Source organism: Primulina eburnea, chromosome 14 (genome assembly GCF_022965805.1).
Source record: "Primulina eburnea isolate SZY01 chromosome 14, ASM2296580v1, whole genome shotgun sequence".
Lineage (NCBI taxonomy): Eukaryota > Viridiplantae > Streptophyta > Magnoliopsida > Lamiales > Gesneriaceae > Primulina > Primulina eburnea.
This window is the reverse complement of record NC_133114.1, coordinates 7,779,284-7,851,372: the sequence shown is the minus strand read 5'-3', so window position 1 is coordinate 7,851,372 and position 72,089 is coordinate 7,779,284.

Sequence of the window (72,089 nt, the reverse complement as noted above, 5' to 3'; positions counted from 1 at the left end):
ATCTTTACAAAATAAATACATGATCATTTAAATGACATAACAAAAACAAAATATCATTCCTATGATCATGCCAAAATCCTCCTTCCAACGGTGTATGCATATGACCCCCGATCTACAGTCAACGTCCCGAGGCACCACTCTGATCTGCATCACATGAAAATAACTGAAATGAGAATAAATCTCAGCAAGTGGAACTCTTATATAACAATGAACAATAACTCTGTAAAACATCTCTTTGAAATCATAAATACCATCAACTCTGAACTGTAAACTCTGAATATCAATAATATAGCAATAGCATAAAATATGATGGTATTTCTCTTTTGCTCTGGGGATTGATATCAATAGTATCTCTGCTCTGGGGTTGCTCGTATCCCAAATCGATATAAATACCGATAACTCTGAGGGATATAAGCCTCTGGGCGATGATCATCTAATATTGCATGCAATCTCTGACTATGTATTTATCAATCCGAAAACATTTAAATTCTTCTCTGGTTTTAACAATCACTTTGAACTCTATATATCTCTTTGTATTCCCTTTAATCAATAATGAGACATACAATGCCTCCAATACATATAACAATACATACTATGGATCAAATGAAAGGGAATAACACAATAAACTCTTTGAAACACATACATATAAAATCATGTGAGCAAAAGGAATGAATTTCCACTTACAAACCACAACAAACACCTCAACTTAGCTCTTGATCACCACCTACAACAAATAATCCACAAATAACACCAATATCAACTAAATATCCAAGATTACAAGCTAAATAATCCATAAATCCACATAAACAACCCACCTAAACAACTCTTAATTTACAACCTTAACAGAATCGCACCAAAAGCTTACCCAAGCTTCCTAGCACCAAGGAGAACGTCGAACTCAAGTCGAAATTCCAAACAAACGCCTGAATCGAAGATAGGAAAGGAAAGAAATGGCTGAAAACCCTTGAAATGGAGAGAATTTCGAAATGAAAAGAGGAAAGAATGAAGTCAAATCCATCAAAAAGGTACTATAAATCTCGACCATACCTCTACTGTTCATCACCGCGGGTGCGCCAACACAAAAGCCGCGGGTGCGCTGAGCTTCGGCAGTCCACAAAAATCCTGAACCACAGACACCGCGGGTGCGGTACTGCAAGCACCGCGGGTGCGCTACACACCGCGGGTGCGGTCACTGCATCACCGCGGGTGCGGTGATGCTACGGCCCTCCAACACAAAAACTGGAACAGTCGACCGCGGGTGCACTCCTTGCACTACCGCGGGTGCACTAAGGTCACGGCCAAGATCACCTCCAATGCAACTAAAATCGATCCGAAACTCTGAAACGAACAACCAACATCAACTAACACCTCAAGACAATAAAACTAACAATACTATAGCCCAAAAATACAACTCTGAACATCTAATCAAATATCCCAAATAACAAACGAAACTTAAATCGTACCGTACACCGGGCTCGGCTATTACAATCTCCCCCCCTTAAGGGAATTTCGTTCCCGAAATTGACGTCACGGCACGAACAACTCAGGATACTTCTCTCTCATCTCATCCTCTGGTTCCCACGTAGCCTCCTCTAACAAATGGTTCCTCCAAAGAACTTTGACAATGCCGATCTCTTTGTTCCTCAGAACTCTAACTGTGCGATCCAAAATCGGAATCGGAATCTCTTGATATGTCAAATTCGGCGTCAAGTCCAATGGCTCATGGCGTAGAAGATGGGAAGGATCTGTAACATACTTCCTGAGCATCGAAACGTGAAACACATTATGAACTCTGTCAAGATCTGGAGGTAGGGCTAATCTGTAGGCTCGATCGCCAACTCTGTCCAATATCTCGAATGGACCAATAAATCTAGGACTCAACTTGCCCTTCTTACCAAATCTCATCACACCCTTGAGAGGTGCTATCTTCAGAAACACGTGGTCGCCAATCTCGAACTGCAAAGGTCTGCGACGAACATCTGCATAGCTCTTCTGTCTGGACTGGGCAGTCTTCATCCTTTCTCTGATAACAGCAACAACATCAGCAGTCTGCTGGACCAACTCTGGTCCCAACATCTTCCTCTCACCAACCTCGTCCCAATACAAGGGAGACCTGCACTTCCTGCCATAAAGTGCCTCATACGGTGCCATGCCAATCGTCGCCTGGTAGCTATTATTATAAGTGAACTCAGCCAAAGGCAACAAAGAATCCCAGCTACCTGGAAAGTCTATAGTACACGCTCTGAGCATATCCTCAAGAATCTGAATGACTCTCTCTGACTGACCATCACTCTGAGGATGATAGGCTGTACTGAATGCTAATCGCGAACCCATAGCTCTGTGCAAACTCTTCCAAAACTCTGAAGTAAATCTGGGGTCACGATCAGACACGATCGACACAGGAACACCATGAAGTCTGACAATCTCTGCTATGTAGTCCTCGGCATACTGGTTCATCGAATACGTCGTCTTGACTGGAAGAAAGTGCGCTGACTTAGTCAATCTATCAACGATAACCCAAATAGAATTGAAACCTCTCCGCACTCTGGGAAGACCAGTCACGAAATCCATCGTAATATGCTCCCACTTCCACTGAGGAATCGGCAACGACAACAATGTCCCAGCAGGTCTCTGGTGCTCAATCTTCACCTGCTGACAAGTAAGGCACTGAGAAATGAACACGGCAACATCCTTCTTCATACCTGGCCACCAGAAGAGTCGACGAAGATCCTGATACATCTTCGTACTGCCTGGATGAATCGAATACGGCGCGGTATGAGCCTCTGTCAGAATATCTCTACGAATATCATCGCCAACAGGAACACAAATACGACCTCTGAAAGTCACCAAACCATCACCATTCAAGGCAAACTCTGAATTACCTCTAATCTCTGCTCTATCTCTCAACTCTGTCAACTGAACATCAGTCGACTGCTCTCTACGAATCCTGTCCGTCAATGAAGATCGAATAACTAACGCTGAAAGACGAGCAATGGTGCCTGGAATCACCAGATCAATATCCTCTCTCTGCAAATCCATCAGTAACGGTCTCTGAATCAAAGAACTCAATGAAACACTCGACTTGCGGCTTAAAGCATCAGCCACAACATTCGCCTTCCCTGGGTGATAACTGATAGTTACATCGTAATCCTTGACAAGCTCTAACCACCTCCTCTGCCGCATATTGAGCTCTTTCTGCGAGAACAGATACTTCAAACTCTTGTGGTCTGTGAAGATCTCACACTTTTCGCCATACAGATAATGTCTCCAAATCTTAAGGGCGAAAACCACAGCTGCTAGCTCCAAATCGTGCGTCGGATAATTCTTCTCATAATCCTTCAACTGGCGAGAAGCATAGGCAATGACCTTACCTCTCTGCATCAACACTGCACCGAGACCCGCACCGAGACCCTTCTTCGACGCATCGGTAAAGACCACAAAATCCTCTGAACCACTGGGCAATGCGAGAATAGGAGCTGACGTCAATCTATCCTTCAACTCCTGAAATGCGCTCTGGCAATCTATAGACCACTCGAACTTCACAGTCTTCCTTGTCAGATTGGACAATGGCAGGGCAATCTTGGAAAAATCCGAAATAAAACGACGATAATAACCCGCCAAACCAAGGAAACTGCGTACCTCTGAAACAGTCGTAGGAATAGGCCACTTCTGAATCGCCTCTATCTTCAACGGATCAACAGCAATGCCATCTCTCGAAACCACATGGCCTAGAAAAGAAATCTGATCTAGCCAAAACTCACACTTCTTCAACTTGGCAAACAACCTCTTCTCTCGCAACAACTGAAGCACCACTCTGAGATGCTCTGCATGAAGCTCTCTGGATTTGGAATAGATCAGGATATCGTCGATAAAGACAATGACGAAGCTATCCAAATACGGCTTGAACACACGGTTCATCAGGTCCATGAAAACCGAAGGGGCATTGGTCAAACCAAAAGACATCACGAGAAACTCATAGTGACCATACCTGGTCCTGAAAGCCGTCTTAGGGATATCAGACTCCCTAACCTTCAACTGATAGTAGCCAGACCGAAGATCAATCTTCGAGAAAACAGTGGCACCCTGGAGTTGGTCAAATAGATCGTCAATCCGTGGCAACGGATACTTGTTCTTGATCGTCACTTTGTTGAGCTCTCTGTAATCGATACACAGACGCAAAGACCCGTCCTTCTTCTTAACAAATAGAACCGGAGCTCCCCAAGGCGAAGAACTCGGACGAATGAAACCCTTATCTAGAAGATCCTGCAACTGCGTCTTCAACTCTTTCATCTCGGTAGGAGCCATCCTATACGGAGCCTTAGAAATAGGAACCGTACCTGGAGCAAGATCAATAACAAACTCTACATCTCTATCCGGCGGCAAACCCGGAACATCATCCTCAAACACATCCGCAAACTCCCTCACCACATCAATATCATCAATATTCAACTTAATCAGTCTATCCATATCCACAACAGATGCTAGAAAAACATCACAACCTCTATACAATAGCCTCTCAGCACCAAGACACGAAATAAAAGGAAGGACCAGCGAAGTACCTGAGCTGGCGAGAACTCCTCCCTGGCCATCATCTGCAAAAGTCACCGTCTTAGCAACGCAATCAATAACAGCACGATAGGTCGACAGCCAATCCATGCCAAGAATAACATCAAAGGCAACCATCGGGATCACAATCAAATCAGCAAAGACCTCTCGATCAACAAAACGAACGGGGCACGCATACACTATGGAAGTCGGGCACAAAACATCTCCCGAAGGCAAAACAACACTAAGCTGGAGGGGAATAACAGAAGGAACTATACCCAAAGATCTCAAAAACAATTCAGACATAAAAGAATGAGTAGCACCAGTATCAATCAAAGTAGTAGCTACTCTGCCTGAAATTAAAATGGAACTAGAGATTACAGAAGAATTACGATTAATACCTTCCTTAGTCATCGAAAAGATACGACCCTGCACCTTCTCCTGGCTAGCTCCCCTAGGACAATCTCTGGAAATATGGCCTGGCATGCCACAACGATAACAAGAACGAGTGCCAAATTTACACTCTCCACGATGAGGTCTGCCACACTTGGGACACAAAGATCTCTCAGAATCAGACGGAGCAACTGGCACTGACGGTGGCCTAGGACTCTGATCCACCTTGCCCTTCCCCTTGAATCGATCTCTGCCACGCTGACCTGAACTCTGGCCTCTTTGAACATTAGCCTGGTGCCTCGCCTGTCTCTCCCTGGCGATATCCTTCTCGTCCTGCTCTGCTAGCAACGCCTTGGACACAATCTCCTTGAAAGTCACAGCCTTGGACATATTGATATCACGCCTGATCTCCGCTCTAAGGCCTCGAATGAAGTGAGCGCCTTTATCTTTATCACTGGTAGCAATGTACGGAGCAAAAAGGCAACCCTCCTCGAACCTGAGAATATACTCGTCCACATTCAAGCTCCCCTGACGAAGCTCCAAGAACTCTGTGACCTTCCTCGCTCGCAGTGCATCAGGAAAGTACTTGTCGTAGAAAAGCTCAGTAAACTCAGACCACTTCAAAGTAGAAACATCAATGCCAACCTTGGTCGCATTGCACCACAAACGTGCAGCTTTAACCAGCATGAAAACAGCACAACTGATACGGTCTCTGTCCTCATAGTGGAGATGATCAAAAATCGCCTCCAAAGCCTTGACCCACTCTACTGCAGCTAAAGGATCGGAGCTGCCTGGAAACTCGGGTGGATCCATCCTCTTAAACGCAGAAAAGATAGCATCAGAACCAACTGCTACTGGAGCAACCTGCCCCCTACCTTGGCCTCTGCCCTGGCCTGCTCCTTGCAGTCTAAGCAACTGCTGGATCTGCTCACTGTGAACCTTAGCCTGCTCCTTCAGTAACTTGCCGAACTCGTCGACAACTCTCGAGGACGAACTATCCTCCCCCTCTGACGCCTTACGCTTAGGAGGCATCCTCTACTCTACAATGCTCACAAGATACCAATCAATACATAACAATAGATAGATGCAAAGAAAACATACCCGGACAGTTGAAAGTAGACGAAGTCATATGCATTGGTCCGAAGAACACCGCTCTGATACCACTAAATGTGACACCCTGACCTCTTTTAAAATAAATACGCAGCGGAAATAAAATTTTCTCTTTAAAATATACGGAAGGAGTTTCAAAATACATTTCATCAAATATCTTTACAAAATAAATACATGATCATTTAAATGACATAACAAAAACAAAATATCATTCCTATGATCATGCCAAAATCCTCCTTCCAACGGTGTATGCATATGACCCCCGATCTACAGTCAACGTCCCGAGGCACCACTCTGATCTGCATCACATGAAAATAACTGAAATGAGAATAAATCTCAGCAAGTGGAACTCTTATATAACAATGAACAATAACTCTGTAAAACATCTCTTTGAAATCATAAATACCATCAACTCTGAACTGTAAACTCTGAATATCAATAATATAGCAATAGCATAAAATATGATGGTATTTCTCTTTTGCTCTGGGGATTGATATCAATAGTATCTCTGCTCTGGGGTTGCTCGTATCCCAAATCGATATAAATACCGATAACTCTGAGGGATATAAGCCTCTGGGCGATGATCATCTAATATTGCATGCAATCTCTGACTATGTATTTATCAATCCGAAAACATTTAAATTCTTCTCTGGTTTTAACAATCACTTTGAACTCTATATATCTCTTTGTATTCCCTTTAATCAATAATGAGACATACAATGCCTCCAATACATATAACAATACATACTATGGATCAAATGAAAGGAAATAACACAATAAACTCTTTGAAACACATACATATAAAATCATGTGAGCAAAAGGAATGAATTTCCACTTACAAACCACAACAAACACCTCAACTTAGCTCTTGATCACCACCTACAACAAATAATCCACAAATAACACCAATATCAACTAAATATCCAAGATTACAAGCTAAATAATCCATAAATCCACATAAACAACCCACCTAAACAACTCTTAATTTACAACCTTAACAGAATCGCACCAAAAGCTTACCCAAGCTTCCTAGCACCAAGGAGAACGTCGAACTCAAGTCGAAATTCCAAACAAACGCCTGAATCGAAGATAGGAAAGGAAAGAAATGGCTGAAAACCCTTGAAATGGAGAGAATTTCGAAATGAAAAGAGGAAAGAATGAAGTCAAATCCATCAAAAAGGTACTATAAATCTCGACCATACCTCTACTGTTCATCACCGCGGGTGCGCCAACACAAAAGCCGCGGGTGCGCTGAGCTTTCGGCAGTCCACAAAAATCCTGAACCACAGACACCGCGGGTGCGGTACTGCAAGCACCGCGGGTGCGGTCACTGCATCACCGCGGGTGCGGTGATGCTACGGCCCTCCAACACAAAAACTGGAACAGTCGACCGCGGGTGCACTCCTTGCACTACCGCGGGTGCACTAAGGTCACGGCCAAGATCACCTCCAATGCAACTAAAATCGATCCGAAACTCTGAAACGAACAACCAACATCAACTAACACCTCAAGACAATAAAACTAACAATACTATAGCCCAAAAATACAACTCTGAACATCTAATCAAATATCCCAAATAACAAACGAAACTTAAATCGTACCGTACACCGGGCTCGGCTATTACAATACTAACATAAGTCTGCTATAGAATCTCAGTCAATATCTTTCAAAAATCGTAATAAATACATAAACAATCTGTTCTTTAATCTGTCTTCAATTCTACAATGTCTACGGTAGTAGAAACGCCATATCTGAATCATATGCAATTCTAGCAACATCATATTTTCAAAACATCTCAAAACGTAACAAAACTTACGTCCTTGTATAGCTCGTGTCGAGAGGAGTACAGTACTGCGTTCAGATTTTAATTCTGATGGACGGATCTTCCACAAGCGCAAATCAAAAAGGCGTAAGGATTTTTCTCTTCAAAACTCGGCCCTTTCCTGAATTTCTGATGAAATAACGTGTCATGCTTCTATATATATATTGCATGCAACACCATGAAACGTGGCTTCATTTTCATAGTGCACGTCGCACCGCGGGTGCAGTCATGCCAGCACCGCGGGTGCGCTCAAACGGTGATTCCTATCCATTCTCTCAAAGCTGAGACCGCGGGTGCGCTGCCTACACGACCGCGGGTGCGGTGTCATCAGCGCGGGTGCGCTCCATCTAATACCGCAGGTGCGGTGTGTGCAAAACAAACGCACCGCGGGGCGGTCGTGCTAGCACCGCGGGTGCGGTCGTGCAAACTTCTAAATTCTAGTTTTCTGATCATGCCACACCTGGTTTCTCAAGTCTTTCCTTTCCTCATTGCATGTCATGCATTCTCATATCTTCCGAGTCTCCCGGTAATGAAGATTAATAATCTTGGTTTAACAATTCTATAATTCTCGGGCATTACAGTTACTAAGTTCAAGTAATAAACCAAATCTACAGTAAGTCTGGAATCACAACGCTAACTCTTATTCTCTCCTCATCCTCTTGACCCCGATCCAGCCCCACCTGTTGTCATGCACACATACAAAACAAGACAACAGCCGGATAACTCCGGTGAGAATAAATCCCAGTATAACTCATGGTAAGCATGTATATATACAAAGTAAATCATGAAACGTTCTATCATGAATAAAATTAAACATAATAGATTTCATAATCTATGAAATCAAATCAAAATAAGCATGTAGCTCAAATCAGATAAACATGCAATTCAAATCAAATCATATAAACATGCTATCATACTGAAAGCAATAAACCTGGGTTTCATAGTCTATGAAACCACATCTCTAAACACATGCAGTTCTAGTCAAATCATGTCTAGACTCGACTCAACTATAACTCTAGGGATCCCGGTGTGAATAAGACGTCAATAGCTGTCACCTACCCTCCCACTCGGGGTGACTGTACGTCTTATTCCTAGACTTCGATCTGAGCTGTATCGAATAATCTACAATAGGACAATGTCTGCTCCTTTGTAACGATACACCGAACGTCTAGAAGTCTGACTGTTTCTGTCAAACTTTCCTATCTCAATGCAATGCATAACAATCTGTAAACAATGCATAATCATCTCAACATATAAATAAATCATATTCAGATCAGAATATAAAATAATCTAGTATGTGATTTTATTGGGAAACTCAAATATGATCTTATTTGAGTTGTGTCTTCACGAATATCACATGAATTATACCTTTGTCGTCCCTGTCTGACGAAGACGATGACCTGTATTCAACTCTGTCCATATCAAATCTGAAATGACAATATCGAATACATATTATCAATGAATAACTCAATTCACCATCTGTTCTGATCAATACTCAACTCAGTACATAATCTGATCAATATCTGAACAAAATACAATCTGATTTATATCAACGATATTGTAATACAATCGAAATCAAATCTGAATCTGAACAATCTAATTTAACTGATGTTTCACGGCATAACGATACTGTCTCGATAACCCCGTCAGTCTAAACATCACAGATATAATATCAGACTTCGTAATCAATAACAATACCAGTCATAATCTCAATAACAATACAATTCTGATATGAAATCTCAGTCAAATCGACTCCAAAAATCATAACAAATACAGAAACGGTCTGTTCTTTAATCTGACTTCAATTCTATAATGTCTACGGTAACAGAAACACCATATCTGAATCATATTCAATTCTGACAATATCATAAATTCAAATCGTGTCTAAACTTAACAAAACTTACGTCCAGTTGTAGCCTGTGTTGATAGGAACACAGTACTGAAATCGGATTCAAAATCTAACGGACGAAATTCTCACAAAAGGCGTAAGGATTTTCTGGAGAATTTCTCGTACTTCTTTTCTCTCTTGCTGAATGAATTCTGAATGATTTTCCTTTGTATATATAAATATACACACATCTCGTGCATGAAAGGCAAGTGGCTCGATTTCGGTTTGCATGATTCGCGCTCGAGCGGTCAATCTTTACCGCTCGGGCGCGGAACCTTCTGTCCATGCCTCGGTGGTTTACACACTGGCGCTCGGGCGGTCGCAAACTACCGCTCGGGCGCCAGACTTTCTGTCCAGACTTCAATCTTGTGATGCATTGGCGCTCGGGCGGTCTTTTCCTACCGCGCGGGCGCCACATATTCTGCCCAACTTCTTGACTTGTTATGCACCAACGCCCGGTTTTCCTTTCATTTTTTATTTTAACTCCTGATATCTCAATTCTGTCAATTAATCAACTTCTGATTACCGTACTCAAATCTCGGGAATTACAGGTGGTAACTAATCGTCACATCATAATCTTTAACAAGCACTAACCACCGTCTCTGCTGCATATTGAGCTCTTTCTGGGAAAACAAATACTTTAAACTCTTGTGGTCCGTGAAAATTTCACACTTTTCGCCATATAAATAATGTCTCCAGATTTTCAAGGCGAAAACCACAGATGCTAGCTCCAGATCATGCGTAGGATAATTCTTCTCATATTCTTTCAATTGACGAGAAGCATAAGCTATAACATTTCCATGTTGCATCAGCACTGCACCAAGACCCTTCTTTGACGCATCGGTATAAACAACAAAGTCCTTTGTACCACTGGGCAATGCAAGTACCGGAGCTGTCGTCAACTTATCTTTCAACTCTTGGAATCCACTTTGGAAATCATTGAACCACTCAAACTTCACAGTCTTTCTCGTCAAATTGGTTAACGGCAGGGCAATCTTGGAAAATTTGAAATAAAGCGACGATAATAACCCGCAAAACCAAGAAAACTGCGTACCTCTGTTACAGTGGTAGGAATAGGCCACTTCTGTATCGCCTCTATCTTTGCTGGATTGTAATGCCCGAGAATTTGATTATAGTAATCTGAAATGATTTGGGTATGATTACCGTAATCTGGAATTAATCTGAAATGATTTATTAATTAATTACGGTAAATATAGACGGAATGGAGTGGCCGGAAAGACGGAATAATACACGAAATATGTGCGAGGGAGACACGAGTCGCGCACATGCGCAACGAGATGCGCGAGGCATGCGCGCATAGGACAGAAGCTTCCGCGCACATGCGCGGCGGGTAGGCGCGCACATGCGCGGCCTGTCCAGTAGCATGAATGCCGAGACTGTAAGTCTCGCGCATATGCGCGAGCACTCCAGTAGGTCTCGCGCATATGCGCGACTTGTGTTCGCGCATATGCGCTAGCAGTTGGGTGAGCGGATAAGGCTCTCGGCGCATATGCGCGGAGTTGTGCGCGCATATGCGCGCGGCATGCAGATTCTGTAATGCCCAAGATTTTATGTCGTGTTAAATTACGATTATAGATTTTTAATCGAGACGATTATGAAAGGGCTAACCGAGACACGAAGGAGATCACGTTAAAAATTGATGCGCAAAGAGACGAGCTACAAGAACGAGTGGGCAGAAAGTTGGGCGCACATGCGCGGTACGTGAGTGCGCACATGTGCGGTTCGTAAGCGCGCACATGCGCGAGTAGCCCAGCGCCTTGGGCGCATATGCGCGGCTGGAAGCGCGCATATGCGCGAGCATGTACTGATGTTGTCCAGGGGGTTGGGCGCATATGCGCCGAGTAGTGCGCGCATATGCGCGAGGAGGGAATTGCTAGGCCGAGCCTTCGGTGCATATGCGCGATGCTGAGCGCGCATATGCGCGCGACATGCAGCCTGAAATTGAGCCACTTGGTTTTTTCATGTACGTGGGTATATTTATATTAATATAAACATGCAAAAAATCCCTTCAGACTTAAGGGAAAAGGAACGAGAGCTTCCGAGAGAAATTTCATCCAAATTTGATTCGTAAGAAATCCGTCCGTTAGATTTTAAATCCGACTTCGGTACCGTGCTCCTAGCAACGCAGGCTACTACTGGACGTAAGTTTTACTACGTTTTGACATGTTTTGAAATTATGATGTTGTTAGAATTGAATACACGTCATATATGTTGTTCTTGACATGTTAGACCGCGTAGAATCGAAGTCAGATTAAGAAACGGACTGATTATGGAATTGTTATGATTTCAGAATGAAATTGACTGAGATATGATGTCAGATTTGTACGGTAGTTGATTGTAAATTATTAGAATTGGTATATACTGATATAGTAGTACCGATGTAGTCAGATTGTACTGTTGTACCGCCAGAATTTGATAAAACAGAGGTGTTGTGATTTGATTAGAATATTGATACAGAATATTGGTATTGTCATTGCCAGATTGTGTATTGACAGACTTTGAGTCGAGACTTCGATTGTATCAGAGCGACAACAAGAAAGGTATAAATAAATGTTGATTCGGGATTGCACAACTCGAGTTAGGTTTGACTTGAGTTTCCCTAAATCACATACTTTATTTTATTGCATTGATATTTGCAGATTATCAGATTTATTTGTTAATGTATTGACTTAGAACAGAGTTAGAGTCCGAGTCTAGGGCAGAACAGCCTAGCTAGGGCAGAACAACTGAGTCTTCTTTCAGAACCGATAAGACTCTAAACTCATGGTGTATCGACGCGCTTAAATGTAGATCGACGTTTAATGTAGACACTCGATACAGTATACCAAAGTCTAAATTTAGATTGGGATCCCTAGAATTGAGATAAGATAAGATTAGATCACAAGTCATTGATTCATGTAGTCAGATTAGATACATGTTTTGATGTCTGTTATGCTTTTATATATGTTTTATATGATTGCATTTAATACATTGTTTATACTGGGATATTTATATCTCACCGGAGTTATCCGGCTGTTGTCTTGTTTGTATGTGTGCATGACAACAGGTGGGACAGGCACAGGGTCACAAAGGTGAAGACAGATCGAGATTAGCGTGGTGATACCGGACTTGGACTAGAGCTAGGGTTTAAACACTTGATAGTAGATGTTGAACCTGAGATGTAAATTATTGTATGATGTTTTAGATTTATACTTTTATACTGATATGTATAGGAGTTTGATTTCCATTACCTTCCGCATTTTAAAAAAAAATTTAGACCCTGTTTATTATAATTGATTAATTAGTCCCAATCATGATTAAAAAGATGATTAGCGTCCGGGTCCCCACAACAGGTGGTATCAGAGCGATAGATCCTTTAGATTGAGATAGAAGAGATTAGTGAGCGGGGTAGATTTAGGTTTTCTTTCCTGCTTTTGAATGCTAGCATGTCTTACTGCTTTATTACATGTTACTTCTTTATCTGATTGATATAGTAATATGTTTTATTGAGATTGGATCAGTACTGATTCTAGATCAGCAGTAAGATGATAAGAGGAGGATTGCAACATAATTGTTATATTTGTTACTAATCTATTTGATTATTAGATATGCCTCCCAGACGAATTCCAGAACAGGGAAGTACATCAAATCCTCCAATGGATGTCACACCGACTCCAATGGAAACGTTACTGAAACGATTTCAGTCGTTTCATCCGCCGACCTTGAAAGGCACAGAGAACGCTGTGGAATGTGAAAGTTGGCTTGATGATGTAGAATTGTTGTTCGACTCTTTGGAGTATACAGATGAGAAGAGAATAAAGTTGATCGCACACCAGTTACATGATGTTGCCAAAGACTGGTGGATTACGAGAAAGAAAGCCATGGAGCATAGAGGTACGATGATTACCTGGAATATATTTAGAACTGAATTCTATCAACGATTTTTCCCAGTGTCGTACCGAAAGGACAAAGGAGCGGAGTTTGCCAATCTAAAGCAAGGACCGATGAACATAGAAGAATACGTGTCAAAGTTCTCCTCCTTGTTGAAATTTGCTCCACATGTGGCTGACAGCGAAGAAGCTACTGCTGACCAGTTCATCAATGGCCTGAACCCCGACATTTTCACATTGGTGAACACAGGGCGACCGGATAATTTTACTGATGCCCTGAACAGAGCCAAGGGAGCAGAAGCCGGTCTGATGAGACAGAAAGGGGCTTCATTTGTGCCTCCAGCACCGAGACCACAGCAGACACCTCCCAGGTTTGAGAGTGGTAGCAGCAGTGGAGGAAAGAAAGAATTTTTGAAAGCCAAGGGAAAGCAATTGAGAAATCGGGGAGTAGTTCTTCCAGCTCCGGCGGTTCCAGACTGAGCCAGAGTTACACTGGAGCGTATTGCAAGACTTGCGGAGGAAGACATGCAACCGAGCAATGCCAGGGAGTGACTGGTAGTTGCAACTTCTGTAAACAGCCGGGACACTTTGCTAAACTGTGTCCACAGAGAGGTGCCCAAAGATTTCAGGGGGCCGAGTCATCAGGATCAGCAGCACAGACTGAGAGACGATCAGCTGCTGTTCACACATTTCAGCCAGCGCCAGCTCAGTCACAGCAGAGGCCCGGAGGAAGCCAGACAGTTGGGCAGCCTCCGAGACAGCAGGCCAGAGTCTTCGCTTTGACAGAGGAGCAGGCCCAGGAAGCCCCAGATGACGTTGTAGCAGGTAACTGTTCCTTATGTGGTTACTCTGCTTACGTATTAATTGATACCGGTGCTTCACACACATTTATTTCTGAACGATTTTCTTTAAGTCATGCATTGCCTGTAGAGTCTTTAGCTACTGTAGTGTCTGTATCTCCTCCTTTGGGGATGGGTTTGATATCCGTAAATTCGGTTAACCATTGTATACTACAGTATGACGGGCATGAGATTGAATTAGATTGCATCGTACTTGGATTGTCCGATTTTGATTGTATTATCGGTATAGACATGCTAACCAAGTACAGAGCAACAGTTGATTGTTTCCACAAGATAGTAAGATTCAGACCAGATATGGCTGAGGAGTGGAAATTTTACGGGAAGGGTTCTAGATCGAGAATTCCTTTAGTATCCGTATTATCTATGACTCGATTGTTACAACAAGGAGCAGAAGGATTCCTTGTATAATCAGTAGATTTACTGAAGTCGAGTCCAGCATTGGCAGATCTGCCAGTGGTACGAGAGTTTGCTGACGTATTCCCAGACGAGATCCCGGGATTACCTCCAGTTAGAGAGATAGACTTCAGCATTGAACTGATGCCAGGTACAGTGCCGATCTCTAGAGCTCCGTACAGAATGGCACCAGTTGAATTGAAAGAATTGAAAGATCAGCTTGAAGATTTACTGGCCAAGGGGTACATCAGACCGAGTGTTTCTCCTTGGGGTGCTCCAGTACTGTTCGTAAGAAAGAAAGATGGTTCGATGAGACTCTGCATCGACTATCGGCAACTGAACAAGGCAACGATAAAGAATAAATATCCTTTGCCTCGTATTGACGATTTATTCGATCAGTTGCAGGGTTCTTCAATATATTCCAAGATTGATTTAAGATCGGGATATCATCAGCTGAGAGTCAGAGATTCTGATATCTCAAAGACGGCATTTAGAACCAGGTATGGACACTATGAATTTATTGTCATGCCGTTTGGTCTGACGAATGCTCCAGCTGTATTTATGGGATTGATGAACCGTGTATTCCAGAAATATCACGATGATTTTGTGATTATTTTCATCGATGATATTTTGATCTATTCCAAGAATATGAGTGAGCATGCTGAGCATTTAAGAACGGTGTTGCGAATTTTAAGAGCTGAGAAATTATATGCTAAACTGTCGAAATGTGAGTTTTGGCTAAGATAGGTAGTATTTCTGGGTCATATTATATCTGGAGATGGTATATCAGTTGATCCCAGTAAAGTGGAAGCCGTGATTTCTTGGCCAAGACCGACATCGGTGCCTGAAATTCGAAGTTTCATGGGTTTAGCCGGATATTACCGTCGTTTCATTAAAGATTTCTCGAGTATAGCTAAACCAATTACTCAGCTAACTCAAAAGAATGCTCCATTTGTTTGGTCTGAACAATGTGAGACCAGTTTTCTGGAATTGAAGAAGAGGTTGACCAGTGCACCGGTGTTGACTATTCCATCCGGTACTGGTGATTTTGTGGTTTATTGCGACGCTTCTCACAGAGGGTTGGGATGTGTGCTGATGCAACGAGGGCATGTTATTGCCTATGCCACAAGACAGCTTAAACCACATGAAACCCGTTATCCAATTCATGACTTATAATTGGCAGCCATTGTCTTTGCATTAAAGATATGGCGACATTACCTTTACGGGGAGAAGTTTGAGATATATTCTGATCATAAGAGTTTGAAATATCTGTTTTCACAATCTGAATTGAATATGAGACAACGAAGATGGCTTGATTTGCTTAAAGATTTTGATTGTGAAATCAAATACTATCCAGGGAAGTCTAATGCAGCAGCTGATGCACTAAGTCGAAAGGTATGTTCTTTATCCTTGTCAACGATTGGTGTTTCAAATATGATAGAAGACAGCTGCTTGTCTGGATTAGAATTTGAAACAGATTATAGACCGTTGAGACTTTATACGGTGCAAGTAGAACCAGAGCTGATTATGAAAATTAAGGCAGCTCAGAAGGTTGATCAGAATATACAGAAATCAGTATCGATGGTCAGAGCAGGACATCGATCAGAATATCAGGTACATGATAATGTCCTGTATGTGAATAATCGTCTGGTTGTGCCGAATGTTTCAGATTTGAAACGACAGATATTGACAGAAGCGCACAACAGTCGATTTAGTATTCATCCTGGTGGTAGAAAGATGTACAACGATTTGAAAAGACAGTTTTGGTGGAAACAAATGAAGACTGACATCGCCGAATTTGTTTCCAAATGTCTGAATTGCCAGCAGGTGAAAGCAGAAAGAAAGAAACCAGGGGGTTTATTACAGAGCTTGTCCATTCCTGAATGGAAATGGGATCATGTAATAGCCGAGCTTGGTGTACGGTACGGTTTAAGTTTTCTTAAGTTTATTGACTACTTAGTCAAGTTTAGGTATAGTTTGGATGTTAAGAGTTTCGATTTATGACTTATAGTATAGTTGGTGATAGATGTTGTGTAGTTCGATTGTAGCGTCGTTACGATTAAATTCATGATAAATGGTATATTGATCCAAATGAGGTGAGGCCAATTGGAGTGGTTAGATAAGACATAAGGCTATAACTTTCTTATTTTGAGTTTTGTTCAAATCATTGTGGAAGGTAAGCCAAAAGTGTCCCGAAGTGTGTCGTGTGTTTCGACGTTCCTCCAGTGACACATGTTGGGAGAATGGGCATAACTTTTACTCAGAAGTCCAAATGATCTGAAATTTTGAGGGAGTCAAGATAAGACATAGGGCTACAACTTTGTAGTTTACAACTTTTTCTAATTTGGACGGGAAGAGGCGTTTCTGAAGCGATCTTTAACGAGGCAGTGCGCAGAGTGGCGCCCGAGCGGTAATGTTTGGCCGCCCGAGCGCCACTCATTCTGGATTTTTGGGTTTCGGGCAGAATCATTGGCGCCCGAGCGGTAATTTTCAACCGCCCGAGCGCCGGGTACAGTATAAGCGTGTTTTGGCGATTTTAGTGCTTAAATATGAGAGTTGGTCTTATTCTTCTCATTTCCTCCTCCCCCATTTTCGAATTTCTCTCCCTTGGAGCTAGGGTTCTTACATTTCCTTCTCTTGATCCTTTGATTCAAGCTCTTAGTTGGTGATTTGTGGTGTAATCAAGGTCCTTGTTGGTTCTAGGAGCTAAGGTGTAGTGACCCGTACCAGAATCACCTACTAATCAGAACTTAAGCATGCAAAATTAACATTAAAACTGAATCAGGTAAAACAGCGGAAAAACAGTAATACAACCCAATCGAATCTGTAAGTACAAAATACTTAAACAACCAGATCGAACTAAATTCCAAGAACAAATACCAATAACTACAAGTCAACCTCTGCCAGCTCCCTGTCCACTCCCTCCTGGGCCGTCCAACCTGAGACCTGCCCCATCGAATAGGGTGTCCAAAACAGAGATAAACCGAGGACGTGAGCATAAAACGCTCAGCACCGAAAGCATGAGTATACAAGACTATGACATGCATGTATGCAAAATGTACTGGATACCAGGATCTGGGTATATCGAAATACTGCTCAGGTAAATGACGTCAAGGTATGTAGCACTCTGCGCCGTCACACCAGGAGGTGGCTCCCATACCAAAATAAACCTGTGGATATACCGGTGACCTGACCACCGTCGGCCAACGGGGTCCAACCATCCACAACAAACGAGGGCTGAGCACCCTCTCAACAGGCTATCTCAAAGATAATCAGGCTCAACATGATTATGCAAATGCCGCATAATAAACCATGCATCATATGACAGATAATAATGCAACATATAAACATGCAACACATAGTAAAGCATACTCAATCCTGCTATCTCGGATAGTACTTTCGTACCTCAAACCAGTAGATCCTAGAAATCAGCCCTAGAATCAAGCCTGCGTCCGTAGTCAGCCCACTGATGCCGCTAGCTCCCAACTAGAGCACAGCTCCGCTACAAAACCAGTAGCTCCCCGCTAGTGCCTAAACCTCGGGAAAAGGCTAGAAACCCATCATAAACGACTAAAACGCTCTGGAACACTCGGAATTGGCGAGTAAAAAGTGAAGCCTCGCGCCTCTATTTATAGACAACGATCGGATGATCCGATCCTCTTCAGACGATCCGATCCACTTCGGACGATCCGAACCGTGTACCCTTCGGACCTTCCGAACCCTTATCGGACGATCCGAACCCTGCATGTCTTCCACGTGTCCAGACACCTGTCTTCGGACGATCCGAACCCTGATCGGACGATCCGAACTCTGCATGTCTTCCACGTGTCCAGCCACCTGTCTTCGGACGATCCGAACCCTATTCGCACGATCCGAACCCGGTTCGGTCCTTCCGATCCCACCGAAATATAATTAATCCAATAATTAACTCAAATTAGGCATCGGGATACTACATTCTCCCCCTCTAAAAAGGATTTCGTCCGCGAAATCGAGTCTGAAGAATGACAATTCTGAACAACAATACATTCAACTTAAGAATGAATTACAACTGAAAGCACAACTGAAATTACAATCATAACTGAAAATACTACAACTAGAACATCTCTGGGTGCTCTGACCGCATGCGACTCTCTAGTTCCCAAGTAGCTTCTTCAGTACCTCGGCACTGCCACTGCACTAAGACAAGAGGAATAGTCTTATTCCGCAGTACCTTATCCTTCCGGTCTAAGATCGAAACCGGTCTTTCTACAAAAGACAAATCCGGATTCAGCTGAACTTCTGTTGGATGCAAAACATGAGACTCATCCGCTACGTATCGTCTCAACAAGGACACATGAAACACATTGTGAACACTAGACAGATACGGTGGCAAAGCTAATCTGTAGGCCAAGTCTCCCACACATTCTAAGATCTCAAAAGGACCAATGAATCTCGGAGATAGCTTACCCTTGAGTCCAAATCTCAGAATCCTCCGAAAAGGTGATACCTTGAGAAACACTTTCTCGCCTGCATCAAAATGAAGAGGTCTGCGCTTGTTGTTCGCATAACTCGCTTGTCGATCCTGAGCAGTCTTAATCCGCTGTTTGATCACAAGAACTTTGTCCATGGCCTGCTGAATCAATTCTGGACCCTCGACCTGTCGTTCTCCGACTTCCTCCCAGAACAGAGGAGTACGACAACGTCGACCATACAATGCTTCAAACGGAGACATACCAATACTCCTATGAAAACTGTTGTTGTATGCAAACTCTATCAGTGGCAGATGATCCTGCCAAGCTGGCCCGAAATCCATCACACAAGATCTCAACATATCCTCAAGAGTACGAATAGTCCTCTCTGACTGACCGTCAGTCTCTGGGTGATATGCAGTACTCAAACTCAAGGTAGTGCCCAAAGCTTGCTGAAAGCTGCCCCAAAATCTAGACGTAAATCGAGGATCTCTGTCACTAACGATACTCACGGGCACACCATGAAACCGTACAATCCCCTGAATGTACAACCGTGCCATCCGATCGAAAGTGAAATCTCTGTTATATGGAAGAAAATGGGCAGACTTAGTAAGCCGATCCACTACCACCCAGATAGCATCTCTATTCCCCACAGACATAGGCAAGTGAGTCACGAAGTCCATCGTGATATGCTCCCACTTCCACTCCGGAATAGGAAGATTCTGCAACAAACCTCCAGGTCGTCGATACTCAGCCTTCACCTGTTGACAGACTAGGCACTTGGAGATATACTGATAAACATTACGTTTCATACCTTTCCACCAAAATCGAGTCCTCAAATCCTTATACATCTTGTTGCTCCCTAGATGAACACTCAACTTGCTACGATGAGCCTGGGACAAAATCTCCTCCCTCAAAGTGTCATCTTCCGGTACAACAACACGACCAGATAAACACAAAAGACCTTCGGACTGATAGTGGAATCCAGAAGTATTATCTCCATCAGCCAACCGAGCTAATTTCTGAACCTTAGAATCAGACATCTGAGCATCTCTAATCCGAGAATACAAAACTGGCTCGGACAAAATAGTAGCTATACGGATACTCTCTGTTCCCTTCCGATGCTTACAATTGAATCCCATCGAACAGAAATCCTGAATAATTCCAGATACAGCACAAGTCTGAAGAGCAGATAACCTCACCTTGCGACTAAGAGCATCGGCCGTGAGATTCGCAGATCCTGGATGATACTTGATCTCACAATCGTAATCTTTGAGTAGATCCATCCAACGACGCTGACGCATGTTCAACTCAGCCTGAGTGAACAGATACTTCAAACTCTTATGATCAGTGAAGATCTCAAATCGCTCACCATACAGATAATGGCGCCAGATTTTCAAAGCAAAAACGATCGCTGCTAATTCCAGATCATGAACAGGATAGTTTTCTTCATGAGGCTTTAACTGTCTCGACGCATAAGCAATCACATGCTCATTCTGCATCAGAACACACCCTAGTCCCTGTAAAGAGGCATCGGTGTAAACACTGAAACCACCAGATCCAGATGATAAAGCCAAAACAGGCGCAGATGTCAAACGTCTGCGAAGTTCCAAGAAACTCTCTTCGCACTCTGATGTCCACTCAAATGAAACATCTTTCCGAGTGAGCTGAGTGAGTGGCTTAGCAATCTGAGAGAAGTTGACAATGAAACGGCGATAATACCCAGCCAATCCCAGAAAACTGCGGATCTCGGCTACTGTCGTCGGACGCGACCAGTTCAATACCGCTTCCACCTTGCTTGGGTCAACTGAAACTCCCTTGCTAGAAATGACATGACCAAGGAATACAACCCTGTCAATCCAAAACTCACATTTACTCAACTTCGCATAAAGCTGATTCTCGCGAAGTGTCTGTAAAATAATCCTTAAGTGTTGTACGTGTTCTTGCTGATCATGCGAATAGATTAAGATATCATCTATAAACACCACAACAAACTTATCCAAGAAATCCCGAAATACCCGATTCATCAGGTCCATAAAAAGTGCTGGTGCATTCGTCACCCCAAAAGGCATAACCAGAAACTCATAATGCCCATACCGGGTCCTGAATGCAGTCTTCGATATATCTCCCTGATGAACTCGAAGCTGATGATAACCAGACCTTAAATCAATCTTGGAATACACAGAGGTACCTTGTAGTTGATCAAATAAATCATCAATCCGTGGCAACGGATACTTATTCTTTATCGTAGCACGATTCAACTGCCGATAATCTATGCAGAGCCGCATAGAACCATCCTTCTTTTTGACAAAAAGAACTGATGCTCCCCACGGGGACACACTGGGTCGAATATACCCCTTGTCAAGAAGATCCTGCAACTGCTGTTTCAATTCTTGCATCTCCGATGGAGCTAAACGATAAGGAGCTCTAGAGATTGGTGCCGTGCCTGGCACTAAATCAATGCCGAAATCCACTTCCCGAACGGGAGGAAAACCAGGAATCTCCTCGGGAAAAACATCCGGAAAATCGCAAACCACTGGAATGTCACTGATACCGACACTAACTGCGGACGAATCAATAGCATAGATAAGGTAGCCTTCCCCGCCCGACTCTAAAGCACGACAGGCTTTCAGAGCAGAAACCACGGGCATCGGGGGTCGCGCTCCCTCTCCATAGAAAAACCAACTGTCGCCCTCAACTGGACGAAACTGCACAAACTTCTGATAACAGTCCACAGTAGCTCTAAACACAGTCAGCACATCTATTCCCAGAATGCAATCAAAATCCTCCATCGCAAGAATCATCAAATTAGCAGTTAAAACATTACCCTCAAACTCTAGAGGACAACCCAAAACTAGACGTTTAGCTAGCACCGAATGACCCATCGGCGTGGAAACAGATACCACAACGTCCAAAGAAGTGAAAGGTAACTTATGACGCTTAGCAAATCTCGCAGATATGAATGAATGCGATGCACCAGTATCAATGAGAACGTAAGCAGGTAATCCACATAATAAAAACACACCTGCGATAACTCTCTCGTTCTCCTCAGCCGCCTGATCCTGGTTAAGAGCAAAGACCTGCCCTTGAGTACGCGGTCGGAGGTTAGAACCCTGAGTAGACTGTCCCTGCTGTGGCCTCTGATGAACTGAAGCCTGAGAACCAGATCCTGATCCTCCGCCCGTCTGTGGACAATCTCTCTTCATGTGACCCAACTCACCGCACTTGTAACAAGCACCCGCAACCTTTCGCCAACGTTCCGTCGGATGATCCTTCCCGCAATGCTGACACGGGCCCTTCTTCTTCCCAAAATGGTGAACTCCTCCAGATCCAGAGGAAGAAGAAGTAGATCCAGCTTTCTTGAATGCTTGGGCGCGGGGACCCAAAGAACTAGCAGGACGAGCAGACTGCATGGCTCGACCTCTCAGCAAACTGCCCTCAGCCTGGCGACAACGATTCACAAGGCCCTCATATGATGTCGGATCATCGCAGACAACAACCCGATCATAAATCTCCTGATTGAGGCCCTGAAGAAAATGGTTATACTTGGCACTAGCATTGTCACTAACATGCGGAACATACGGAAGCAACTCAAAGAACTTCTGCTGATACTCATCAACAGACAAACTTCCCTGCTTCAGATTGATCAACTCAATCGCCTTGGTCTGCAGAAGAGCTGGCGGAAAGTAAAGCAACATGAAAGCGGCTCGGAAATCGGCCCAAAGAACTCGACCCTGTCGCTGAACTATCGGTGCAGAGGTAGACCTCCACCACTTGCGCGCACCACCCTCCAGCAAGAAATCAAGGGTATCAATCTGCTGCTCCGCCGAGCACTGAAAAGTCTTGAAGCAGCTCTCCATCCTCTCAAGCCAGTTCTCCGCAACATCCGGAGTCTCACCGCCCGAAAGAGGTTTCGGCCCCATCTGCAAGAACCGATGCATACTAAAACTCCGAGGCTCATCACGACGGTGTTGACGACGTTCTCGATGCTCTCGACGACGCTCCCGATCGTCGTGGTCTCCCCAGCGTCCAACGCTGCCATGACTACTAGCATCGTCGTCAAAACCAGACATCTTTTAGCTACAAAAGTTACCAGAGATTAAACCCAAAAGAACAGTTCTAAATCCCAAAATCTTAATGCATGCTCTGATACCATAAATGTAGTGACCCGTACCAGAATCACCTACTAATCAGAACTTAAGCATGCAAAATTAACATTAAAACTGAATCAGGTAAAACAGCGGAAAAACAGTAATACAACCCAATCGAATCTGTAAGTACAAAATACTTAAACAACCAGATCGAACTAAATTCCAAGAACAAATACCAATAACTACAAGTCAACCTCTGCCAGCTCCCTGTCCACTCCCTCCTGGGCCGTCCAACCTGAGACCTGCCCCATCGAATAGGGTGTCCAAAACAGAGATAAACCGAGGACGTGAGCATAAAACGCTCAGCACCGAAAGCATGAGTATACAAGACTATGACATGCATGTATGCAAAATGTACTGGATACCAGGATCTGGGTATATCAAAATACTGCTCAGGTAAATGACGTCAAGGTATGTAGCACTCTGCGCCGTCGCACCAGGAGGTGGCTCCCATACCAAAATAAACCTGTGGATATACCGGTGACCTGACCACCGTCGGCCAACGGGGTCCAACCATCCACAACAAACGAGGGCTGAGCACCCTCTCAACAGGCTATCTCAAAGATAATCAGGCTCAACATGATTATGCAAATGCCGCATAATAAACCATGCATCATATGACAGATAATAATGCAACATATAAACATGCAACACATAGTAAAGCATACTCAATCCTGCTATCTCGGATAGTACTTTCGTACCTCAAACCAGTAGATCCTAGAAATCAGCCCTAGAATCAAGCCTGCGTCCGTAGTCAGCCCACTGATGCCGCTAGCTCCCAACTAGAGCACAGCTCCGCTACAAAACCAGTAGCTCCCCGCTAGTGCCTAAACCTCGGGAAAAGGCTAGAAACCCATCAGAAACGACTAAAACGCTCTGGAACACTCGGAATTGGCGAGTAAAAAGTGAAGCCTCGCGCCTCTATTTATAGACAACGATCGGACGATCCGATCCTCTTCGGACGATCTGATCCACTTCGGACGATCCGAACCCTGTACCCTTCGGACCTTCCGAACCCTTATCGGACGATCCGAACCCTGCATGTCTTCCACGTGTCCAGAAACCTGTCTTCGGACGATCCGAACCCTGATCGGACGATCCGAACTCTGCATGTCTTCCACGTGTCCAGCCACCTGTCTTCGGACGATCCAAACCCTCTTCGGACGATCCGAACCCGGTTCGGTCCTTCCGATCCCACCGAAATATAATTAATCCAATAATTAACTCAAATTAGGCATCGGGATACTACATAAGGTAAGCTTATGGGTTTGTTTATTTCTTGGTTTTGGTGTTGGAGATGATATGGGTTTGTTGATGGTGTTGGTTTTATGGATTTATTGGTATTGTTGTTGGATTATTGGGTTGTTAATGGTTCAATACATGGTTTATTGTTGTAGGATTGCTATCAAGAGATTAGATACAAGGTTTCAAGTGGTTGTAAGTGGAATTTCATCCTTTGTGCTCACATGATATTATATGTATGGTGTTCTAATGATTTTAAAGTGTTATTCCCTTCATTTGATTCATGGTTATGTATTGATATACTTGTTATACATATTGGAGGCATTTTATGTCTCAATTGTTGAAAAGGGAATACAAGAGATTAATGCTTTCAAAGTGTTTGATGAAATGTCAAAGAGAGAGTTCAAATGTTTTATGGATTGATAGATACATAGTCAGAGATTGCATGCAATTAGTTGATCAACGACCATAGGCTTATATCCCTCATAGTTGTCGATTTATATCGATGGGATACGAGCACCACAGACAGAGTTACTATTGATATCAATCCACCATAGTAAAGAGAAATACCATCTCATTGTTATGCTATTGATATGATATTTATTTCAGAGTTGATGGTATTTATGTTTTTAAAGTCATGTTTTCAGAGTATGATATGTATCATTACTATGTAAGAGTTCCACTTGCTGAGTTTTATACTCATTTCAGTTATTTTCATGTGATGCAGATAAGAGCGACGGGCCGGGACGTTGATTGTGGGCCGGAATCATATGCATACCAAAGATGGAAGGAAGAAGTTATTTTGCTAGCATTTTGACATGATCACAAGAATGATATTTTGCTTTTTGTTGTATCATTTTATTGATCATGTGTATACTTTTGAATATTTATGAAATGTATTTTGAATCCTTCTTCCATTTTAAAGAAAATTTTAAATTCCGCTAATATTTTATTAAAACGGGTCAGAGGTGTCACAGATCATATTTCCATGGACTTTGTGACGCAATTGCCGCGTTCCTCCAAAGGTTGTGATGTGATTTGGGTCGTGATTGACAGATTGACCAAATCCGCATGTTTTATTCCGTACAAGATGACGTACAGATTTGACAAGATGGCAGAGATCTATGTCAGAGAGATGGTCAGATTACATGGAGTGGCGAAGTCAATTGTATCAGATCGTGATCCTCGATTTACTTCACACTTTAGGCAGAGTTTGCAGCAGGCTCTCGGTACGAAGTTACATTTGAGTACCGCATATCATCCACAGACCGACGGACAGTCAGAGCGGACTATCCAGACACTGGAGGATATGCTGAGAGCAGTAGTGTTAGATTTTGGCACTAACTGGCAAGATGCATTGCCTCTTTGTGAGTTTTCGTATAACAACAGCTATCAGACGAGTATTGAGATGGCACCATTCGAAGCGTTGTACGGAAAAAAGTGTCGATCCCCTCTATATTGGGATGATATCTCTGAAGTGCCTGAAATTGGACCAGATATGATCAGAGATATGACAGAAAAAGTGAAGTTAGTTCAGAAGAAAATGAAGGCAGCACAAGACAGACAGGCCAAATATGCCAATGTTCGACGTAGACCGTTGGTATTTGAGGCAGGAGATCGAGTATTTTTAAAGATTTCACCTTTCAGAGGCGTTGTCAGATTTGGAAAGAAAGGGAAATTGTCTCCACGATACATTGGGCCTTATGAGATTCTTGAAAAGATAGGAGATCGTGCCTATCGACTTGCTTTACCGCCTTCATTATCTGGGATACATGATGTCTTTCATGTATCGTTATTAAGGAAGTACCTTCCTGATGCTTCACATGCTATTCAACCAGACGAGGCCAAACTGGATGAGACGTTGAGCTATGTTGAAAAACCGATCCAGATTATTGATCGTAAAGAAAAACAGCTCAGAACGAAGACTATTCCACTTGTAAAAGTTCAATGGACTCGTCATGGTGTTGAAGAAGCAACCTGGGAAACTGAATCAGATATGAGACAAGAATTCCCAGAGTTGTTTAGATGATGTAAATTTGTATACAGTTCCGTATATATACTCCTTGTTGATACGAATGAAATGCTTGTGATTTCGAGGACGAAATCGTATCTTAGAGGGGGAGAAATGTAATGCCCAAGATTTTATGTCGTGTTAAATTACGATTATAGATTTTTAATCGAGACGATTATGAAAGGACTAACCGAGACACGAAGGAGATCACGTTAAAAATTGATGCGCAAGGAGACGAGCTACAAGAACTAGTGGGCAGAAAGTTGGGCGCACATGCGCGGTATGTGAGTGCGCACATGCGCGAGGGGCGCGCACATGCGCGGTTCGTAAGCTCGCACATGCGCGAGTAGCCCAACGCCTTGGGCGCATTTGCGCGGCTGGAAGCGCGCAGATGCGCGAGCATGTACTGATGTTGTCCAGGGGGTTGGGCGCATATGCGCCGAGTAGTGCGCGCATATGCGCGAGGAGGGAATTGCTAGGCCGAGCCTTCGGCGCATATGCGCGATGCTGAGCGCGCATATGCGCGCGGCATGCAGCCTGAAATTGAGCCAGTTGGCTTTTTCATGTACGTGGGTATATTTATATATATATAAACATGCAAAAAATCCCTTCAGACTTAAGGGAAAAGGAACGAGAGCTTCCGAGAGAAATTTCATCCAAATTTGATTCGTGAGAAATCCGTCCGTTAGATTTTAAATACGACTTCGGTACCGTGCTCCAAGCAACGCAGGCTACTACTGGACGTAAGTTTTACTACGTTTTGACATGTTTTGAAATTATGATGTTGTTAGAATTGAATACACGTTATATATGTTGTTCTTGACATGTTAGACCGCGTAGAATCGAAGTCAGATTAAGAAACGGACTGATTATGGAATTGTTATGATTTCAGAATGAAATTGACTGAGATATGATGTCAGATTTGTACGGTGGTTGATTGTAAATTATTAGAATTGGTATATACTGATATAGTAGTACCGGTGTAGTCAGATTGTACTGTTGTACCGCCAGAATTTGATAAAACAGAGGTGTTGTGATTTGATTTGAATATTGATACAGAATATTGTTATTGTCATTGCCAGATTGAGTATTGACAGACTTTGAGTCGAGACTTCGATTGTATCAGAGCGACAACAAGAAAGGTATAAATAAATATTGATTCGGGATTGCACAACTCGAGTTAGGTTTGACTTGAGTTTCCCTAAATCACATACTTTATTTTATTGCATTGATATTTGCAGATTATCAGATTGATTTGTTAATGTATTGACTTAGAACAGAGTCAGAGTCCGAGTCTAGGGCAGAACAGCCTAGCTAGGGCAGAACAGCCGAGTCTTCTTTCAGAACCGATAAGACTCTAGACTCATGGTGTATCGACGCGCTTAAATGTAGATCGACGTTTAATGTAGACACTCGATACAGTATACCAAAGTCTAAATTTAGATTGGGATCCCTAGAATTGAGATAAGATAAGATTAGATCACAAGTCATTGATTCATGTAGTCAGATTAGATACATGTTTTGATGTCTGTTATGCTTTTATATATGTTTTATATGATTGCATTTAATACATTGTTTATACTGGGATATTTATATCTCACCGGAGTTATCCGGCTGTTGTCTTGTTTGTATGTGTGCATGACAACAGGTGGGACAGGCACAGGGTCACAGAGGTGAAGACAGATCGAGATTAGAGTGGTGATACCGGACTTGGACTAGAGCTAGGGTTTAAACACTTGATAGTAGATGTTGAACCTGAGATGTAAATTATTGTATGATGTTTTAGATTTATACTTTTATACTGATATGTATAGGAGTTTGATTTCCATTACCTTCCGCATTTTAAAAAAAAATTTAGACCCTGTTTATTATAATTGATTAATTAGTCCCAATCATGATTAAAAAGATGATTAGCATCCGAATCCCCACAGATTCAAAACTCGCCACTTGGGCTCGTATGCTGCGTGGGTGTATATATATATATACATGTAAACGTAATCTTCAGCAGAAAAAGAAATCGAGGAGAAGGTTTTGAAGTTCCGAGGTTTGAAATTAATTTGCGAGAAATCTGTCCGTCAGATTTTAAATCCGACTTCAGTACCGAGTTCCTATCAACGTAGACTACAACTGGACGTAAGTTTTGCTACGTTTAGACATGTTTTGAATTTATGATATTGTCTAAATTGAATAGGAGTTATATATGATGTTCTTGACACAGTAGACATCGTATATCTGAAGTCAGATTGAAGAACGGACTGTGTATGGAATTGTTATGAATTTTCAGAGTTTATTCGATTGTAATATACTGAATTGATATCAGAATCATGGTATTATTGATTTTGTGATACTGGGATTGATATCTGATTTGTACTGTATCACTGGATATGTTGATATTAGTCAGATTGGGATCAGATGAGTTGTTGAATTGTTATACTGATATTGTATTACCGGGATTGCGGGATTGTACAGAATTGATATAGAATTTGGTATTGATATTGATTATGAGTTTATGTATTATATCTGTGATGTTGGGATTGACGGGGTTACTGAGATTGTATTATTATACCGTCGAAACATCAGCGAATTGATATTGATCAGACTCGGTATTGATTGTGATTATATCGTGATATTGTCGATATGAATTGGATTGTGTCTTGATTCGATATTTGTAAGGCCCAAGAATCTAATTACCGTAATCTGAAATGATTTGGGTATAATTACCGTAATTTAAGATTAATCTGGAATGATTTATTGATCAATTGACATGATTGAGGTTATAGGAACTCAAATGAAGAAGCCGGGCATTGTTACATTATAAGCGAAGATGTTCAACCGAACATCTCAAGATGTTCGGCCGAACATCTCGGCGCATATGCGCGACGTAGAGGGCGCATATGCGCGGGAGGGACAGTAGGTTCAGCGCATATGCGCGAGAAGAGTGGCGCATATGCGCGCAGCATGCGGATTGCCAAATTGACACTTGGCCTTAAGTTGGCAACGTGTATATATATATATATATACACACAAGCACTTATCCATCAGAATGAAGAAAGGAAAGAGTCGAGAGAATCTTAAGAAAGCTTCAATTTCTGTACGAATAATCGTGAGTTACGTGAAATCCGTCCGTCTGATTTTGAATCTGACTTCAGTACCGAGTTCCTATCAACGTAGGCTACAACTGGGCGTAAGTTTTACTACGTTTTAATATGATTTGGAATTATGATGTTGTTGAAATTGAATACACGTCATATATGATGTTCTTGACATGTTAGACATCATAGAATCGAAGTCAGATTACGAAACAGACTGATTATGGAATTGTTATGAATTTTAAAGTTGAATTGATATCAGAATGGTATTATATCGAGTATGAGATGTTAGAATTAATATCAGATTGATGTGGTATTGTTGGGTATATCGATATTATACCGTTATGCCATCGATATTGAATTAGGTTAAGTATTGAGCAGAACAGATTTGATTCGAGTGGTGTATTGATATTATACTCCTCAATATTGTTCTTGTCAGATTGAGTATTGTCAGGATTTGAGTTCGAGACTTCGACAGAGTCAGAATATCAGAAAGAAAGGTATAAATTAATGTTGAGTTGGGATTGCACAACTCGAGTGAGGTTTGACTCGAGTTTCCCTAAATCACATACTTAGTTTATTACATTGATATTTGTAATTGATGAGATTGATGTTTGTTGTCTATTGATTATAGCCACTGCATGAATTGACTACTGAGTCGTTTAGTCATTGGCTGATTCGCCTTGTCACCGGCTGATTCGTCTGGTTATTGGCTGATTCGTCTAATTATCGACTGATTCGTCTATTTATTGGCTGATTTGTCTAATTATCGACTGATTCGTCTATTTATTGGCCGATTCGTCTAATTATCGACTGATTCGTCTATTTATTGGCTGAGTCGTCTAATTATCGACTGATTCGTCTATTTACTGGCTGAGTTGTCTAATTATTGGCTGATTCGCTTAATTACTGGCTGAGTTGTCTAGTATTGGCTGATTCGCTTAATTCTTGACTGATTCGTCAATTATGTGGCTGTTTCGCCCAGACATCGGGATCCCTAGGTTAGAGTTGAGTTGAGTCTGAGACGACGCGTTATTTGAGTCGAGTTTGAGTCTGAGTATGATTCATTGTTTGATATTGATTTATGTTCTGATTTCATACATGTTATGAATATTTGTTATTATGCTTTTATATATGTTTTTATATGATTGCATGTATACATTGTTTATACTGGGATTTATTCTCACCGGAGTTATCCGGCTGTTGTCTTGTTTTGTATGTGTGCATGACAACAGGTGGGGCTAGATCAGGGTCAAGAAGAGGATGAGGGAAGATAGATAGCGTGGAGATCCGGGCTTTGCAGCAACTTAGGACTCAACTTTGATATATAGTTGAATCTAGTTTAATTGTGTAGATAACACAAGAATTGTATGTTCATGTTTAATATGTAATTTGAGTAAATTACATTACGTTTCCGCTTTGTATATTAAAAGAAAAAAATTTAGACCCTGTTTTTATAATTGAATAATTAGTCCCAATGATGATTAAGAACATGATTAGCGTTCGGGTCCCCACAACAGGTGGTATCAAGCTGTAGGTACTAGAACTGTAGATTCTTGAGATTGAGATAGAAGAGGCTAGTGAGCGGGGTAGATTGAGTTTTCTTTCTTTGCTTGTGAATGCTAGCATGCTTACTGCTTTATATAATACATGTTACTTGATTTATTGTATTTGATTTTGTAATATGTATTATTGGGCACGAATCTGAATTGATTCTCGATGAGCAGTAAGATGATCGGGAGGGAGATTGAATTGAAACAGATGTGTTGGATTGGGTCACTAATCCTTTTGAGTTTCAGATATGCCTCCTAGACGAATTCCAGAACAGGGTAGTACATTGAATCCTCCAATGGATTTAACACCGACTCCAATGGAAACCTTGCTGAAGAGGTTTCAGTCATTCAAACCACCCACTCTGAAAGGTACTGAGACGTCAGTCGAGTGTGAGAGTTGGTTAGGTAGCATTGAGATGCTGTTTAATTCACTGGAGTACAGTGATGAGCGCCGGATTAAATTGATTGGACACCAGTTGCTGGATGTTGCACAAAGCTGATGGGTTACAATGAAGAGGGCCTTGGAGCAACGAGGTACGATTATTACTTGGGATGTATTTAAAACTGAGTTTTATCAGATATTTTTCCCAATATCGTACAGAAAAGACAAGGGGGCGGAGTTTGCCAATTTGAGACAGGGTCAGCTGAACATTGAAGAATATGTGACCAAGTTCTCTACCTTGTTGAAGTTTGCTCCTCATGTGTCTGAAAATGACGAAGCCGTTGCTGATCAGTTCATCAATGGCTTGAATCCCGACATATTTACATTGGTGAACACAGGGCGACCCAATAACTTTGCTGATGCCATGAATAGAGCAAAGGGCGCTGAGGCGGGCCTGATAAGGCAGAGAGGAGCTGAATTTGTTCCTCCAGTGTTGAGACCACAGCAACCACCTCCCCGATTCGAGAGTGGCAGTAGCAGTGGTGGAAGAAAAGATTTTCTAAAGGCTAGAGGAAAGCAGTTTAAGAAACCTGGTGGCAGTTCTTCTAGCTCTAGTGGTTCTCAGCAGAGTTATACTGGTGTTTACTGCGGAAATTGTGGCGGAAGACATTCCACTGAACAATGCCAAGGAGTACTTGGTAGTTGCCACTTTTGTAAGCAACAGGGACATTTTGCCAGAGTATGTCCACAGAGGGTTTCCCAAAGATCCCAGGGAGCCGAACCATCTGGATCAGCGGCACAGTGGAGTAGACGATCAGCTGCTGTTCCTTCATTTCAGCCAGCACCATCTCAGTCACAGCAGAGGCCAGGAGGAAGCCAGACAGTCGGCCAGCCTCCTAGACAGCAGGCCAGAGTATTTGCTTTGACCGAGGAGCAGGCTCAGGAAGCACCAGATGATAATGTTGCAGGTAACTGATTTGTTTGATTATCCTGCATATGTATTGAAGGATACTGGTGTTTCACATACTTTTATTTTTGAAAAATTTGCATTGATGTATGCATTATCTGTTGAGTCCCTATTTACTGTAGTATTTGTTTCTTTTCATTTGAGAAAAGATCTTGTATCAACGATTTCTGCTAGATCTTGTATACTACAGTAGGATGAGAATGAGATCGAGTTAGATCGTGTGGTAGCTTGTGTTGTACTGGTGTTCTATGATTTTAGAACTGCATTACTGATATTGATATGCGGACCAAGTACAGAGCTACCATAGATTAATTCCAGAAGATGGTAAGAATCAGACCTGAGATGATCAAGAGATGAATATTGTACGATAAGAATTCTAGACTGAGAATTCCTTTGATATTCGTACTAGCTATGACTCGATTATTACAGAAAGGAGCAGAATGACTCCTTATGTATTCAGTTGATTTACTGAAGTTGAGTCTATCATTGGCTGATTTACCCATGATATGAAAGTTATTAATGTTTTCTCTGATAAGACTTCAGATCTGATTCCAATCAGAGAGATTGATTTTAGCCTTGAATCGGATTGAATATTGATGCTTATTCTGAATAAGTGTTTAAGACAGATTGTAGACAATGGAGATTACATTGTACCGTCCGAACCAGAGCTGATGTTGAAACGTTAGCAGTTCAAAAAGCTGATTAGAATGGTTAGAACTCAATATCGATAGTCAAAACAGAGTGTCGATAAGAGTAACAGATACGTGATTTTGTATTTTGTATGAGATTGATTATTCTGTGATGTCAGATGTGTCAGAATTGTACAGCAAAGATTGATAGTGATAGTCAGAGACGAATACCAGGTAAGTATTTTCTTTTTAATTTATGTTATTAACTGATTGTATATGTCAAATAGTTCGAATCAGAAAAGACAGATAGTGTCAGAAACTTACAGTAATGGATTCAGTGTTCAGTCTGATGATTGAGACTGTATTGTATTCGGACAGATAGTTGAGACATAGACATATGAGATCAGTTATAACAGAAATGTTAGAAATGTATTGAAATGTTGGCAGAAATTTACTGATATGTCTAAATCGCTAACAGAAAAGATAGAAAGATGGAAATCAGAAGATTTATTACAGAATTGTATAGTTCTAAATAGAAATGGGAGTACATTTCTATGGCTTTCGTAATGAAATTACCGCCATTTTCTACAGATTGTGATATAATATGATTGTGATTGACAGATTGTTCAATCTATAATCTATTAGTTTGTACAAGATAACGTACAAACATGACCAGATGACACAGATCGATGTTAGAGAAGTGGTCAGAAAGATCAGAATGCCACAGTAGACTATGTCAGATTGTGATTTTGCTTGAGATTGTATTCGTGACAGAATGTATCACGAGCTTTCTTCTAGATTGTTTTACAGATTGGCAGACTGTCAAAATGTATTATCCAGATATTAGAAGATTTTTGTACAGCTTTAGTGCTGGATGTTAGCACTAATTGATATGACTTATTATCATGAAGTGACAATAGCTACTAAGAAAGTTCAGAAGAACAGATGTCATAACCAACATCGGATGATGATGATTGGTATTTAAGGTCGAGGATTGAATATGTCCTAGATTGAGAGCAGCAGATTTAATGATGGTTGGCTGTATTGAATCATTATAAACTATGGAGTGGTTTATACGGATGTTGTATAACCAACATGACAAGATTGATTTTGTCAGAATTAAATTGAGAAGTATTATGATAATATACTTCATGAAGTTTTATTCCAGATTTGAAATCAGAGATTGATACAAGAAAGAGATATCAGAATGGATTCGGTAGGATGAGAGTTTTGATCTAAAACTCTGTATACATTTTTTTCCGATATATCTGAAGTTATTACCTGTGAGTTCGAGGACGAACTCAGATCTAAGAGGGGGAGAAATGTAAGGCCCAAGAATCTAATTACCGTAATCTGAAATGATTTGGGTATAATTACCGTAATTTAAGATTAATCTGGAATGATTTATTGATCAATTGACATGATTGAGGTTATAGGAACTCAAATGAAGAAACCGGGCATTGTTACATTATAAGCGAAGATGTTCAACCGAACATCTCAAGATGTTCGGCCGAACATCTCGGCGCATATGCGCGACGTAGAGGGCGCATATGCGCGGGAAGGACAGTAGGTTCAGCGCATATGCGCGAGAAGAGTGGCGCATATGCGCGCGGCATGCGGATTGCCAAATTGACACTTGGCCTTAAGTTGGCAACGTGTATATATATATATATACACACAAGCACTTATCCATCAGAATGAAGAAAGGTAAGAGACGAGAGAATCTTAAGAAAGCTTCAATTTCTGTACGAATAATCGTGAGTTACGTGAAATTCGTCCGTCTGATTTTGAATCTGACTTCAGTACCGAGTTCCTATCAACGTAGGCTACAACTGGGCGTAAGTTTTACTACGTTTTAATATGATTTGGAATTATGATGTTGTTGAAATTGAATACACGTCATATATGATGTTCTTGACATGTTAGACATCATAGAATCGAAGTCAGATTACGAAACAGACTGATTATGGAACTGTTATGAATTTTAAAGTTGAATTGATATCAGAATGGTATTATATCGAGTATGAGATGTTAGAATTAATATCAGATTGATGTGGTATTGTTGGGTATATCGATATTATACCGTTATGCCATCGATATTGAATTAGGTTAAGTATTGAGCAGAACAGATTTGATTCGAGTGGTGTATTGATATTATACTCCTCGATATTGTTCTTGTCAGATTGAGTATTGACAGGATTTGAGTTCGAGACTTCGACAGAGTCAGAATATCTGAAAGAAAGGTATAAATTAATGTTGAGTTGGGATTGCACAACTCGAGTGAGGTTTGACTCGAGTTTCCCTAAATCACATACTTAGTTTATTACATTGATATTTGTAATTGATGAGATTGATGTTTGTTGTCTATTGATTATAGCCACTGCATGAATTGACTACTGAGTCGTTTAGTCATTGGCTGATTCGCCTTGTCACCGGCTGATTCGTCTGGTTATTGGCTGATTCGTCTAATTATCGACTGATTCGTCTATTTATTGGCTGATTCGTCTAATTATCGACTGATTCGTCTATTTATTGGCTGAGTCGTCTAATTATCGACTGATTCGTCTATTTACTGGCTGAGTTGTCTAATTATTGGCTGATTCGCTTAATTACTGGCTGAGTTGTCTAGTATTGGCTGATTCGCTTAATTCTTGGCTGATTCGTCAATTATGTGGCTGTTTCGCCCAGACATCGGGATCCCTAGGTTAGAGTTGAGTCGAGTCTGAGACGACGCGTTATTTGAGTCGAGTTTGAGTCTGAGTATGATTCATTGTTTGATATTGATTTATGTTCTGATTTGATACATGTTATGAATATTTGTTATTATGCTTTTATATATGTTTTTATATGATTGCATGTATACATTGTTTATACTGGGATTTATTCTCACCGGAGTTATCCGGCTGTTGTCTTGTTTTGTATGTGTGCATCACAACAGGTGGGGCTGGATCAAGGTCAAGAAGAGGATGAGGGAAGATAGATAGCGTGGAGATCCGGGCTTTGCAGCAACTTAGGACTCAGCTTTGATATATAGTTGAATCTAGTTTAATTGTGTAGATAACACAAGAATTGTATGTTCATGTTTAATATGTAATTTGAGTAAATTACATTACGTTTCCGCTTTGTATATTAAAAGAAAAAAATTTAGACCCTGTTTTTATAATTGAATAATTAGTCCCAATGATGATTAAGAACATGATTAGCGTCCGGGTCCCCATAATATTAATCAGAACAGGCTTTGAACTGAGCTGTATATTTACACAGTCTATTCGATATTGTGAATTCAGATTGACAGGGACAGACATGAAATGGAGACTTCGTCTTCGTCTGAGCGAGAAGATAAGGGTATAAGTCAATGTGGTATTGGGAGATGGACTTGAGTCAGATTGGACTTGAGTTTCCCTAAATCACATACTTTACTTTATTGCATTGATATTGCATTGATTTGATGTATATACTTGTTCTCTTGAGTTATAGATTGCAGGTATTTGAAGAGTAATCTTATGACAGAAGTGCCGTTAGTGGTGGGATCGCCACAGGCACATTGCACGATGTCATAAGATTGTGTATTGGCGGTAGTGCCAAAGTCTGTCACTGGATGTTGGTTATCGATGTGGGTAGATTGATAGCTTCTTCTATTACTGTTAATTGATATTATTGTTAGAGTAGGTGCCCGTCGAGCCATGTGTTGGCCGAGTGTTCACAATGAAACTCTATGTATAAGCAATCTTTATTTTAGTAATATTTGATATTATTATTATGGCACATCTTTATCTGTATACCCATGCTAGTTGCATAGATAAAGCCCTTGAATATACAAATAGTAGAAAGAATATGAGATGCTCATATGATGAGTATCATGAAACTCATATTTGTAATACTGTATATTCTAAACGGTTCCTAGTCGATTCAGCCGCCACTAAGAAGGATATAGGCCGCTCGAGTTCGAGACTAGTATCTGCGATGTGAGTACCATGTTTCATTGGTAGGGGACATTGTGATCTCCGAACATGCAGATAGGTGCTCCTTGTAGAGTGCACTGAACAACCCTCCATAAAAGGACTTTCCAAGTGGTTCTCACTTATCGAGTGCAAATGTCCTAGTTTATGGTTGTACAGAATTAGTCCTTATGACCCGGGACAACATTGAGACTCTATGTGCTAGAATTACACTTTGACTTGTTTACCGACTCTCATGGGGTCATTAGGTGGCAAGGTTGGGTGTTCTGTCGAAACACATAGGAGTCGATGCATTGTAGTCGGGGATTCACCGCTTACCTTCGGGTATGGATATCCTATGTGTTATCATGTGTATGTAGATCGAAATCTCTAGCCAGAGTATGGTTGTAATTATGAAAGGAGTTTCATAGATTACACCATCGATGCAACTACAACATGACACATAGTATCGATTCATGGACAACTCTCGATAAATCAATGGTTGTCGAATCGGTCGGGATATATGAGTTGAAGGGACCGTACTGTACGCTAACCATAATTGAATGGTTCTTGCAGGCACTATCATTTGATACATAGGGAATCATGTAAGCGATGCTGCTAGGCGTTTAACATGATTGGTTGGGTACTATCAGACTTGAGTTCTGACGTTCTTGTTATCAAGGTGTTGATAAGTAAGAATGGAGCAATTGGGGTATGCTCGTATAAGGACATGTTTAGTCCGAATCACATAGAGATGTGAACCCACGGCTAGTTGTATCAATGAACCATTGAGGGCCACACAAGTACTAGTTTTCTAGATCCCGTTGAGAAGTAAAAATAGTTCAATGTGTTGAACGGCTTATAAAGGAGTTTATAAGCGTAAGGAAAATTAGAAGTATGACTTCTATAAAGGAGAAACTAGTTCAATGTGTTGAACAACTTATAAATGAGTTTATAAGTGTAAAGAAAAATAGAAGTATGACTTCTATGAGAGAAATGTAAATTTTGATTTATGGAAGTGTTCCTAAATTAAAATTTGGTCAAGTGAATAATGTATTTGAAAATTGTGATTTTCATAAACATTATTGTGGACTAAATTAAATTAATTCAAGTGTTGAATTAATTAAACACTAGTGGACCTAGTAGAGTCCAAATAATTAAATTAATTCAAGTGTTGGATTAATTAAATTATATTGAGTCTTGTAGAGCTCAATTAAAATAATTATTTAACTAGTGTGACTTGGGTAAATTCAAGTAATGTTTAATTAGTCTCAAATATGTTTGAGATAATTAAATTTAGTCCATGGTTTTTAAATTTGTTAAAACCATATATTATATGCATGGGGAGGTGAAAGGTTGGGAGACAACTTTTGCAAGAAACTAAGCATGTCTTGCACATGCTAGAACACACTTTTTCCTCAACCAAGAAAATGCTCTTCCCTCTCTCCTCCCCTCACCATGGCCGAAATTTCTCCCCCCTTTCTCCTCCAATTTTGTTCTTCAATTTGTTGAAGCAACAACTCACTTCTCAAAGAAAAATGCCCTACATTTTCTAGTGCAAGTGTAAGGTGGATCTTTTAAGTTGGTGGTGGGCTTGATTGGAAGAAAGGAGTCCAAAAGAAAGGAGGAGCTTGTAGATCTTCATCCATCAAGAGCTAAAGTGTTTACACTTTAGTTGGAGCCATAAAATCAATCCTTGTGATTGATAGGTAATTTTCTCAACACCCTATGCTTGAAAGTTGAGATTTTTGTATATGCTACACTAGTACACAAGGTGGCCGAATTTTTCATGTAAAAATCGAAATATTTTTGAGCTTCCGTTGTGCATTTCGGTCACCTAAATCGATTCCTTTCAATTATATCGATGTGGGTAGATGTATAGCTTCTTCTATTACTGTTAATTGATACTATATCGATGTGGATAGATTCATCGTTCCTTCTATTACTGTTAATCGATGTTATATCGATGTGAATAGAATCGGACTTTGTTCTATTACTGGTAATCGATATCATATCAATGTAGATAGAATCAAGGCTTGCTCTATTGCTGTTAATCGATAATATATCAATGTGGATAGAATCAGGGCTTCGTCTATTACTGTTAATCGATACTGTATCGGTGTGGATAGAACTGGAGTCGTTTCTATTACTGTTAATCGATACTATATCGGCGTGGATAGAACTGGAGTCTTTTCTATTACTGTTAGTCGATATATGCATGCCAACTTCTGGAATCGAGATCCCTAGACTAGGATTGAGTCTAGTCTGAATTATGTAGCTACAAGTATAGTTGACAGTGTGCTATTGATTATGTTTCAGATTTGTTACATATTGTTGATACCTGATTACATGCTTTATATTTGTTTATATGATTGCATGTTTCATTGATTTATACTGAGAGTTATTCTCACCGGTTTATCCGGCTGTTGTCTTGTCTGTATGTGTACTTGACAACAGGTGGGACAGGTTCAGGGTCGAGGAGATGAGGAGAGATCGAGTTAGAGTGGAGACTTCGGACTTTGATCTGAGATAGGGTTTGAACACTTGACATTAGTTGTTAAACGCTAGTTTGAATAAATGTTTTGTAATACAGGATTTGTATTTTGTATACTGAGATGTATATATATGTTTTATTTCACTACGTTCCGTAATTTAAAAATAAAAATTTTTAGACCCTGTTTTATAATTGATTAATTAGTCCCAAAGACGATTAAGGAATGAATTAGCGTCCGGGTCCCCACAACAGGTGGTATCAGAGCTATAGGTCCTTGAATTGTAGGTTCCTTAGCACTGAGATAGGAGTTAGTGAGCGGGGTAGATTGAGTTTTCTTTCCCTGCATGTGATTGCTAGCATGTGATTTCATATACTGATGATTTATATGTATGCTAGCGTGATATTATGTTTTATTGCCTGGATTTATATGGCATAGAAATGCATATAATGTTGAAATAACATTGTATCTGCTAAGATTTCAGTATGTTGTTACTGTGTATTAAACTACATGTTACCTGGATATCGGAGATGATTTGGTAATATGTATTATATGAAACGGGATCAGAACCAATTCTTGATCAGAGGTAAGCTGATCAGGATTGGGATTGAGACGGATTTGTCTCCTGTTATTACTAATACCTGTGATTATCAGATATTCCTCCTAGACGAATTCCAGAACGGGGTAGTACATCGTATGATCAGATGGATGTGTCTGAAACTCTGATGGAAACACAGATGATAAGATTTCAGTCATTTCAACCACCGATTTTGAGGGGTGTTGAGACACCAGCTAATTGTGAGACTTGGCTAGAGGAGATCGAAATGCCGATTGAATTTCTGGGATTCACTGACGAGTGCAGAATTAAACTAGTTGGGAATCAACTACGGGAAGTCGCTAAGAGTTGGTGGCTGGTAAACCGGGAAGCCATAGTACAGCGTGGTTTCACGATTACGTGGAAACTTTTCAAGGTTGAATTTTATCAAAGGTTTGTACCTTTATCATATCGAGAGGATAAAAGAGCAGAATTTGCAAATTTGAGGCAGGGTCCATTGAAGATTGATGAATATTTGGCCCATTTCTTCACCTTGTTACAGTTTGGTCCGCAAGTGGCTAGAAATGATACCGCTGTAGCTGATCAATTTATCAAAGGCTTGAATCCGGAAATACGTACCTTGGTGACTATAAAACAACCGAGTAATTTTGCTGATACTCTGAATCGAGCCAGAAGAGCAGAAACCGTTCTAATGAGACAAAAAGAAGCTTCATATGTTCTTCCAACACCGATACCACAACAACTGCCTTCCAGAATCGAGATTGGCAGCGGTAGTGGGGGAAAGAAAGAGATGTTGAAAGTTCAAAAGAAGCAATTCAAGAAGTTTGGGAGCGGTTCATCTAGCTCTAGCGGTTCTAGTCCGAGTTATACTGCCATCTATTGCAGAAATTGCGGGGGAAAACATTCCACAGAACAGTGCCGAGGAGTGTTTAGCAACTGCCGCATTTGTAAACAGCAAGGACATTTTGCTAGAATGTGTCCGCAGAAAAGCTTCCGGAGATCTTATGGAACAGAACCATCTGGTTGTAAAGACCAGGAGACAGACCCAGGACAGACTTGATGAGATTGTAACAGGTAACCTGTTCTTTTATGATTATGTGGAAAATGTATTGTGAAGTATTCATACATTATATACATGATTTTGTATGAACAACATTGATATATGTTGTATCTGTTGGGTCTGTGTATACTGTAGTATTGAGTTTTGTTTTAATCTTTTGGAGGAAAAGATTGTTATCAGTGAATTCGGTAAATATCATATACTGCAGTAAAATGAGAATGAGATGGAATTAGATGATGTTGTACTTGTGTTGTTTGATTTTAACTATATTATTGATATATAATACCAAGTACAGAGTGAGTATAGATTCTTGCCAGGAGATGGTAAGATTTTGACCTGAAATGGCCAAAGAATAAATAATGTACGGTAAGAATTCTCGATTTTGAATTCCTTGATATCCGTACTATATGACTTGATGATTATCGAAAGGAATGGAGTAATTCCTTAGATATTCAGTTGATTACTGAAATTGAGCATATCAGGAGCTGATGTGTCGATAGCAGGAGATTTGCTATAGTCTTGCAGATTTAGATTTTAGATTTGCTTTGTATCAGGGAAATGGATTACAGCCTTGATTCTATAACAGGTACTGGTGTTATTTTAGAATTTTGTATAAAATAATACTGAATGAATTGAAAGAATTGAGATATCAGTTTGATGATTTATGGCTTGAGAGTTAGAGTTATATCTGAATATGTATTTCTCTATGAGATATCTCAGTTCTGCTATGGGTTGATGAATCCTGTATTCAGAAGTATTCTGATGATTTTATACCGTGTATCTATGATGCGTTGATATACTCGTGATATAAGATTGATGGAATTGAATATCTTATATGGAATAATCGGGGAGTTCAGATTATTGTATACAGAATGGGTTGGATATAAAGATAGTTGAGGACAGTGATTACTGACTGAAACAACAACAATATCAGATAGTTATATTTGCTGGAGTTTGGTAGAATCTTATATCCGATTATTGTCTTGAAATTGCTTGCGAATTGTTATTGTTCTAAAACAGTATTGAGACAGATTATATTGTTTGGGGGACATTACATTCGAAGAAGATATGGCAGTTGATCTAAACGACTGGAAGATGTGAGCAGTTAGTCAGCATTATCAGATATTGATTTATATTCGAATCGGAGCCGATATTGATATTATTCGGAATCCGTATGTGATACCGATTGTGATATATTATTGTGATTTTATACAGTGCAACCGAATCTGAACGTCGATCAGAATATCAGGTAGGTATTACTGTTATATATATATCTTGTTTGTGCCGAATATTCCGAATCTGGAATGACAGACAGGGTCAGAAGTGCACAGTGATCGATTCAGTATTCTTTTCGGTAACAGAACAGGTATGAAATTTGGAAGTATGGTTTTGATATAAACAAATACGATCAGTTGTGGCAGAATATGTATTGAAATATCTGAATTGCCAACAGTTGAAGACAGAAAGATAGAAACAAGGAAATTAGTTATCTTGATTGTCGATTCTTGAATAGAAATGGGAGTACATTTCTATAAACTGTGTGATAACATTACTGCATTCTTATTTAGATTGTGCTGTGATGTGATTATGAATGACAGATTGTTCGAATCTGCCTCTATTATGTTGTACAGGACTGCATACAGATATGATCAGATGACTGAAATTATGCTAGAAAAGAGGTCAGATTATATTGAATGTCAAAATAGAATATATCATACCAGAAGTTTGGTTGCTTTTATATTTTTGGCAGTATATACAATTAACTCTTTTCTTTATTGTGCATAATTGAAGGATAGTCGGAGCGAACTATCCTGATACTGGAGGATATCCAGTAGTTGTAGTGTGTGATTTTAGCACTAGTTGAAATGACTGAGTGTCATTTATGAATTTGCATACGACAATAGCTATCAAATGCGTATTGAGATCGCATTCTTAGAAGATTTTGGTACAGTGAGAACTGTTAATTTCCGTTGTATGAAGGATCTCTGAGATTTGATTTGATAGAATCAGGAGTATGATTCAGAAGGAAAAATGCAAACAGCTCGTAAATTTACTTTGACATAGGCCAATGTCGGATGATGACGATTGGTAATTGGAGCTGGAAATTGAATATATCCTTGACTAGGATTGATAAATGATGATACTGATTTGCTACAGAACTATTTATTGGTATATATGAAACGTCCTGATCTTTTTTTTATTGCTTTAAAAGTACTAGAATTTTTTTTTTTTTAAAAACCTCACATAGCATTCGGCCGAACCATAAAATTTCATAAAATATTTTTGACAGTCATTTTAAAATAAACAACCAAGTAACATTTTTCTAAGTCTAAAAATAACATTTTGAAAAGTATAGCCCATACTATAACCTCTCAAAAACCACTCATAATCATGATAAAAGTCATAAAATCTTTTAACATATATCATAACATATATGCGGAAACTAGCGTCGGTCCTCGGGTCATGTGCACCTTCAGTCCAGTCGGATCAACCATCAAGACCTCTATTAGCATTATCATGACAACCTGCATCCATCACACCTAGTGAGTCTAAAGACTCAACATACCATAATCTTTATAACGAGGAATATATAATACAGTCAACATATAACGGTGAAAAATACTTGTACTTAAAATATCTTTTTCATGAAGATGCATAAACTTGAACATAAACATTTTCGTAAAATACTTTTTCATGATGCGTAAACTGTAAATAAAAATACTTTCATAATGATGCATCAACTTTAAACATAAACATTTTCATGACATGCATAAATAAACCTTAATCTTTTTCTTTTTCCTCAACATGACATGACATAAAACCTTTAACATGATCATAAACGTTTTCCTTTTCCTTTTCCTTTGTGGAATTCAGATCGTTAATTGTGACTTTCCTCACATGACATGACATGACGATGGATCCATCTACATAAAACCACAGTACTAGGGCGGCGGGGACATCAGCGACACTCTCACCGGTCAACTGAGCCTTGGCTTAACATGATCGAATAGCAATACGATCGTCGGGGCTCCCTCTGGGGCCTTTTCCCATAAATGGGCTCCCTCTGGGGCCTTCTCCCCTCACGACATTCCCATTCTTACCTCAAACCTCATAACCTCATATTCGTAATAATGGAAACACGATCGTCGGGCTCCCACTGGGACCATAACCCTCACGACGTCGCCACCATTAACGAATTAGTCACAATCACTTCACTTCCTTCAACGTATTTCATTCACATCACTTTATAAAAATAATTCATAACATTACATTTTTGTTTTTGAAATCAAGCATGCAACATGTGTTTTAAATGTCTTCTTTAATTCATAAAAATCCCATGTACATTTAAAATTCATAATTTAATCATGATCCTTTCATAGACATTTAAAATGACATTTTAACCTCAAACATTAAAAATAATATTTTGACATTTTAAAACCTAAACATATAAAATTCCATAAATATTTAAAATACCATTTTAACATATAAAATCTCATAAACATTTAAAATAGCATTTTAACATAAAAATTTCATAAACATCCATAACTATAGAAAATAATCATATTAGCACATAAAACAGCATTCAGAGCACTGCCACGACCTTTACTAATTTCCCGGTGTAAAATGACCGTTTTACCCTTGGACTCGACATTTTTCGTTTTCGATTATTTTCTTGATTTCATGACTCTAACATGTCCCAAATAATTATTTAAGCTTACGTGAAGTTTTCCGTAATTTTATTTGGCTTAAAACTTAGACTTTTTCAATTATTTTTTCTTAATTGTTTTCCCGGTGTTTTAATCCCGAAAAATACCAAACTTTAATATAAAATTCCTAAATTCTAAATTTAGTCTTTTTATATTATTTTAGCCCTTATGAACCACGACTCGACCCCCGTGAGTTGTTTTCCAATTTTTTCTTCTTTTTAAACCCTAAATGACACCTAAACTTCGACCCCGAGCCAACTTCCGATTTCAGGAGTTACCCCCAAACCATGTCGAGCCAAAACGTGCCCAACATCCCATAGTACCCTACTGGACTCTAGGTTTGCCAAGAAACCTATCTAAACTTCAAAAACGTGCAGCCCAAAAATCCCCTAAGCTTGGCCGAGAGTTTCACCTAGGAGGGACTCTACGTTATGGAGCTTGTGGCTCTAGCCAACGCCCCAACCCTTGGACCCAACCCATGTGCGCTTACTTAGGACCCTAGGGACTCCTTCTAACCCAGCCCATGACCCCCGAACCAAGCCCCTCACCTCCTGGACACCTATCCTCTCCCACGCTCATGTAGTGCGTTTCTCGGGTGGGAGTCCTAGCATGGCTAGGACTCCTTCCCCAGCCCTTATCTTGAGTCCTAGCATGGCTAGGACTCTCGCCCTGACCCATGACAGGCCCTGACGGAGCCTTGGCTCAAGCCAAAACCCTGGTCGACCCCTCCCTCGTGAAAATGGCTTGCGATCATGCACAGAAGTTTGCACCAGCAGATTTCCCTCGATTATGTAGTGTTTAGAGTGTGGTTCTAGGACTCTAACTCATGTAAAAACTTGGCATGATCATGTCCTAATCATGGCAGCCCTTTGAAGCACATAAAAACATGATTTTGAAACTTTAAATCATGAGTTTTTCACATGGTTATGCAAAATTACGAAAATTTCATATGAAGTTCAAACTTGTCATGCAAACATAATTTAAACACTAATATGATGTGATAGACGAGAAAAGGAGATTATGGCGTGCCTTTGCGTTTTATATGCTCGAATATTCGTTGACGACGAAGAACGGAACGAGAAGACGAAGGCTAAGAAGTTTCCCTTTAAATTTCTGAAAATTCCTTCTTCAATTGTGAGTGTGTGCCGTGTATGTTGATGAAAGGAGGAGTTTTAATTGTAAAGGGGTGTGTGGCCGTGTACTTGGGGAACAAAGAGGTTGGTATTTGTTGGAGAAGGGGCCAAGAGTTTATGAGAGTGGGGAATAGTTTGGTCTTGTTTGAAATTCCTTGAAGCTTTCCCAATCTTTCTTTTCAAATTTCTGTGTGTGTGTGTCGTGTATCTAGGGAGAAAATAAGAGTTTGAAGTGTGTAGGTGATTGAGGCGTGGGGGTTGTGAAGGGTTTGAGGTAGAATTAACATATTATATACTAATTAAATCACTAAGAAGGCTTAGGCCCATTAATCCACTTAATTAAGCCCAATAGTGCTCAATTAAAATATTAAAAATAAATTTTGTATAAATAAGTTTGTAAATTTAATAGCTGGGTTGCCAAAAAAAATTCATATTTTTGATGAAAAATCAACACCGATAAAATTTACGTCCCGACGTATAAAATCATCTCAAAACTTCTTGTTTTCAAAAAAAATAAGAAAAAGCAACACCCTTAATTAAAAATAATTATTTAATGAAAACATTTTCTATTTTTTTTTTTTAGCCCTCAGTCTCCGTTCCTCGATCGCAACTCGAATAACCTTTAAAAAAATATAGTTTTAATGCAACATGTAGAAAATATATTTTAAACATGCAAATATTCACAACATAATTAATTAATGCAATTAAAACATTTAATTAAAATACAGGAGAATTTAATAATTCCATGCACGTGGTTTGCGTGGACTTTAAAATTTTCGAGGCGTTACAATCTTCCCCCCTTAAATTGAATTTCGTCCTCGAAATTCGCTTCTCCTTAATAACGCAAAGTTTAGACTTAATTCTAGTATCCCAAAAATCCACGCTTCCGATGCGCTAATCTGATAAAACTTAAATTCTAGAATGTCCTTACGTCTCCTTGATCACAATTAAATTTTCTTTCTAAATCCTTATTTTCAACTCACAACTTAAAATACCCAAATGATTTAGTACTATTGCCATTATAACCTCGAATTTCTATTTTTTCTGACAATTCCCAATATTAAAAGATGGATGGCCATGCTTTTCGCATATTACTTTCCTTATTTTATATCCAAAATATTCATCAACTTATCATATTTCAATCTTAAAATCCCAAACACATTCGCTAACACTTAGATCTTCAAGCCTAATATCGATTCATCCTTAAAAATCCTTGATTAACATTTCTTATAATACTAAAACCAAGATATCCCAAGGTTCTACATATTCTTAAAAGTATAAATCCTCAAAATTCTTATCATTTAAACCATTTAATTAGCGTTTATTGTTAAACTAGTCCCCGAATCCCTCAATAATTACAAAATAAATCCTTATTTTCCTCAAAAATTATCTTAATTGATCCTTAATTTCAAAAATCCTACGATCAACCCATAAATTCTCGGTATTCTTAATTTTCTCCTACGGGTTTCCCATAACATAATTTCAAAATTTTTAAACTTATTTACCCAAAAATCAATTCCTATAACCAATCTCACTTTTCATCAACTTAAAATCCCAATTTATCTATTTACTATTCTCAAAGTCGTTGTAATCCTCGAATAATTATTCCTTACGTCTAATTCCCAAAAATTAATTCGACTAGTAACCATGAATCATAAATATTTTCTTAAAAAATCTACGTGTCCCAAAGCATTCGTAATATCCACAATTAACTTATAGCCCAAAAAAAGAACGTCAATGCTAAAATCCAAAAAAATCAACATAGTCCAATTGCACCACAAAACCAACATGCGTTGAAATAAAATAATTTTTCATTTCATATCATATCACGTATAAAAATTCCAAGCATATAAATCAAACATGTGACGTAAACATATAAGTCATGTACTTATGCAGGTAACATCATAAAATCATATAAAGCATGTAAAACTTACAAATTGAGGCTTGACGACTGATCTTCCCGGCGCTGATGGTGGCACAACCCTTTACAAGAACCACCGCTCTGATACCAACTGAAACGTCCTGATCTTTTTTTATTGCTTTAAAAGTACTAGAATTTTTTTTTTTTAGCCCTCAGTCTCCGTTCCTCGATCGCAACTCGAATAACCTTTAAAAAAATATAGTTTTAATGCAACATGTAGAAAATATATTTTAAACATGCAAATATTCACAACATAATTAATTAATGCAATTAAAACATTTAATTAAAATACAGGAGAATTTAATAATTCCATGCACGTGGTTTGCGTGGACTTTAAAATTTTCGGGGCGTTACAATATATGGATGCTGTATAGCCAATATTTTACGATTGATTATGTCACGAATCATTTCAAGTAGTATTATGACATTATACTTCTTGAATGAGTATTTTCCGTTTGGAGTCAAGATCCGGGAAAGAAAGATACTTCAGAATGATGTTAATGAAATGAGTTTGGATGTTAAACTCTGTTATACATTTCTTCTGATAGAATTGAATTAATTTAGTGAGAGTTCGAGGACGAACTCAGATCTAAGAGAAGGAAAAATGTAATGACCAAGAATTTGATTATAGTAATCTGAAATGATTTGGGTATGATTACCGTAATCTGGAATTAATCTGAAATGATTTATTAATTAATTACGGTAAATATAGACGGAATGGAGTGGCCGGAAAGACGGAATAATACACGAAATATGTGCGAGGGATACACGAGTCGCGCACATGCGCAACGAGATGCGCGAGGCATGCGCGCATAGGACATAAGCTTCCGCGCACATGCGCGGCGGGTAGGCGCGCACATGCGCGGCCTGTCCAGTAGCATGAATGCCGAGACTGTAAGTCTCGCGCATATGCGCGAGGTAGTGCGCGCATATGCGCGAGCACTCCAGTAGGTCTCGCGCATATGCGCGACTTGTGTTCGCGCATATGCGCGAGCAGTTGGGTGAGCGGATAAGGCTCTCGGCGCATATGCGCGGAGTTGTGCGCGCATATGTGCGCGGCATGCAGATTCAAAACTCGCCACTTGGGCTCGTATGCTGCGTGGGTGTATATATATATATATATATACATGTAAACGTAATCTTCAGCAGAAAAAGAAATCGAGGGGAAGGTTTTGAAGTTCCGAGGTTTGAAATTAATTTGCGAGAAATCTGTCCGTCAGATTTTAAATCCGACTTCAGTACCGAGTTCCTATCAACGTAGACTTCAACTGGACGTAAGTTTTGCTACGTTTAGACATGTTTTGAATTTATGATATTGTCTAAATTGAATAGGAGTTAGATATGATGTTCTTGACACAATAGACATCGTATATTTGAAGTCAGATTGAAGAACGGACTGTGTATGGAATTGTTATGAATTTTCAGAGTTTATTCGATTGTAATATACTGAATTGATATCAGAATCATGGTATTATTGATTTTGTGATACTGGGATTGATATCTGATTTGTACTGTATCACTGGATATGTTGATATTAGTCAGATTGGGATCAGATGAGTTGTTGAATTGTTATACTAATATTGTATTACCGGGATTGCGGGATTGTACAGAATTGATATAGAATTTGGTATTGATATTGATTATGAGTTTCTGTATTATATCTATGATGTTGGGATTGACGGGGTTACTGAGATTGTATTATTATACCGTCGAAACATCAGCGAATTGATATTGATCAGACTCAGTATTGATTGTGATTATATCGTGATATTGTCGATATGAATTGGATTGTGTCTTGATTCGATATTAATCAGAACAGGCTTTGAACTGAGCTGTATATTGACACAGTCTATTCGATATTGTGAATTCAGATTGACAGGGACATACGTGAAATGGAGACTTCGTCTTCGTCAGAGCGAGAAGATAAAGGTATAAGTTCATGTGGTATTGGGAGATGGACTTGAGTTTCCATAAATACATACTTTACTTTATTGCATTGATATTGCATTGATTTGATGTATATACTTGTTCTCTTGAGTTATAGATTGCAGGTATTTGAAGAGTAATCTTATGACAGAAGTGCCGTTAGTGGTGGGATCGCCACGGGCACATTGCACGATGTCATAAGATGGTGTATTGGCGGTAGTGCCAAAGTCTGTCACTGGATGTTGGTTATCGATGTGGGTAGATTGATAGCTTCTTCTATTACTGTTAATTGAAATTATATCGATGTGGGTAGATGTATAGCTTCTTCTATTACTGTTAATTGATACTATATCGATGTGGATAGATTCATCGTTCCTTCTATTACTGTTAATCGATGTTATATCGATGTGAATAGAATCGGACTTTGTTCTATTACTGGTAATCGATATCATATCAATGTGGATAGAATCAAGGCTTGCTCTATTGCTGTTAATCGATAATATATCAATGTGGATAGAATCAGGGCTTCGTCTATTACTGTTAATCGATACTGTATCGGTGTGGATAGAACTGGAGTCTTTTCTATTACTGTTAATCGATACTATATCTGCGTGGATAGAACTGGAGTCTTTTCTATTACTGTTAGTCGATAGATGCATGCCAACTTCTGGAATCGGGATCCCTAGACTAGGATTGAGTCTAGTCTGAATTATGTAGCTACAAGTATAGTTGACAGTGTGCTATTGATTATGTTTCAGATTTGTTACATATTGTTGATACCTGATTACATGCTTTATATTTGTTTATATGATTGCATGTTTCATTGATTTATACTGAGAGTTATTCTCACCGGTTTATCCGGCTGTTGTCTTGTCTGTATGTGTACTTGACAACAGGTGGGACAGGTTCAGGGTCGAGGAGATGAGGAGAGATCGAGTTAGAGTGGAGACTTCGGACTTTGATCTGAGATAGGGTTTGAACACTTGACATTAGTTGTTAAACGCTAGTTTGAATAAATGTTTTGTAATACAGGATTTGTATTTTGTATACTGAGATGTATATATATGTTTTATTTCACTACGTTCCGTAATTTAAAAAGAAAAATTTTTAGACCCTATTTTATAATTGATTAATTAGTCCCAAAGACGATTAAGGAATGAATTAGCGCTCGGATCCCCACATGGATCAACAGCTAAACCATCTTTCGAGACAATATGGCCTAAGAAAGAAATCTGCTCCAACCAGAACTCACATTTCTTCAACTTAGCATACAACCTCTTCTCTCTCAACAACTGAAAAACAACTCTGAGGTGTTCTGAATGAAGCTCTCTGGTCTTGGAATAAATCAATATGTCATCGATAAAAACAATGACAAAGCTATCCAAATACGGATTGAACACTCGGTTCATAAGATCCATGAAGATTGAAGGAGCATTAGTCAGACCGAACGACATCACAAGAAATTCGTAATGACCATACCTGGTCCGAAACGCCGTCTTAGGTATATCAAACTCCCTAACTTTCAACTGATAATAACCAGATCGCAAATCAATCTTAGAAAATACTGTAGCCCCTGCAATTGGTCAAAAAGTTCATCTATCCGTGGCAACGGATATTTATTCTTGATAGTCACTTTGTTGATTTCTCTATAGTCAATGCACAGCCGCAAAGACCCATCTTTCTTCTTGACAAAAAGAACCGGAGCTCCCCAATGCGAAGAACTCGGCCGAATAAAACCCTTATCCAAATGATCTTGCAACTGCATCTTCAACTCTTTCGTCTCTGTAGGGGCCATTCTATAAGGAGCCTTAGAAATAGGAACCGTACCCGGAACTAGATCAATCACAAACTCTACATCTCTGTTCGGCGGTAAACCCGGCACATCATCCTCAAATACATCAGGGAATTCTCTCACAACATAAATATCATCAATATTCAACTTCACAATTCTATCCATATCAACAATCGAAGCCAAAAACTCATCACAACCTCTAAACAACAACTTCTTAGCCTCAAGGCACGAAATAAAAGGAAGAACCAGCGAAGTACCTGAACTGGCAAGCATACCTTCCTTATTACCATCATCTGCAAATTTTACCGTCTTGGCAACGCAATCAATCACTGCACGGTAAGTTGATAGCCAATCCATGCCAAGTAAAATATCAAACGCAACCATCGGAATAAAAATCAAATCAGCATAAACCACCCGCTCATCGATTTGAACAGAACAGAATACACAATAGACGTCGGGCACAACACATCTCCCGAAGGCAATACAACATTAAACTGGAGGGGAATAACAGAAGGAACTATACCCAAAGATCTCAAAAATAATTCAGACATGAAAGAATGAGTAGCACCTGTATCTATCAATGTCGTAGCTACTCTGCCTGAAATTAAGATAGTACTAGAGATCACAGAAGAATCAAGATTTATACCTTCCTTCGTCATGGTGAAGATGCGACCCTTGCACCTTCTCTTTATTTGCTCCTCTCAGACAATCCTTGGCAATATGGCCTGCAGTGCCACATCGGTAACAAGTATGAGTACCAAATATGCACTCTCCCCGATGATGTCTCCCGCACTTGGGACACAGTGGCTTCTCGGGATCAAATGGAACTGCCGGTGGTTTAGGACTCGGCTCTAACTTGCCCTTCCCCTTGAAACGATCCTTTCCTCTTTGATTCGAACCCTGGCCTCTCTGAGCAATGGCCTGCTGTCTCTCCTGTCTCTCTCTTGCAATGTCTTTCTCATCTTGCTCGGCCAACAAGGCCTTAGCCACAATCTCCATGAATGTCACGGCTTTCGACATGTTGATATCCCTTCTGATTTTTGCTCGAAGGCCTCGAATGAAATGAGCACCCTTATCTTTGTCATTGGAAGCAATATACGGGGCAAACAGACAGCCCTCCTCAAACTTCAGAATATACTCATCAACATTCATACCTCCCTCTCGAAGCTCCAAGAACTCAGTCACCTTCCTAACTCGAAGTGCATTTGGGAAGTACTTGTAATAGAAGAGATCGGTGAACTCTTGCCACTTCATTGCCGGAACATCAACACCTACTTTGGTAGCATTCCAACATATACGTGCAGCCTTGACTAGCATAAACACTGCACAACCAACTCTGTCCTTGTCTTCATAGTTAAGATGATCAAAGATCGCCTCAAGTGCTTTGATCCACTCTACAGCCACCAATGGATCAGTGCTTCCTGCAAACTCAGGCGGATCCATTCTCTTGAAAGCAGTAAATACCCCATCGGTTCCAACTGTTTGAACCACTTGGTCTCTTCCTTGGCCTCTACCTTGACCTGTACCTTGCATACGGAGTAACTGTTGGATCTGCTCACTATGGACCTTGGCTTGCTCTTTCAATAACTTTCCGAACTCGTCGACAACTCTAGATGAAGAACTATCCTCACCCTCTGAAGCCTTTCTCTTAGGAGGCATAACTCCTACAATGTGCTCACATAATACATATCAACCAATAACAATGAATAGATGAACAAGAAGACATACCCGGACCGTTGAAAGTAGAAGAAGTCATATGAATTGGTCCGAAGAACGGTGCTCTGATACCACTAAATGTAACACCTCTTACTCTGATCTCTTAAAATAACAGCGGAATTTAAAAATTTTACTCTTATAGGAAGGAATGATTTAAAAATTCTCTTGACATAAACACATTTTCAATATTTACAACCAAAAGTATATATATATATATATGATCAATCAAAAGATGCAACAAAAGACAAAACATCATTTTAATGATCATGCCAAAGTTCTAGCAAAATACTCTTCTTCCTTCCCTCTCTTATGCATATGACATCGGCTCCAATCAACGTCCTAGTCCGTCACTCTTATCTGCATCACATGAATAACTGAAATGATTATAAAACTCAGCAAGTGGAACTCTTACATAGCAATGATACATAGCATACTCTGAAAACAAGGCTTTGAAATCAATAAATACCATCAACTCTAGAAACATGAATAACATAGCAATAACATAACAATAAGATGGTATTTCTCTTTTCTCTGTTGGATTGATATCTATATAGTATCTCTTTCTCTGTACCTATATCCCATCGATATAAATCGATAACTCTGAGGGATATAAGCCTATGGTCTTTGATCAACTAATTGCATTCAATATCTGACTATGTATCTATCAATCCATAAAACATTTGAACTCTCTCTTGGGTATTTTATCAAACACTTTGCATACTCTTTCTCTTGTATTCCCTTTTTCACAATTGAGACATAAAATGCCTCCAATATATATAACAAGTGTATCAATACATAATCAAGAATCAAATGAAGGGAATAGCACATTAAAACCATTGAAATACCATACATATATTATCATGTGAGCACAAGAATGAAATTCCACTTACAACCAACAAGAACACCTTCAATCTAAACCCTTGGTTGAATTCCTACAACAATAAACCATATATAATACCATCAATATCTCAATAATAAAAAACCCATATCAATTAATCCATAAACCAACACCATCAACAAACCCATATCATCTCCAACACCAAAAACTAAGAATAAACTAGACCAAAAGCTTACCTTAGCTTCCTTGAACCCAAAACTATCTTGATCTCACTTCAATAATCCAACAAAATGCTTGAATCAAAGGAAGGAAATGAAAGGAAAAGGAACCCTAGCTTCCTTGCTCTGAATAAACCGAGAGAATGGGAAAGAAATGAGAGAAAAGTGAAGTCTCCACCTATTTTATACCTTAAAACACAAAAAACACGACTTTACTGTTCACAGACTGCGGGTGCACTAGCCCATGCACCGCGGGTGCGCTATGCCTTCGGCAACTCATCCAAAAATTTGAAACAGTAGACCGCAGGTGCGGTCATCCTTTGGAGCGCGGGTGCGCTCTCCACTCTGCGCACAGCTTCTCCAAAGATCGCCTCAGCAACGCCTCTTCCCATCATAATTTGGAAAAATATTAAACTAAAAAGTTGTAGCTCTAGGTCTTTTCTTGAACCTCTCAAAATGTCAGATCATTTGGAGGTCTGAGTAAAACGTTATGCTAAATATCCCAACATGTGTCACTAAAGGAACGTCGAAACACTTGACACACTTCGGGGAACTTTTGGCTTACCTTCCACAATGATTTGAACAAAACTCAAAATAAGAAAGTTATACCTCTGTGCCTTATCTAACCACTCCAATTAACCTCATACCAATTGGCTCAACATACGAATTATCATGAATTTAATCGTAACGACGCTACAATCGAACTACACAACAACTATCATCAACAATACTATAAATCATAAATCGTCATCCTTAACATCAAAACTATACTTAAACTTATCCAAATAGTCAATAAACATAAGAAATCCTAAATCATACCGATCACCAAGCTTGGATATTACACTCAAACACAAACTCTACCCTCTTTTCCCACTCTAAGTACGCCTCCGGGTCAAACTTCCCATGGAACGATGGAGTTTTCATCTTAATGCTACCCATGTTACCATCTTCCCTACTCTCATCATATCTACCCCGTACGGCTTCTCTTCTACCTATACCGAATCCTCTACCTCTTCCATTCCTAGCCCAATTTTCATTTTGACTCTCCTCGTCTCCTCCCAAATCATATTCCTTCTCTTCTTCTCCTCTACCCAAATCTTTAGACTTAGCCTTACCCCCACTAGTACCAACTTCAAGCTTATCCAACCTATCATGTAACGACTCCATTCGGGTCATCGTCATCCTACTAAAATGCCCAAACAACGCCTCCATTTGAACCTTAGACAACCCCAGGTTCGAACTATCTCCTACCTCCCTCTCCATTTAATTTCAAATTTGTACCTGCAAGAAAACGTTAGTAGAAACAAAATAATCCTCACCCAAATGCTCATGATCACTCCAAAGAAATTCACTCGTCTTTTCTCTCAATTTTTTTTTGCTCACAACAAATACTCACCGTTCACTCCAAGAAATTCACTCGCACTCAAGTAATGTCACTCAAATTCGAGAGTTCTCTCAAGGTGCTCAAGCTTTGTAGTTGTGTATCAAACAATCAAGTTTCAACTTGAGAACAATTGTGATCGTCCCACTTAGACTGCGTAGACAAGCAATTTGAAGATAAATAATAATTAATTTTTTTTTGACTGTGAGAGGCAATTGATTATGACTCTCTAAAGGAAGTAGAACAAGATAACAAAAAGAATTAATGGTGAATTTTCGGAATTTTTGTACTCTTTTTTTTGGCTGAGTACTTGCTCGAAAATCACCAAAGAAAAATAAAAAATCAACTTTTCTTCGAGAATCACAGATTCACGAAGAGACGAAGAACGATAAACGAAAACAGATCTGGAAACTACGAAGAAATAACAGATCTGAAAATTGAATAACAAGATACTTGAATTCAATGAACCTAAGCTCTGATACCAAATGATGTGAATCTTTGTACGACGAATAGCAAACACGATTAAAAATCGAATCGCGTCCTCAATTCAATAACGGACAAAGAATCGTTGTTGTCCCGTGTGGGGACCCGGATGCTAATCAAGTTCTTAATCATCATTAGGACTAATTAATCAGTTATAAAAACAGGGTCTAAATTTTTTTTAAAATACAAAGCGGAAACGTAATGTAATTTACTCAAATTACATAGTAAACATAAACATACAAATCTTCTGTTATCTACAAGAGTTCAACTAGGTTCAACTACATATCAGTGCTGAATCCTATGTTGCTTCGAAGCCCGGATCTCCACGCTATCTAATCTTCTCTCATCCTCTTCTTGACCCTGATCCAGCCCCACCTGTTGTCATGCACACATACAAAACAGGACAACAGCCGGATAACTCCGGTGAGATATAAATATCCCAGTATAAACGATGTATACATGCAATCATATAAACAAATATAAAGCATGTAATCAGGTAATGTTTCAACATCTGAAACACAATCAATATCAAACATTCAATAATCATGAATGATATAAACAATGTAACTCAACATGTCATATCAGACTCAATTCAACCAACGCGTCATCTCAGACTCGACTCAACTGACACGTCGTCTCAGACTCGACTCAACTCTATCACAGGGATCCTGATGTCTGGATATAGGTAATTATATCGAATCTCAGTCGATAGGAATGAATCAATCCCTAAACGGCATCGATATAATTCATATATCAGTGTCTGGGCGAATCAGCCGCAGAATTGACGACTCAGTCAATAACCCGACGAATCAGTCGGTAATTATGCGAATCAGCCCATAATCAGACAACTCAGCCTGTAATTAAGCGAATCAGCTTAAGTTTAGACGAATCAGTCCATAACCAGACGAATCAGCCGGTGACTAGGCGAATCAGCCCATGACTCAACGACTCAGTAATCAATACATGCAGTGGGTATGAATCAATAGCCTACAAACATCATTCTCATCATACAGTAGCTATAAATCAATAGACTACAATCATAAGTCTCATCAATTGCAAATATCAATGCAATAAATGAAAGTATGTGATTTAGGGAAACTCGAGTCAAACCTCACTCGAGTTGTGCAATCCCAACTCGACATTAATTTATACCTTTCTTTCTGATACTCTGACTATGTCGAAGTCTCGAACTCCAAGCCTGTCAATACTCAGTCTGGCAATAACAATATCGGGGTACGATATCAATACACCACTAAATCAATACTGGCTATAATCAGAATTCAATCAAATTCTGATTCAACAACATAACGGCATAATCTCCCTATATCCCGTCATATCATATCAATCATATATCACTTCCAATATCTCATAATCGATGATAATTACATTATGATATCAAGTCGACTCCAAAAATATTCCGAAAATCATAACAATTCCATAATCAGTCCGTTTCTTAATCTGACTTCGATTCTATGATGTCTAATATGTCAAGAACAACATATATGAGTTCCATTCAATTCTGACAATATCATAATTTCAAAGCATGTCAAAACGTAGTAAACTTACGTCCAGTTGTAGCCTACGTTGCTAGGAACTCAATATCGAAGTCGGATTCAAAATCAGACGGACGGATTTCTCGCAAAAGGCGTAAGGATTTTCTTTCTTCCTCCTCGGACCCTTTCTCTTTCATTCTGAATCATTTTCGAAGGAATTACCATCTATATATATCATTGCATGTCAAGAGGTGGCACATTCTTGCAAAACACGTCGCACCGCGGGTGCGGTAGGTGTAAGACCGCGGGTGCGCTCATGCGTCGACAATCTTATCCATCTTGAAATTGCATGACCGCGGGTGCGGTACATGTCGGGACCGCGGGTGCGGTCTTGCACCGCGGGTGCAGTAACGCTGGCACCGCGGGTGCGGCCACCCTTCGGTAAAACTGACCAAATTTCTGTCCATGCACCGCGGGTGCGGTACATGCAAGGGCGCGGGTGCAGTGTTGCTTCGGCAACACACTCTAAAATTCAAATAAATGGCCACACATTATCTTAAATCGTGTCTCAGTTGGCCCTTTCGTAATCCCGTTAAATTATAAGTCAATAATCCTTGATTAACAGTGATTAATTCTCGGGCATTACATCCCGATCTTTCGAATCAAGTGTGTGTGTTGTGATTTTCACCTCTAAACTATGAAAAGTCTAGCAACAATAATCACGAAATAAACAACCGAAATCATAACGAACCTTCGAAGAACAAGTCGACGACAATCCGCACAAGCACGATCGACAAACGCCACAAAGTTAAAAACTTTGATAAATTTGATTTTTGAATAACAAAGCGAAGCTTTGAAAGTTTGAGAGAAAACTCTAAACTTTGATAAAAATATCAATAATGAATCTGAAAAGTGTTCAAAATTTCGTACAAATATGTCTACATATTAGAAAAAGATTGCAAATCTAGTTACCAAAATAATCAAAACTCTAACTAGGAAACTAGGATTTTTCGGGAACAGGTTCGCGCTCGGGCGGTAGAATGTTGCCGCTCGAGCACCGAGTGTTCTGGAAATCACGTCTTGGACAGTCCATCTGGCGCTCGGGCGGTGTTTTGTACCTCTCGGGCGCGAAGCATTCTGCCACTTTTCTTCGTTCATCACTTGAATGGTGTTGCTATGACTTCCGAACTCAATCCCATGCACCACAAACCCTTCAGCACTCTGCCCCTTGCTTGTAAGTCCTTCTTCATTGCTCATAAGTGAAAGGGAACGATTTAGGGAGACCGAAAACGCAACGGAGCATAAAATCTTTAAAAATTTTCGGCCCCCTTGCTTTGTGTAGCAAAAATACAACAAACACCATACAACATTCATAGGGTGTAAGAAAGTATACCTATCAACCTCTTGAGGTTGATGATGGCTCCAACTTTGTTGTAAACAACAAAGCTCTTCTTTGGATGAAAATCTACAAGCTTCCAACCTCCAAAATTAAGCCCACCACTTGCTTGGTAAATCCCTTCTTGTTTTGCACTAGAAAAACAAGAAGATTTTTCAAAGAGAAGTGTTTTATTCTCCAACAATTGAAGAACAAAAATCAAAGAAATACTTGGAGTAAAATGAGAGCAAATTTCGGCCAAGGGGTAGAGAGAATGGGGAGGAGTGAAGTCTAGAATGGGGAAGGAGACTTGTCTTGGACATGCAAAAAGCAAAAGCAAAAGTTTCATGCCATGCCTTGATATTTGAAAAAGTTGTCTCCAACCCTTCACCTCCCATGCATGCATATTATATGGTTTTTAACAAATTAAAAACATTGGACTAAATTTAATTATCTCAAACATATTTGAGACTAATTAAATATTACTTGAACTTACTCAAGTCTCACTAGTTAAATAATTATTTTAATTGAGCTCTACAAGACTCAATATTATTTAATTAATTCAACACTTGAATTAATTTAATTATTTGGACCCTACTAGGTCCACTAGTGTTTTATTAATTCAACACTTGAATTAATTTAATTTAGTCCATAATAATGTTTATGAAAATCACAATTTTCAAATACATTATTCACTTGGCCAAATTTTAATCTAGGAACACTTCCATAATTAAAATTTATATTTCTCTCATAGAAGTCACACTTCTAATTTTTCTTACATTTATAAACACATTTATAAGCCGTTCAACACATTGAACTATTTTACTTCTCATCGTGATTTAGAAAGCTAGTACTTGTGTGGCCCTCAATGGTTCACTGATACAACTAGCCGTGGGTTCACATCTCCATGTGATTCGGACTAAACATGTCTTTATACGAGCATACCCCAATTGCCCCATTCTTACTTATCGACACCTTGATAACAAGAATGTCAGAACTCAAGTCTGATAGTACCCAACCAATCATGTTAAACGCCTAGCAGCATCGCTTACATGATTCCCTAGGTATCAAATGATAGTGCCTGCAAAAACCATTCAATTATGGTTAGCGTACAGTACGGTCCATTCATCTCATATATCCCGACCGATTCGAATACTATCGGTATATCGAGAGTTGTCAATGAATCGATATTATGTGTCATGCCGTAGTTGCATCGATGGTGTAATCTATGAAACCCCTTTCATAATTACCACCATACTCTGATCAGAGATTTCATACTACATACACATGAGAACACATAGGATATCCATACCCGTAGGTAAGCGGTGAATCCCCGACTACAATGCATCGACTCCTATATGTTTCGACATAACACCCAACCTTGCCACCTGATGACCCCTTGAGAGTCGGTAAACAAGTCAAAGTGAAACGCTAGCACATAGAGTCTCAATGTTGTCCCGGGTCATAAGGACTAATGGTGTACAACCATAAACTAGGACGTTTCCACTCGATAAGTGAGAACCACTTGGAAAGTCCTTTAATGGAGGGTTGTTCAGTGCACTCTACCAAGAGCACCTATCTGCATGTTCGGACATCACAATGTCCCCTACCAATGAAATATGGTACTCACATCGCAGATACTAGTCTCTAACTCGAGCGGCCTATATCACTCTTAGTGGCGGCTGAATCGACTAGGAACCGTTTAGAATATACAGTATTCCAAATATGAGTTTCACGATACTCATCATATGAGCATCTCATATTCTTTCTACTATTTGTATATTCAAGGACTTTATCTATGCAACTAGCATGGGTATACAGATAAAGATGCGCCAATATAATAAATTCAAATATTATTAAAATAAAGATCGTTTATACAAAGAGTTTCATTGGGAACACTCGGACAACACTTGTGTAATGCCCGGAAATTTAATTACCGTAATCTGAAATGATTTGGATATGATTACTGTAATCAAAGATTAATCTGAAATGATTTATATAATTAATCGAGATGATTATAGACGGAACGGATCGGACTAGAACACATGGTAAATGGTGTGTGTAAATTAATGTGTTGGCGCACATGCGCGATCAAAATTGGCGCACATGCGCGAGAATCACAGTAGGGTTGGCGCTGCGCAGATGCGCGACACCTACAGAAGCCTTGGCGCATATGCGCGAGTTGAGTGGCGCATATGCGCGGGAGGGCCAGAAGGGGTGGCGCATATGCGCGGAAAGAATGGCGCATATGCGCTAGTAGTACTTTCGCCGAGACAGTAGGTCTCGCGCATATGCGCGAGTAGTGACCGCGCATATGCGCGAGACGTGCTGTAGTGACCCGTTCCAGAATCACCTACTAATCAAGAACTAAGCATGCAATTAACCTAATTAACAATAATCAGAGATAACAGCGGAAAAGTCAACAACAATACCGATAAACTAAACCAACCAGCTACTCAACGTCCTCCTCCTGCTCCTCCTGAGCTGTCCAACCTGAGGCCTGCCCCGTGGGAAATGGGGTGTCCAAGAATAAACAAAACCGAGGACGTGAGCGATAAGAACGCCCAGTACAAAAGTATGAGTATACAAACCTATATGAAATGCACATGCTATGATCATGATACCGGGGTAGTCAAGAAACAGGAGTCACAAAAGGATCTCAACAATGCTCAGTCTAGAGGCGCCAAGTGGATAGTGCCGCGCGGTACACCTCTGGGTCACTGCATCCACTACAAGACAGACGTGGACCTAAAATGTCCCGGACCACCGAAGCCCTCCCGACCCGTCGGCCACTGTGTACTCTCGGTGTCCATGCGTCCACAAGACAGGGCTGAGCGGCCCCAAGATATAGCTTATCTCGAAAGAGATACAGCTCAACAGTAAAGGCTATCTCAAAGGAGAATACGGCTCAACATGAAATGCAACGTGCAGTAATAAACGTGACATAATAGCATGCATCATATGACATATATCAATGCACCACATAATCATGCAACACATATAAGAATGTATACTCAACCAGGATATCTCGGATAGTACTTTCGTACCTCTATCACAGCAATCCTAATTCACTGGAACAACCAGACAACAGGTCTAATCCAAGCCTATTCATCAAGTGAAAACCATCACTAAACTTATCTACCAGACTTAACTAGATAATCCTGAGATAAATACTGATAAAATTCCAAACCTTCGTCCGTCGCTAGCCCGCTGATGCCGCTAGCTCCCAACTAGAGCACAGCTCTGCTACAAGACCAGCAGCTCCCCGCTAGTGCCCAAATCTCGGAACAAGACTAGAACCTGTCAGAAACGACTGAAATGCTATGGAATTCTCTGAATTGGCGAGTCAAAATGAGGAAATCCGACCACTATTTATAGGCCATGTTCGGATCGTCCGAACCCTCTTCGGAACGTCCGAACTCTTACGTGTCCATCGGCTCTTGACAGCTCATGATCGGATCCTCCGATCATACACTTCGGACCGTCCGAACATGCACGTGTCCAGCTGCTCTTGACACCTCATGTTCGGATCCACCGAACCTACACTTCGGAACGTCCGAACTCCCACGTGTCGATCAACTCTTGACACCTAATGATCGGATCCACCGAACCCACTTCGGACCTTACGAACTCTTCGGTGCTTCCGAACCATCTTCGGTCCGTCCGATCATGACTCGGTCAAAATTACACATTAAACCTTCTTAATCACCATTACTCCGTTAATTACCCAATTTGGAATTCGGGCTACTACATTCTCCCCCCCTTAAAACGATTTCGTCCTCGAAATCAAGCAAGAGAATGAACAAAACGAAATAACAACATCGTTAACGAAATAACAACATCGTTACCCTCAAAATCTAAGGGACAACCCATCACTAGACGCTTGGCTAAAACCGAATGACCCATCGGAGTAGAAATGGAAAGAATGACGTCTAGAAAAACATGCGGTAACTTATGACGCTTAACAAATCGTCCTGGTCACCCCAACGACCTACACTTCCCTGACTACTCTCATCACCAAAGTGGTCAGCCATTGCTACAACATAGAATGGGGAAACTAGTAAATTGGTCAACGGAAATCCCAAAACAGAAATCTATATCCCAAAATCGTATGCATGCTCTGATACCATAAATGTAGTGACCCGTTCCAGAATCACCTACTAATCAAGAACTAAGCATGCAATTAACCTAATTAACAATAATAAGAGATAACAGCGGAAAAGTCAACAACAATACCGATAAACTAAACCAACCAGCTACTCAACGTCCTCCTCCTGCTCCTCCTGAGCTGTCCAACCTGAGGCCTGCCCCGTGGGAAATGGGGTGTCCAAGAATAAACAAAACCGAGGACGTGAGCGATAAGAACGCCCAGTACAAAAGTATGAGTATACAAACCTATATGAAATGCACATGCTATGATCATGATACCGGGGTAGTCAAGAAACAGGAGTCACAAAAGGATCTCAACAATGCTCAGTCTAGAGGCGCCAAGTGGATAGTGCCGCGCGGTACACCTCTGGGTCACTGCATCCACTACAAGACAGACGTGGACCTAAAATGTCCAGGACCACCGAAGCCCTCCCGACCCGTCGGCCACTGTGTACTCTCGGTGTCCATGCGTCCACAAGACAGGGCTGAGCGGCCCCAAGATATAGCTTATCTCGAAAGAGATACAGCTCAACAGTAAAGGCTATCTCAAAGGAGAATACGGCTCAACATGAAATGCAACGTGCAGTAATAAACGTGACATAATAGCATGCATCATATGACATATATCAATGCACCACATAATCATGCAACACATATAAGAATGTATACTCAACCAGGATATCTCGGATAGTACTTTCGTACCTCTATCACAGCAATCCTAATTCACTGGAACAACCAGACAACAGGTCTAATCCAAGCCTATTCATCAAGTGAAAACCATCACTAAACTTATCTACCAGACTTAACTAGATAATCCTGAGATAAATACTGATAAAATTCCAAACCTTCGTCCGTCGCTAGCCCGCTGATGCCGCTAGCTCCCAACTAGAGCACAGCTCTGCTACAAGACCAGCAGCTCCCCGCTAGTGCCCAAATCTCGGAACAAGACTAGAACCTGTCAGAAACGACTGAAATGCTATGGAATTCTCTGAATTGGCGAGTCAAAATGAGGAAATCCGACCACTATTTATAGGCCATGTTCGGATCGTCCGAACCCTCTTCGGAACGTCCGAACTCTTACGTGTCCATCGGCTCTTGACAGCTCATGATCGGATCCTCCGATCATACACTTCGGACCGTCCGAACATGCACGTGTCCAGCTGCTCTTGACACCTCATGTTCGGATCCACCGAACCTACACTTCGGAACGTCCGAACTCCCACGTGTCGATCAACTCTTGACACCTAATGATCGGATCCACCGAACCCACTTCGGACCTTACGAACTCTTCGGTGCTTCCGAACCATCTTCGGTCCGTCCGATCATGACTCGGTCAAAATTACACATTAAACCTTCTTAATCACCATTACTCCGTTAATTACCCAATTTGGAATTCGGGCTACTACACGTGCTGCGTGAAGAAGTATGCCACTTGCCCTGCATGCATGAAATGTATATATATATGTATAAAAATCGAATTTTTCATTCAGAATAAGCAAAAGGAAATCGAGAGGGTAGGGGGGAAAGCGTTGTTCTTCATTTCAAAATTTGATTTACGAGCAAATCGTTTATCTGAATTGGAATCCGAATTCAGTTCTGAACTTCTCTCGCTACGAGCTACACAAGGACGTAAGTTTTATTACGTTTAGGCAAGATTTGATTTTATGATGTTGTTAGAATTGAATATGATTCAGATATGGTATTTCTGCTACCGTAGATATTGTAGAATCGAAGTCAGATTTAGAAACAGATTGTTTATGGAATTGTTATGAATTTTAGAGTCGATTTGATTGAGATTGCTATCAGAATTATGCGGTTATTCATGTGAAAGTGTACAGATACTGAAGTTATAGATTGTACTGAGATTTATTAGGACTTCTGGTATTATAATTGTGATGTTAAGACTGACAGAGTTACAAGACTGTATTGTTATGCCGTCTAAACATCAGTTGGTACAGATTGATCAGATTCAGTATTGGTTTCTGTTACTCGTGATATTGTTGATGTGATCAGATTTTGTACTAAATTGGGTATTGATCAGAACAGATTGTGTTTTGAGCTACACATTGATACAGTGTATTGGTTATTGTCATTTCAGATCAGATATGGACAAGTTCGACTTCGAGACGTCATCTTCATCAGATCAGGAAGACAAAGGTATAATTCATGTGATATTCGGGAAGTCCCAACTCAAATGAAATCTCATTTGAATTTCCCAACAAAATCACATACTAGACTGTTGTCTATATTTTATTATGTTTATGCGTTGATTATAGAATTGTATTCATATGTATGAGATTATTGTCATATTCAGCTATGAATATGATTATGCTTTGTTTACAGATTTCTATTCATTGCATTTAAGATAGGAAAGTCTTGACAGTCATTGTCCTTCTAGACGTTCGGTGTATCTCAGCGTAGGAGTAGGCATTACTCCTATTGCCAGCCGTCGATACAGTTTGGACCGAAGTCTAGGAATAAGACGTACAGCACCTCGATTGGTAGGGTAGGTGACAGCCAGTGACGTCTTATTCACACCGGGATCCCTAGAGTTATAGTTGAGTCGAGTCTAGACATGATTCGATTAGGACTGCATGCTCATATGGATGTGGCTCCTAGATCATGGGACCCATCATTATTGCTTCCAGTTGTGCTAGCATGTCTTTATGATTTAGATTGGTTATATGCATGTTTAGCTGATTTGAAGTGCAGGCTTATTGTGATTAGATTTCATAGCTTAGGAAATCTAATGTTTTGATTTTATTCGTGACAGCATGTTTCATGAATTATTTGTGTATATACATGTTTACCATGTTTTATACTGGGATTTATTTCTCACCGGAGTTATCCGGCTGTCGTCTTGTTTTGTATGTGTGCATGACGACAGGTGGGGCAGGATCAGGGTCAAGAAGATGATGAGAGAAGACGAGTATAGCGTGGTGATTCCGGACTTACAGTAGACTTGGTTTTATTACTTGACTTAGTAGTGGAACTTTAGATTAGATTATTGTACTTCTAATACTGAAATGTATTTTATACAGATATGTGTAGTATTTAGATTCCATTACCTTCCGCTATTGTATATTAAAAAGAAAAATTTTTTTAGACCCTGTTTTATCTTAATTGATAATTAAATCCCAACGTTGATTAAGAAAATGATTAGCGTCCGGGTCCCCACAACAGGTGGTATCAGAGCATTAGGTTCTAGAGTTGAAGGTTCCTAGAGCTGATAGTTCCTTTAGCTATAGATTCTTTAGCGATAGATCTTTTAGAGATAGAAACGATTGAGCGGGGTAGATGAATTTTCTTTCTTTCCTTGCATGTGTGTGCTAGCATGAGATTGATTCTAATGTTGATTGACATTGTGTGCTAGCATGAGACTATGTGTTACTGCTTTAAGATACATGTTTACCTGATTATATGATTTGAATGGGTATTATGTATTCTTGAGTATGAATCAGATCGGATTCATGATCAGCAGTAAGATGATCATGATCAGAAAGGATTGGCACAGCATTGTATTATTGGGTTACTAATGTTTGTGGTAATCAGATATACCTCCCCGAAGGATGTTGGAAACAGGCAGTACATCGTATGAGCAGCCATATATACCAGAACCGCAGATAGATGTGTCAGCGACTCCGATGGAAACCAAGTTGGCAGAATTTCAGTTATTTCAGCCGCCGATTCTGAGTGGTACCGAGACGCCTGAAACGTGTCAGCACTGGGTTGAGGACATAGAGATATTGTTTGATCTACTGGATTGTACAGATGACCAAAGAGTTAAATTGGTATTTCACCAATTACAAGAGGCTGCCAGAAGTTGGTGGATTACAATCAAAAGAGTATTAGCACTACGTGGTACTGTGATCACGTGGGAAGTCTTCAAGACTGAATTCTATCAAAGATTTTTCTCCGCCTCGTACCGAGAAGACAAGAAAGCAGAGTTTGAGAATTTAAGTCAAGGTCAATTGAATATTGATGATTATGCTGCTAAATTTTCTACTCTGTTGCGTTTTGCCCCTCATATGGCTAGGGATGATGAAGCTGTGGTGAATCAATTCATTAGAGTATTGAATTCGGAGATAGTGGCATTCATGAATTTACAGCGACCTTATCAATTTGCTGATGTCTTGAGTAAAGCAAAGAGAGCAGAAGAGAGTTTGATTCGACAATTAACGAGGTTGTGTGTGAAGCAACCCCAGACACCACAATCCCCTTCGAGATTTGAACGTGGCAGCATGAGTGGAAAGCAAGATTTGCTGAAAGCTCGGAAGAAACAGTTCAAGAAGTTAGGCAGTGGTTCTTCCAGTTCCAGTGGTTCCAGTCCGAGTTATACTGGAGTCTATTGCGCTAGGTGTGGAGGGAGACATCCCACCGAACAATGCCAGGGAGTGACTGGTAGATGCAATATCTGCGGACAGCATGGGCATTTTGCTAGAGTGTGTCCTCAGAAGGGTTCCCAAAGATTCTGGGGAGCAGGACCATCGGGTGGCAATGCGTGAAAAACAGACCCAGTAGTTACAACAAGTATCATTTTTTATGATTATATTGCATACGTATGGATATATACTAATGCATTCGTTATGAGTATCTGTGAATGAGTGGTATGGAGATATGCTGTATCTGTTGGGTCTGTGTATACTGTAGTATTGATTCCTTGGCTGTTGAGGAATATGTTGATATCAGCAATTTCTGTGACATATTATATACTCAGTTAGATGAGGATGGGATTAGATTATGATGTACTTGTAATTGTCTGATTTGGATTGCATTATTGACATGTATATGCTAAACAAGTACAGAAATATCGTAGAATGTGTTCCAGAAATAGTAAGATGAAGACCAGATCTAGGTGATCAATGAGGATTTTCGATTCAGAAGTCCTTAGAAAAGTTTAGGATTTAGGACTCGATTATTACAGAAAGGAACAGATGGCATCCTTATGTATCCAGCAGATCCACTGAAATCGAGTCTAAAATTTGATAGTAAGATAATAGTTAACTGGTGTTTGCTTAGATAAGATGTCAGATGGGTTTGGTTATTGTGTGATATCAGAATGTTTCAGAATTGTTTCCAGCTGTTGATATTGATAGTCAGAGCCGAATACCAGGTAGGTATTTTTTATTTATTTTATGTTATTAACTGATTTTGTACAGCATAGTTCGAATCTGAAATCTCAGGTATGTCAGAAATGCACAGTAAGGGATTCAGTTTCATTCAGATGGTTCAGAAGGTATGATATTCGAACAAATAATGTTGGTATAGACAGATGAGATCAGTTGGGACAGCAATTTAGGTTGTAAGGTTAGAAAAAATGGGACTGATATGTCTGGATCGCTAAAAAAAAAAAAAACCAGAAAGCTAGGAATCAGAAGATGATTACCGACTTCGTATATTCCTGAATAGAAATGGGAGTACATTTCTAGTACTTTTGTGATAAAATTCCCGCCATTTTCTTCAGATTGGCATATGGTATGATCGTGATTGATAGATTGATCAATCTATATCTAGTAGTTTGTAAAGATGATGTACAAATAGAACTAGGTGACAGAGATCCCTGTCAAAGAAATAGTCAGATTGACTAGAATGATGATTTCGAATAGAGTATATCAGACTATGATTACGATTAAGTTTGCACTTGTGGTAGATTATATCATAAGTTTTTGTTTCTCTCAGAATTGTTACAGATTGACAGGTAGTCAGCGTGTAGTAGTCAGATATTGAAAGATATTGATAGAACTCTAGTGCAGAATGAATTAGGAAACCAATGTCGGATGATGACGATTGGTATTTGGAGCCGAAGATGGAATATGTCCTTGATTGGAATAAACAGATGGGATAGTAACTACAGGTGGTATTGTTTTATTACACCTTACAGGTTGGTATATACGGGTGTTGTATAACCAGTAATATGGGATTGATTCGGCTAGTGATATGAGTTGGGATGTTAAACTCTTCTAGATATACATTTCTTCTGATAGATGTGGATTGATTGTTGATGAGTTCGGGGACGAACTCAGATCTAAGAGGGGGAGAAATGTAATGCCCGGAAATTTAATTACCGTAATCTGAAATGATTTGGATATGATTACTGTAATCAAAGATTAATCTGAAATGATTTATAGAATTAATCGAGATGATTATAGACGGAACAGATCGGACTAGAACACATGGTAAATGGTGTGTGTAAATTAATGTGTTGGCGCACATGCGCGATCAAAATTGGCGCACATGCGCGAGAATCACAGTAGGGTTGGCGCACATGCGCGAAGATAGGCGCGCATATGCGCGACACCTACAGAAGCCTGGGCGCATATGCGCGAGTTGAGTGGCGCATATGCGCGGAAAGAATGGCGCATATGCGCGAGTAGTACTTTCGTCGAGACAGTAGGTCTCGCGCATATGCGCGAGTAGTGACCGCGCATATGCGCGAGACGTGCTGCGTGAAGAAGTATGCCACTTGCCCTGCATGCATGAAATGTATATATATATGTATAAAAATCGAATTTTTCATTCAGAATAAGCAAAAGGAAATCGAGAGGGTAGGGGGGAAAGCGTTGTTCTTCATTTCAAAATTTGATTTACGAGCAAATCGTTTATCTGAATTGGAATCCGACTTCAGTTCTGAACTTCTCTCGCTACGAGCTACACAAGGACGTAAGTTTTATTACGTTTAGGCAAGATTTGATTTTATGATGTTGTTAGAATTGAATATGATTCAGATATAGTATTTCTGCTACCGTAGATATTGTAGAATCGAAGTCAGATTTAGAAACAGATTGTTTATGGAATTGTTATGAATTTTAGAGTCGATTGATTGATATTGCTATCAGAATTATGCGGTTATTCATGTGAAAGTGTACAGATACTGAAGTTATAGATTGTACTGAGATTTATTAGGACTTCTGGTATTATAATTGTGATGTTAAGACTGACAGAGTTACAAGACTGTATTGTTATGCCGTCTAAACATCAGTTGGTACAGATTGATCTGATTCAGTATTGGTTTCTGTTACTCGTGATATTGTTGATGTGATCAGATTTTGTACTAAATTGGGTATTGATCAGAACAGATTGTGTTTTGAGCTACACATAGATACAGTGTATTGGTTATTGTCATTTCAGATCAGATATGGACAAGTTCGACTTCGAGACGTCGTCTTCATCAGATCAGGAAGACAAAGGTATAATTCATGTGATATTCGGGAAGTCCCAACTCAAATGAAATCTCATTTGAATTTCCCAACAAAATCACATACTAGACTGTTGTCTATATTTTATTATGTTTATGCGTTGATTATAGAATTGTATTCATATGTATGAGATTATTGTCATATTCAGCTATGAATATGATTATGCTTTGTTTACAGATTTCTATTCATTGCATTTAAGATAGGAAAGTCTTGACAGTCATTGTCAGACTTCTAGACGTTCGGTGTATCTCAGCGTAGGAGTAGGTATTACTCCTATTGCCAGCCGTCGATACAGCTTGGACCGAAGTCTAGGAATAAGACGTACAGCACCTCGATTGGTAGGGTAGGTGACAGCCAGTGACGTCTTATTCACACTGGGATCCCTAGAGTTATAGTTGAGTCGAGTCTAGACATGATTCGATTAGGACTGCATGCTCATATGGATGTGGCTCCTAGATCATGGGACCCATCGTTATTGCTTCCAGTTGTGCTAGCATGTCTTTATGATTTAGATTGGTTATATGCATGTTTAGCTGATTTGAAGTGCAGGCTTATTGTGATTAGATTTCATAGCTTATGAAATCTAATGTTTTGATTTTATTCGTGACAGCATGTTTCATGAATTATTTGTGTATATACATGTTTACCATGTTTTTGAAAGCGGACCGGTTACGGAGGCCCGAAACGCAACGGAAGCAAAAATTTTAAGTTTTATCATGAAATTTTCGGCCCCCCCTTGGTATAGGTGTAATATTTACAAAACAAACCAAAACATACATAGGGTGTATGAAGAAGGTTTACCTATCAACCCCTTGAGGTTGATGAATGGCACCAACTAAAGTGTGAACACTTTAGCTCTTGAAATGGATGACAATCTACAAGCACACCTCCTTTCCTTCAAGAATTAGGCCCACCACTAAACTAGGTAAAACCCCTTTTGATTTGCACTAGAAAATCAAAAGGATTTTTCAATGAGAAGATTTTTATTCTCCAACACTTGAAGAACAAAACTATAAGAAAAATGGAGAGAATTGTGTGTGTGTGTGTTCGGCCAAGTGAGAGAAGAAGAAGGTGAGAATGACTTAATTTTTCTTGTCTTGGTGTTGCAAAAAGCAAAAGCCAAAAGTTGCATGCCATGCAATTTTTTATTCAAAAGTATTCTCCACCCCTTGGTCTCCCAAGCATGCAAACCCTAGTATATTTTGCATGTGGGCTTGTAACTATTACAAGGCCCATGGACTTTTAATTGTCTCAAACATTTTGAGCCCAATTAGACTTTATTTGATTTTACTCAAGCCCACTAATCAAATAATTATTTCCAATTGGGCTCTACAAGGCCCAA